Below are 72,089 nucleotides of genomic sequence, written 5' to 3'. Positions count from 1 at the left end.
TGAGTATTATTTTTTGGGGGAACTTATGACTTTAAAGTGCCATTCCACCATTGGATGTATTCTTTGGCATAAAATACAATATATTTTGACAACATATATAAACGGTATCACTAGACAGAGAAATCTTTTAGCTTCAAAATGATATATCAAACATAATTTTTTGACAACGACAAGTATATTAATTTTGCGACCAAAGTCACCTACCCTTTTAATTTCCGCGCGTGATGTCATCGGCAGGTTCCCTTTCTTGTGTACCACGTGACGTGTGACGTGGCACATATTATCAGCAATGGCAGATAGAACGCGATAAAAATAATACCAATAAATCTAGCTAATACCAATAAATCTAGCTAACTGAAAGATTAACTCAAAATTTTTCGCAATTTTTTTGGCCCCCATATACGAGGAGAAATGATTCTCTCACTTTGGGGGTTTCCTGGTCTAAAAATAGACCGACACGTGGTACACAAGAAGGGGAACCTGCCGATGACATCACGTTTCACTACCGCGCGGAAATTAAAAGGGTAGGTGACTTTGGTCGCAAAATTAATATACTTGTCGTTGTCAAAAAATTATGTTTGATATATCATTTTGAAGCTAAAAGATTTCTCTGTCTAGTCATGCTGTCATAAAATATATTGTATTTTATGCCAAAGAATACATCCAATGGTGGAATGGCACTTTAACGTCACTACATTTGAAAGGCAAATATCGTACTTTTCACTCCACTACATTTCTGTCAAGATCCTCGTTACTCGTTACTATGAAGCAGCTTTGAAAGTGGATATTTTTTCTTTTTTCTTCTAAAATGTGATGTTTTTTTTCCGCAGGTGACACTGAGACAGACGATCAGTAATCACTAGGGTCACGTCATTATTTGAACATGATCAGTTGATGGCAGAATGGAAGGAGGCGGTTCTTCTGGAAAATGCACACACTCATGGCCCATGATCCCATGTTTCAGTTTTCTGAAAGGATTAAAGATTTGTTTCGTTTTAAATGTTTGCCAAAAACGAACCACATCATGGCCTACAAAAACTCGCCATCCATATTGAGGTATATAAATGTTTTATTCCAAGATAAAGCTTGTAATGAAGTTGTCTGTGCTTTTAGAGCTAGCGATAACGTTGCAATAGCGATGCAGTCTGGTTAGTCAAATGACTTTCTATGGATTTGCCCGCCAAGTTGCCGTAGCCTTGTCCACGGCTAACATTAACACATAGCTAGTTAACTTGGACACTGTTAGTTAGCATGTAAACACGGAGTTACGCTAACATGAATAACGTTAACTTATCTGAAGTCCTTTCGGAAATATTTTTTAGCATAATCTTGCCAAATAAATAGAATGTAGAAATGTTTCTTTTCTAGTAGCATTAGCTACACAATATGATTTTGAGTTTGAAAAGAGTTTGCTAGCATGTCAGATGGAGTTTCACGTTAAACCACCATGATGCACAGCATGCGTTCATTTTGTGAATTCACATTTCTGTCTTTGGTAACGGCGTTAGGTTTTGTAAGCATTGTGGCAATAATACAACGATGCATTGATAGAAAATGTACTTTTAATACTTAAGTATTTTTAAAAGCAAGTACTTCAGTACTTTACATACATGTCAACCTATACGGAATGTCCGTATTTTATACGGATTTGATTCAATAAACGTAGTATACGGGCGTATAAATAAAGTTATACGGATTCTTTAAAAAAACTTCAATATTTATTTAGAGCTATAATCAATTCCCATGATGATAAAAGAGCGCATAACATTTACAAACATACTGTACATCACAGACAGCCAGTAAAGAGTCTTATGAAATCGCGCGTTATCTTGTGGTAGCGAGACTTCGTTCCACTTTTGATCATGCGCACACCGCATTGCGAGAATCCCGCCAACCGTGAAGTCATAGACATATAAACATAGATGTCGCCTTCTGCGTAGAATCATACGTCATCCTCGCCGCCATATTGGATGTGGCAAAGTGGAGATTCTTCAACCGTCTCTGGTATAGCGTCTAGACAGTAGCCGAGAATAAAGATGCCTCATTCATGTGCTGCGTTTAACTGTACCAACAGGTTTACCGTCCAAACGATATCACATGGGATTACCTTTCACAGGTGAGACTGGAAAAATACTTTTCATTGTATTTGGTCATTATAACGTAATTTTACGAACAGATTTTCCTGACTTTGTGGCTAATATGAAGTCTCGTGCATAATAGCCGCTCGGTGAAACCTGTCTCCAAACAACGAAGTATTTCCTTCGTAACTACGCTGATAACACTTTGTGTTTTTGTCAAACATTGGAGCTTTGTGTTCATTCTGAAGGTTTATTGTTATTAATATTGAATAAAAAGTACCTGGGATATATCATTGTTAATTGTCATTCAAATTTTAGGTAAATTATTTTAATTTGCATCTTATACGGATTTTATAAGGGAAATACGGATTTTGGAGGTTGGTTATACAGGTTTGATTGACCAAAGGTTGACATGTATGACTTTAACTTAAGTAAAAATTTGACTGTAGAACTTTCACTTGTATCGGAGTAACATTTGAATAGTGGGATCTGTACTTTGACTAAAGTAATGAAGTTGGGTACTTTATCCACCTCTGGAGAAATGTGCTGTTATGGGAAAATAATCAACTTTGGTCTGGGAAGAGTAGCCGTGCTTCACCTTGGGTCACATCACACCACCACAACGCCACCCTGTTGTTGATTACTTTCCTGTAAGAACACAACCCATCATGTTTTATTGCTCATATAATAAAGTTTTTTTAACACCTTGCGCCCACAGTAATCGGCTAATGATGTTGTGGTTACCCTGCCATACATAGATTTTTTTTTCCCTTTCTTTAACTTGTAAGATTTATTATGACTTATTTTGTTAATTTTAGGATTGATGGTGAAGCTGATAAAATTTAAAAAATTAAAAATTTAAATAAAATCTCACCTTGCAAAAATAATAATTAAAAAATAAACAAATAAGGTCACCATACAACACCATTCAATCCAGACAATCCTCTTTAATAAAGACTCATCCTTATTAAAAGTTTGCTGTCATTGAATATTTCCAAAATGTCAGCCGGGGCGATTTGGCTTCATGATTTTTCATCAGTGGTGAACCATTACTCTTAGAGCTGGGACTTGAGCTCAGCCAAACCTTAGCCAGACACCAAAAAAGCAACAGGGCAAAGGATTTTGTAAGGGATTAGCGGCAGGCTGCCAGGTCGCTCCGTTGTGTGTACGTAGCTGTTGATGTTGATTTTAAAAGTAACTCAGTACAGGGAAATACTAAAGTCTGAGTGAAAAATACTGTGGTGAGTGTGTGTAAGTGACTATAACCAGTCGGTTACTCTAATAATAACTAAAAGTCTCTGTGTGGCTAATAGATGATGCAGAGGAGGCAAAGAGTCGATCTGTCAGCATTTATTCTGGAAAACAATGAATGACTGGACTATCAACACACGGAGACTGGGGAAAGAACTCTGGCATCTCGACAACATAATACACCAGTTAGCACCCAGCCAAATGGCTACTCAGACAAACACTCGACTTTTCACACGGAGTTTTACGACACTAATTTACATATTTAATCCGATACAAACGGCAGATGTGTATCGAAACATTCTTACATCAAAAACTAAACACCATATCGTGGGAAAAATTGTCCATGCAGGAAGCCATCGCGAAGCCAGCTTACCCCTTTCCAGACTTCCCAAGCATGATAATGTCCAAAGGTGTGTTGCATTAATTAACACCTCATCAGAAACAATAGAGGAGCCATTAACAGAACCCAACAAATTAACATATTTTGCAATTGCTGGGTTTCGCGTGGCATCACATCGGCCTCTTTAGGTGGGGTTTACATTAGACCGTATCAGCGGATCATCAGATTAACGTTTTTAAAACGATTCGCGTGCACACAGCAACACCAATACATGATTCGCATGCACACAGCAACGCCAATACACGGATACGCTCGGCTCCGCAGGCATCCTGCGCTCCAAATCACTCCGCCCTGAACAGCGAGTGCCCTCTGGAGGGTGCGCACTCCGGCCCTGCGCAGCTCACAGAGCGTGCAAGTGAAGCGCACGAGCAGTGATTCGGGACTGAGCCGCTGTGTGTGTGATCTCAGTGCATGTCGGGCATGCGCGTCACTTACCACTTGCAAGTGGAAGGATGGCAAGCCTAAAGACAATCATAACTACACAATGGGCAGTATTTGCATCAGTATTTGCAGTATTTTCATACTTTTATACTCTTTAATGAAAGGTGATACAAGGCGGAAGTCCGCGCCGTTTTTCAGCAGTCGCGTCACATGACCAACGCCAGCGAATCAGGAAGGTGGATGTCACAGTGACGTTGTCCAATGATGACGCCAGCTAGAGCTCAGCACAGCGTATCCGTGTATTCTCAATGTTTACACAGCACCGGACCAGACACGATCTGGATTGAATACGTGGACCCTGGCGGATTCCCATTTCCCGGCGTTTTAATGTAAACGGACAGTGCATCCGCGAAGAAAACGAGACAGATACGGTCTAATGTAAACTTGGCCTTAGTTATTCAAAACTTTAGCTAGTGGCCTACCAAAGCTCAGTTAGCAAAGCGTTTGTACGGAGAAGGTGCATTGCTCGCATGAAAAACGCCTTACGCTTGCATTGTTCGAATCGATCAAACCATGAAACTGATAAAAGTTTCTTCAGGGTTCCCCATGAACTAATAAAAAAGGGTGAACGAACACAGGATTTCACAAAAAGACGTGGAGAAAGGTGGCTTTCGAACCTCAGTGAAATCGAAGGGAGCCGAGTCGACGCATGCTGGAGTTTGCAGTGATCACTTGGTGAAAGGTTTGTATTTCCCTCTCAGCTCTGTCCTTAGTGTTTTCCAACTACTTTTCTTGCTATGTGTCGTTATTTTACGGTACTTTTTTTAGTCACGAAACGCTAAAGTCCCCAGATGTTTCTTTGTTTACGCCTCACAAAGTCCATATGCATGAAAGTCGCGACAAAATTCTGACCCAGCCGTACAGTTACAGTGCGCCGTGATCACTTCTTCTCCGTCTTGTTTAACTAAGATCCAGGTCTTTAAAGGGGTTTCTGATGATCTTTGTGAATGATTTAGCTGCGAGATAAGAGCCAACACAAGTGAGAATCAAGCCAACTGTTGTTTGTTTATAATTCAACTTGCAGCGCTTCGTTGTAAAGACGCGAACGAAAAACTTTTTAAAAAAAACATACTTACACGGCAGTGGCGGCTGCTGGTTTTTAAAACAGGGGAAGCCCATTTTACGCATTCATCGTAAAACCTGTAGGCCGGATATCAAAGCATAGAAAGGTGTGCCCCATTAGCATAGTGAACTAGACAACCCTACCTAGTGGCAGAAAGTATTTTTGCTTGTACATTTCATGTTATAGTCTGGCTTGCCAGGCTAGTGCCTCATATCCTTAATCAAAAATATCAAACATCCAAAAATCACTGGCTATTCAACGAAGAGCCTTGAACATCATACCCTGATATGCAACACAGAGTCTTTAACACAACACCCAGCTGTGCAACACATCCTTGAACATCTTCTGCAACACAGTCTGGAAATTCATAACCAGGTAGGCTATGCAACACACAGAACCTTGAATATTATACCCAGGTATAACCTATAACACAGAGCCCACCATTCTCTTAACATTACTGAACAATATACACACTTCAGATTCATGAACATGAACACTATTTATATACAAATTCTGCCCTCCGCTCCTTTTCCAGAAAATGGTCTGTGACCCTGTCATACCAGCTGGTTGTGCTTTCCAGAGACTTCACCAATTTCTGTTAGCAGCTAGCACTGCAGATCCCAATAAGGCTCAAGCTAGCCTACAACCAGATTGAACTACAAATGAAATAAACGAGTGAATTCACGAATGATCAAACTGATAGAATGGATGAAAGTTAACGGAGCACAGCGAGTAATATTTACATTTATTTACAGAGTAATGTACAGAGACATCAATGAGAAGAAACGTTTATATGAAAAGAAATTCGGACAGCACTTTAGCACACGACTACACTTTCTCGACATCCGCTAGGGACTGACTGATCATGCTTCCGTGTTCCTCGCCGAAGTACCGCCCTCCTCATGTCTTTCAAACACTACCTCCAATAATCCTTTATCAGCCCGGCTTCTTGTCCCTCCCACTGTCTCGTTTAGTCCCAGAGAAGCCCGGCTTCCCTGGAAGTGACGATTTTGTTGATTTTAACCAATAACAACTAGCCGAAATTGGCTGTTCAGAGCCGTCTCGTAGACTGCAACGGATACCCGGCTGCCAGTCAGTGTTGCCAGATACTGCTGACGTTTTCCATTCCAAAATATGTTCAAAACCTGCCAAAATGCACTTAAAACCGCCCAATCTGGCAACACTGCTGCCAGTCCATAGAAATAAGAAAGGTTACAGCCTGGCAGCAAAGGTGATTCTCGTAGCGAACTGCAAGTTCGTCAGACATCACTCAAATAAGTTACAGGATAGTTATGAACATAAATACAATCTTGGGCATATATTATGTTATGCAAGTTATTGTTTTAATGAGAATTCAATGTCGTAGACGCCGCAGTTTGGGGAGAGAATTTTAGGGGAAGCTTGGCTTCCCTTGTTGTCTCTGAGAAATCGCCCCTGTTACACGGGCAAAAACAATACAGGATTCATCCGGCAGTGACTTGATAGCGAGGTCCTTTACCCAGCCACATATAAAAAAAGTTGTAAGCCTCCGTACTCTTGCACACTTTCATCTGTTTTGCGGTGTAGAAGGACGTCTGCAACACCAGATAGTTCGAGATGTCGGGGAACTCGACTGAAGGGTCGTTTTCGAGATCATATGACAAATCCTTCTTTCCCAGACTGTAGGGGTCGATTCCATTGCACATTAGGGTGCATCAGTCGCCCCCTAAAAATGAAAAGTTCCTCCGATCATGATGCATTTTTGCTTTTATGTTCCTTTTGGTAAGAAAACACACTGGGTGAAATATTTTGACAAAATTCAAAAGTTTAATGGTGGCACCAGGAGCTCAAAGTTATGGAAAAAGCTGCTATTTTATGACTTTTATGACAAAATTTCGATCACTTTTCATGAAACATTATGGCACCTTATAGAGTATACCAAATATCTTAGATACTGTAGACAGTATGTCTAGAATGTCTAAAAATATTTGGAGGTTTATTTTAGGGTGTCACTAGCATTATCTATCAATATTATAACCCTGGTTTTAAGCTTGCTGCCTATGCATATGCTAGCCCCTATCAAATGCAAAGGTTCTTAACATGATCTCTGGGTCACAAGAAATCAATAAATGGAGTCCAACATTGTGATTCAAACCTTACGTGAAAACATAAAATTCGCGTTTTTTGGCAAAAAATGAACCTCATGGTGCCACCATTAGACTTTTGAATATGGTCAAAAAATTTTACAGGATGTCTTTATTGGTGAAAAGGAACACCCAAACAAAAATGCATCAGATTTTATGAAAGTGAGGGCAACTGATGCACCCTATTGCACATAGTAATCTTCTGAATATATCTAAAGCGAACAGTGGCTTCTAGATTACGAGCGTACCCTGATAAGTTATCACTAGTTGTTTGCACTACAGCAGCCATTTAGACCACCAGCTATTTCACTTCTGGTAAAACCGCTAAGAAAAGTCACGTGACTGAAACCCAGCAAATTGAGGGATTTGAAGAAGTTCACAAAAAAACAACTTTATCCATATAAAATTATGATATTGCTACATGTGTGTGGAAGAAGAGTCTGGAGACAGAAATCTTAGTTTCTCAGTCGTTAGCCTGTCCTACTTGCTGTCCGACTCGCAGTTAAGCTTCTGTTGGCTTTCCAGAAGGCCTGGAGTGATAAATTTTTGGTCCTGTCTACTATAAAGCAAAATCTGATTGGTTAATTAATTCATCTGTCACTTCCTACATAAACATACACTGCCATGGCCTTCTGTCCATGTCCGAACCAATGAGTGAGCAGCTCTAAACTCTTCTCAGCTTAGAGATAACAAACCAAACAATCTCATCAAATAACTCGATTTTAATGTTTTCAGGACGGTAACGCTTTCATTTCTGAAGTACGTTTGATAGAAAATGAGGCTGAATTAGAATTATAAGAGAATAATTATTATGAAATTATGAAAGAATGAAAGAAATTAAATATAGCATTTGAAATGCTGATATGTTTGGACCTTCTCTGAACTCCTAGAATGCCCTGACGGTTCCTCTCTGTTCTTTAAAGATCTGTAGGTTAAAAAAAAAAAGTCTTATCAAGTCTCCTAAGTGGCGGCACGGTGGTGTAGTGGTTTAGTCTGGCTAACGCAACTTCAAAGCTCTGCGAGCATTGGTCTGGCAAAGATATTAAGCCCAACCGTTTCCCAAAGCGCGTGGTTGACCCGCCTCCCTGAAATGCCTCAGTTTGCTACTGGTCGAAGCCAGAAAAGGCTGTGACAAAGCTTAAACCAATCACATCACTCTTTCCTCTGATGTATGTGACGCGACGGAAACTGCTTGAGTAACAGGAAGAAGATAAATACCTCCAGGGCTGCTCTTTGCTCCATTTTCAACGAGAACTTCCTGTTGAATGCTTTCAATACAGCATCTACCGCTGTGTCAAAGGCTTGCCGCTGCTCCATGTTCGTAATGTTTCTAGTGAATGAAGCGCTTCCGGCATAGATTCTGTAAACAATCTATGGCTTCCGGTCGCAGTTCTATTACGTCACTGCCTTGAACACGCCTCTACCCAGGGCTGTTGGAGATGCTCAAAGTTGATTGGCTCCCGATTTTTCGGGAGCTTGGAAGAGCTGAAGATAGCTTGTCTTGCCAGACTAAGTTCGCAACAGGCCCCCGTGTTGCGTCACACTTAGGATGGGCGGGCCCGGGGGCGTCGTGGCTCAGGTGGTTAAGGCGCCATACCATGAATGCGGGCGACCCGGGTTCGATTCCGGCCCGAGGTCATTTCCCGATCCCTTCCCGTCTCTCTCTCTCCCGCTCATTTCCTGTCTCTACACTGTCCTATCCAATAAAGGTGCAAAAAGCCCAAAAAAATATCTTTAAAAAAAAAAAAAAAAAAAGGATGGGCGGGCCCAGGCTAGTAGTGGTTAGCGCTGTCGCCTCACAGCAAGAAGGTCCGGGTTCGAGCCCCGTGGCCGGCGAGGGCCTTTCTGTGCAGAGTTTGCATGTTCTCCCCGTGTCTGCGTGGGTTTCCTCCGGGTGCTCCGGTTTCCCCCACAGTCCAAAGACATGCAGGTTAGGTTAACTGGTGACTCTAAATTGAGCGTAGGTGTGAATGTGAGTGTGAATGGTTGTCTGTGTCTATGTGTCAGCCCTGTGATGACCTGGCGACTTGTCCAGGGTGTACCCCGCCTTTCGCCCATAGTCAGCTGGGATAGGCTCCAGCTTGCCTGCGACCCTGTAGAACAGGATAAAGCGGCTACAGATAATGAGATGAGATGAGAAGTCTCCTAAGTCAGAGATATTTTTACACACCAGATTTGCTTTCTTTTTCCTTGCTTTTTTCCATTAAACTCTTATTTTTTTGCTGACTCTGCTCTTCAGACTCAGAGTAGTACAGTAAACAGCAGTTTCAGATTTAGATTTAGACATAGAGAGCGTCCTTGGCATTGGGACACGGTGGTGGATTAGACCTGAAGCCCCCTCCTCCTGTTCCAAACTCCACAAGCTTAGGAATTTGTAAGAAACTTTGGCCATTGAATGAAAAGGCCATCTGGTCAAGTTCATTGCTGGCTAATTAGAAACACTGAAAAGCTTTAATTCCTGCTTCTGTAAGCTTCAGACGTGATGTACTGGAAAAGAAAATGTTACATAAAGCTGAAAGAGTTTTTTTTTTTTTAATAAAAGTGAAAAACGTCTATCGTATGGCTTGTAAAATGCTCACAGTGCTGGAGAGGTGAATGAAATGGATGAAAGATTGCAGGCCGTTTAGTTTGAGGGAGAAGCTAGCGTTGTTGGGTTTTTTTTCTCTCGAGGCGTATCACACACACTACAGGAGGTCTTTTTAAACAGGAAACTGGTTAATGAGGTTGATAACGTAAGCACATTAGGGCCTTATCAGATCGCTGGTTGTTATGGATGTAGAATCCAAAGCTTTGACTCACGTATACAGCTGGGTTTTTTAATGAGGGTTTTTTCCTCAGAATGACTTACAACTGTGTCACAGACCTGAGGGCCTTTTATAATAAACTGTTTTATTCAGTTAATAGATGGCAAAAAAAAATGCTTATTATCTAGGGTGTAAGAATATCTGTGTAAAAAAAATAATAAATCTTTCTATGAAAAGTGCAATTATTAATTATTGCATCATTCATTTATAACATACAAGATATAATGAACGATTATAAAACCATATCCATAAAAACAGCAAGCGTTAGAGCCAAAGATGAAAAAGTTACTCTTGAACTTTCACACTAAACATGTTTACCGAATGTTTTATGTGTGATTCTGTTAGAAGTGGCCTTTTTTATTGCATCACTGAAACCAATCAGATCACAGCTCGTTGAAAACAACTGTTTCGTCAGTGAAATATATAAATTACTGTCGGTATAAATTAAGTTAATTGTTCAAAATTTCAATTCCAGTCTCAACCTGTTTGTAACATCATAATAATTCACTGGTGTTACTGGTGAGCCAATGTGTCCTGAACACTAACTATAATAATGCTTTCTGCTAAATCAGGAACGTTACGCTGTTTCAGAAAAACAAAGATGGCGTAGCATGAACAAGTGGAGTTACTCTTACCACCCCAAAGTCGATTATTTTCTCATAACAGCATGTCCTGAACTGTTTTATTCCTCTTATACCACAACAATTTGCCAAGCTAAATTTTTTTTTAATTTATTAAAAAATTACAAATCACATTTTTTTAATCCATTTATAGTTATTTTTAGTTGTGGAACATCCATGAAAAAAGTAAATTATTTTTAGTTACAGAACATCCACAATAATAATAATAATAATAATAATAATAATAATTTTAAAAAAATTTAAAAAATTCCTGTTCTCACTTATGTTACAGCAGCTATAAAGAGTCATTCTCTCACCAGCCTCTGTTTTTCTCTCTTGAAGTTAATAAGAAATATATACGTAAACATTATAAAATTATAATTATATATAAAATGTAAACATTAATGTTCACTTCAAACATCCTCTTATCAAAAAGAAGTATACTTCAAGTTCATTTTATTAAGTATATGTAAGTAAAGTTAAAGTATATTTCCTTAAGTATACTTTTGGGTACCAAGTATACTGATATCAATGTACTTACAATATACTTGTAAGTAAACTAATCTAATACTTCTTGGGACTAAACTGACCCACTTTTAGTTTATAAAAAGTATACTTTAAGTCTAAGAGAAGTAAACTTTGAGTATACAACTAGTATTTTTTATTTTGTACTGCAAGTACCGTCTACCACAAATAAACTTATATACTAATAGTTTACTAGTTCTATACTTGTAGTCCACTCTTTAGTTTACAAAAGCATACTTCATAGTATACTGGAAATATACTATTGGTTTACTTGTTACACACTTCTAGTCCATTTTTTAGTTTATAAAAGTATACTTTATAGCATATTGGAAACATATTATTAGTTACTGGTTATATACTAGATAATCTACTTCTTAGTTTTGAAGTATACTGCAATTACCCTTCTAGGTGTACTGTTAGTTTTCTAGCCCTAACCCTTACCTCATACACACTACCAGTAGACAACTTAAGCGTTTTGTACCTTAACTTACAATGAAGTTATAAAGGTAAGAATTCACAAAATAACAACAGATACACAGGATTAAAAACATATTCTTTTTCTTTAAAAGTCAAAATTTACTACAGGATAAGTACACTTAAACATAAGGCACAAACATTTTAATACTTTATTACATTTTATAACTTGATCAAAAGTTTAAGTATAAGCTTAATATACTTAGACTTTTCTATATACTTTTCAGTATAAGCCAAGTATACTTATGGTACGTATAACTTTATTAAGCATATCTCTGATAAGTAAATAAAAAGTAAACTAAAAGCATACTCTCTTAGTTTTAGTTTAAAAGAAGCATCCTAGAAGCACACTTGAATAAACTTCTTTTTGTAAGGGTCAGAATGGGAAAAATTGCGATCTCATAGTGTGACTTTCACTGTCGCATGGGTGTTGATTTGAGCCAGATGGACTGGTTTAAGTATTTCAGAAACTGCTGAGAAATCTCCCGGGGTTTTCACACACAAACAACAGTCTCTAGAGTTTACACAGACAGAATGGTGCGGAAAACAAAAAACATTGAGTGAGACAGTGAGCAACAGTTCTGTGGGTAGAAAAAACAAACGCCTTGTTATGATAATAGAGGTCAGAGGAAAAATGACAGATTGGTTCAAGCTTTTTTTTTTTGGCCAGGAAGGATATAGTAACTCATATAATCACTCTTTACAACTGTGGTGAGCAGAAAAGTATCTCAACAGAACAGCAACAGCAGAAAGAAGAACACACTGGGTCCCAGGAACATTAGAATCAAGAACAAGTTCCTATTAAAGTGTATGTAATGCCTTATTGTAATGCTTTAAAATAAATATATATTATTAGTAACGACCAAAATGAATTAATAAAACGGGGGGGGGGGGGGGGGGGGGGATATTAATTATTTGTAATTTTATTATCAAGCACAAAACTATTGATAAATCGTGGCATCCGGATCCCGGAAAAAGGCAGCCTTGCCCCAGGGCTAATCTTGCATGATGTCACATGTGGAACCCCAGTTATCTGGGTCATTTCGGTTCATCTGACTCCGTGCTTGTTTATTTGCTGAAATTGGATATTGTTGTTGGAATCTTACAAAAATAACGATGTGAAAGCGCTGTGTTGTGTTTGGATGTTCAAATCTATATACAACAGGACATTCAGAAAATTCACAAACTTCCGAGAAATGACACAAATCTAAAGCGACAGTGGGTGAGGTTTGTGCAAACGAAGCAGGCAGGTTTCGTGTCGATTTCGTACTAATAATAAATCTGATTCATCAAGTGTTCATCACCGCCAGAACGGCCACGTGGGAATTATTGGAGCAAAAAGAAACCCATTTATTTAATAAATTACATTTGATCTGACATTTGGACAGTTCGTCGATTCCCCTATCATCTCACACACACACACACACAGCGCATCAGGTGCAGGATTATGAGCAACATTTACACGCTCACGAGATCCAATCTTATCATATCTGATGCCCTTTAACAGGAAGAAAAATGTGCACATGCACGCAATCATCATCATTAATTATTAACTGAAACGTGTTAAATGCTCTCAGATTGCAATACTGTACCGCGAGTTGGCCTAGTGGTTAGCGTGTCCGCCTCTCGATCGGGAGATCGCAAGTTCTACTCACGGTCGGGTCATACCAAAGACCATCGTAAAAATGGTATCTACTGTTGTCTGGCAAGGCACGCTGCAATACAGATGCGAGTGGGGAGTCAAACTCTCGCGGTTACCAGTGGACTAGTCCCACACTGTAACCCTAGCTATGTAATAGGCGAGAGGCCAAGGGCTACGGACATTGGTGCCACCACATGGCATGGGAAGGACTTTGATTGCAATATTGCAACACTCGATTTAGTTTTGGTCATGAAAACATGATGAAAGGTAACCACTGCGTTCTGTACATCTATCTATCTATCTATCTATCTATCTATCTATCTATCTATCTATCTATCTATCTATCTATCTATCTTGCGTGCTACAGAGGAAGACTGAGTGAACTGGCATCTGTTTCTCATCTTGGGAGCTTGAAAAGATAACCATTTACTCCGGAATATCCTTGATAATCATCAGCCTGTTCATCCGACATATAAGAATCCCAATCACTATCAGAATTCTCACCAAAACTTGATTCCAGATCGAGACTGGTGTCACCACTGCTGCACACGTGAACGAAATTGATACCTGAATTGTTACACGTGTGACGTCATGCACTGCTTCGGGATCTTCCGGATGAGTCTCGGCAGATTCTGTAAAAATCGGCTGATCTTATTGATTTTCCATCAATTTATGGCCTTTTGGATCAGCTATGGTTTGAAAACACACGGTCAACCAACATAATGATTGGTGCTTTGTCCAAAGAAAAAAAGTGTGGTTTAAAGGTATTACATTCACTTTAAAGTGGCCAGTGAGTTTTGAGCACACAATGTACTGTATGGCGGTTCTGAAAGGGTTAAAGGTATTTTGCGATCGCACTCATTTCATTAAATTTCTCAAGGAAAACAAAACATGAAAAGATATTCCTCAACTCAGACTGTATAACATCCACAACTTGTAACGTAGCACCAATAACCTGTTTGTCGTTTAATTTGCACTACTTCACCACTACTACCTCTGCCATCTCTCATCGATGCAATTATTATGTGCAATAATATAGGCCCTAAACTATTTTTATGCATACTTATATATATATATATATATGCGGCACGGTGGTGTAGTGGTTAGCGCTGTCGCCTCACAGCAAGAAGGTCCGGGTTTGAGCCCCGTGGCCGGCGAGGGCCTTTCTGTGCGGAGTTTGCATGTTCTCCCCGTGTCCGTGTGGGTTTCCTCCGGGTGCTCCGGTTTCCCCCACAGTCCAAAGACATGCAGGTTAGGTTAACTGGTGACTCTAAATTGACTGTAGGTGTGAATAGTTGTCTGTGTCTATGTGTCAGCCCTGTGATGACCTGGCGACTTGTCCAGGGTGTACCCCGCCTTTCGCCCGTAGTCAGCTGGGATAGGACCCAGCTTGCCTGCGACCCTGTAGAACAGGATAAAGCGGCTAGAGATAATGAGAATGATATATATATATATATATATATATATATATATATATATATACAGAGTCTACCTGTAATGTGCAATTTTTCTGAGCCTCTCAATAAGGCAATTTTTCTATACTTTTTCACGGTAGATAATGCAAATAGCCCCCTGTATTTAATCCTTCGTTTGTCTAATTTTTATTTCAGTTTTATTTGTTATCTGTTTGACATTTTCTTGCTATCGTAACACGTGAATTTCCCCGATGTGGGATGAATAAAGTGAATCTAATCTAATCTAATCTAACTTGAGCAGAGTGTTATAAGATCATAAACTGGTTCCACACGCCAAATGGAACCACTTAACTGGAACAATTGTTCTTCAGTACAATTTTAAGGCACATAGCTCAGCCTTGAGAGGGCTCATGCTGTCAGTGTTCCAGAATGGCACTCCATCTCCAACGGGCATTATGAGTTGGTTTGTTGTTGTTATTGAAATCCCAACCTCCAGTCGTTTTCTTTTCACATTAGTCCTGAAAATTCATCATTAAGCATGAGGTTAAACCAACACTGGAGTGTTTTCTCAGCTAAAGAAAACAAGCATTTACCAAATACAATTGAGTGGGACCAAGCCAAAACTGTAAGAGCTGGGTATTCCTGAAGTGCGTGCCAGGATATATCCGTTTTGTAAAACTGGTGTTATAATTGAGCGTGATATTGAGCCCTGGTGCATGAGCTTTTATCATGTGATCACAAATAATATATCTGATCATGTCCAGATGACTTCCTACGTCCTTCCGTGTAGCCTCGTGACCAGATTTTGAAAAGAGCAATGAGCGTGTAAGCAGAGAAAGCTGGTCCAGTTGCACCAATCCTCTTGCACTTTTCTCGTTTTTTTTTTTTTTTTGCCTTCCACAAAAGCTTAAAAATCAGCTGACACGATCAAAGAAACCGTGTCGTATTTAAGCTCATAAGACCAGACCACTCATCCTGGACCTCCTTGACGACGGGGACCTGTGCTACATGCCGTGACATGGGAAATGAGCAACTTTTGTTTCCTGTTCCTAGAAGCCTCATTAACAAATCTACTGTAGTATAATTGCTTTTTTCTACTCTTTCACCATGTCTCGTTTTTCTCTCAAATACAGCATGGAACAGAAGATGATTGTCAGATGGATGGAAAGAATCTTTTTTCCACCATCTACAGCATAAACTTGGAGTGTCCGAATTGCAAAAGTGACCAGAACCATAAGAGTGCACTTAACAATCGTGAGTATTGAAAAGAAACAAGGGTAAATAGGGGGCCCTGGTTACATGCGTGCTCTTGTCCATATCCGGATGGCCCCTTTGTTGCAGGTGCCCCCTCAACAGCCACCACCTGACCCCAAGCAAAAGCTGAAGTAGGGAACAGGTGGCCTCTGCTAAAGAGTTTCCACCTGGCACTGAGTGAAGTATGTTAGTTTCTGATGATGGTTCTTGGGTCAAACCCATGGGGTACAACAGCTGAGGCTGAGCAGGGGGCAGGGGCTGAAATCAAGGGAGATTAGGAAGGGAATGTGTCAAACTAATCCACCATTGTGCTACGCTTCTCAGCACTTTGGCAGCTTTGAAGACAAGAAGGACATTAGAGATTAGCGAAATAGATTTGTTCAGATCCAAAATGATTGACATCCTTGACATCTGAAATAGATAACACATGCAACAAGTGATCAACCATCAATACTACCTGCAAGTGTTGATCCAGATGTACGTTTGCAGATTTCATGAACCCCCAGCAACAAAACCACATGAAGTGTTACTAATGCGTGTCCACCGAGGCTTTAAGACTTTTCTTTGTATGCGATTCTACCTTCATTAAATATGACATGACATTGTGAGATCATGAGTTCAAATCCCACAGCGATCCGTGGATGGGAGCCAGCTGAGTAATGTATGCATAAGAAGGCAGATAGCGCTTTCCTCCCAGGCTGTTCCACCACCCTGTGATGCAGCATGAGCAGCAGTTCAAACATGTCACGGAGATGCTACATGTTAGCCTTTACCCTCTCCAGATGCTTGGTGTTGGAGCTGGATGACGGGTGGGAATTGCCAGGTGACCAAATTGGGGACAAAAACGGGAGGGGAAAAACGTAAATGGTCTTCATGGGTAAAAAAAAAAATAATAATTATATTCTCTTCTGACTACAACAAACAATTCCTGGTGACGTTCACAAGGGATGTGGATTGCTCTCAGGATGGGCTTAGTTCATTAAACTCTTTCAATCAGCCTGTTATAGTGGAGCGTCATACTTAAGAGAATATAGTAATGCATTGACCTGAGTTTTGATGTTTTTTGCGACCGTACAACATCCGTACTTACGAACTACATCCGTGTACCACCACAGGGAACCCGATTGTAAGTGAAAGGCAACATATGTCATAAACACTTGACCACTGGACAACGAAATTTGTGTCTTTATTTAACCCTTTGATGCAAGCATATGCACACCACTTCTAATGCACAACATGGGTCAAAAATGACCCGCATTCATTTTCCAGGTTATTTCATGCTGAGTTTTTCTTTGCTCTATCTTTTGAAATCAATTTATTTTATGATTGAATATTCCAAGTATTCTTTAAATATCTTGTTTTTAATTACCACAATTATTATGTGCAATAATATAGGCCCTAAACTATTTTTTATGCATACTTATATATATATATATATATATATATATATATATATATATATATATATATATATATATATAAATCTCCTTCTCACCCCCGGCGGGGGGGTGGTATCCATGTCATCCTCAAGCTCGGGTCCTCTACCAGAGGCCTGGGAGTTTGAGGGTTCTGCGCAGTATCTTCGATGTTCCTAGGACTGCGCTCTTCTGGACTGAGGCTTCAGATGTTGTTCCTGGGATTTGCTGGAGCCACTCTCCCAGTTTGGGGGTTACTGCCCCAAGTGCCCCCACTACCACGGGGACCATGCAACCCTTGACCTTCCACATCCGTTCCAGCTGCTCTTTCAACCCTTGATACTTCTCAAGTTTCTCATGTTCCTTCTTCCTGATGTTGGCGTCAGCTGGGATCGCCACATCTATCACCACCACCCTCTTCTGCTCTTTGTCCACCACCACTATGTCCGGTTGGTTAGCCAGGATCTGTTTGTCAGTCTGGGCGGCACGGTGGTGTAGTGGTTAGCGCTGTCGCCTCACAGCAAGAAGGTCCGGGTTCGAGCCCTGTGGCCGGCGAGGGCCTTTCTGTGCGGAGTTTGCATGTTCTCCCCGTGTCCGCGTGGGTTTCCTCCGGGTGCTCCGGTTTCCCCCACAGTCCAAAGACATGCAGGTTAGGTTAACTGGTGACTCTAAATTGAGCGTAGGTGTGAATGTGAGTGTGAATGGTTGTCTGTGTCTATGTGTCAGCCCTGTGATGACCTGGCGACTTGTCCAGGGTGTACCCCGCCTTTCGCCCGTAGTCAGCTGGGATAGGCTCCAGCTTGCCTGCGACCCTGTAGAACAGGATAAAGCGGCTAGAGATAATGAGATGAGATGAGATATATATATATATATATATATATATATATATATATCACAAATCATTAATTTAATTTTTTCTTTCCTACTTTATGAACAAAAATAATTTTTATATTACTACACATGGGTCATCCAAGTGTGATTTAAAATTAAATGTCTTAATATTATAATAATAATTTGCTTCAAGTAATTACTTTAGCAGTGAATGGGGCCAATTATTTATTTATTAACTATGTAGTTCACTAAGCCAACTACAATAAAATTAGCTAACTAAAGTAGAATACGTCAACAGCTCGGTAGCTAACAGTAATTACTTGTAACTTTCTGACAAGTAATCTACTCACTCTCAAGGTAACCTAAACATAATCAATTTTTTCTAAGGTAATGTTCGAACAATTGAAAAACATTACTTGCATGTATGAGATGGGCAAAGGGCGCTGTGCTGAGCTGTGAAATGTCTGACACAAGCACAATTCACAGTTCCCACCAAACGCTGGAGTAAATGCATGCGGGTCGGTTCTGACCCATGTGTGTAAACTTGATATAGAATTACAAAAGCTGTGCTTGTTCATAACTTAAGAAAGGAAAAATAAAAATGCTGATTTGTGCCAAACAAAAACAAGATATTTACTGCATATTTGGAAAAGTAAATGACAAAATGAATTTATTTCAAAAGTAGATCATAGAAACACTCAGCCGTACATGAAATAACCTGGAAAATGAACGCAGGTCATTTTTGACCCATGTTATGCATTAGAAGGGTAGTGATACAAAAAGGGTTTTTATTCAAAAAGTAAGAAAGGAAAAAATAAAATAAGGATGTATGATGATCAGAAACAAGTTAATTGAGGAATACCTTGAATACTAAATGATGGAATTAATTTATTGCAAAGATATAGAAGATAAAAACTCAGCCGGGTCACTTTTGACCCATGTTTTGCATCAAAGGGTTAAATAAGATAGATGGGGTTTTATCTAGTGCTTATTTTTAATTTGCTTTAAAAAAAATAATGTGGAATTATTTACGAACACATTTTACACTCACTGGGAGCTCCACGTTTAGGCAGTGCCTAAATATATACAGTATTGTGCAAAAGTCCGAGGCAATCTATTTTTTTTCCAACAAACTTTGTTATAGAGTTCTATTTTACGACTTCTACATTATCAGAGATGCCAACATTGACAAATGAAAAAGAGTAGCATCTCCGAGTGCAGTGGGATGAAGACGAGTGAAGCAAGGCTGCCTATTAGACTGAGGGTCTGCAGACCGCCGAGGCCCCCAGAAAACAAATTTCAGGGAAGCTCAGAGATGCAATCTAGACTATTTTGAGCTACTTTTTGAGGAAAATAAATGCAGGGATTACTGTACAGTATGAGCTCAATTATCCAAACTCTGGGGAAAAAGTTTGGCTGACTAAGAGGATGTTCAGATAAAAAGGGTTCAGATAACCGAGCTTGTACTGTAATACAGTTCTTTCGATTATGTTCATTATGTCTTATATTAAATATAGTTAGTTTTTTTTTTTCTTTTTTATCAGACATCTAATTTTTTAAAATTAGATTTAGATAATTAGATAATTTAAAAATTAGATGTCTGATAAAAAAGAAAAAAAAAAAAAACTAACTGTAATACAGTGTTTCAGTAATCTGTGGTTGGTAGAAGAGAGCAACTGGACTTGCTTGAAGATTCTTGAAGACATTTCGCCTCTCATCCGAAAGGCTTCCTCAGTTCCGTCTGACTAATAGGGAGTATCAGGTATTTATCCTCTCATGGATCATCATAGCATCAGAATCAGAATTCTAATGGCTGCATTGTAGGTGGCTGACAAAAGATGTCTTAGACCCCCACCTCTGTTCAGAGATGGCCGTTCCAGGTTGACAAAAATGAACGATCCTCTCTGGCTAAAGGCCTCTGCATGCTCTTGCGACAAGGCTTTCGCAGATAGCTTTTCGCAGACAGTTGTAATTTATCTTTGAGCGGGGAGTAATAGGCATGCGCGATGTTATTCACCGCCACAACACAAGGGGGCGCGAAGTCGCGAAATCGCTAGGAGTAGTTGGTGGGTGTGGTTAGTGGAGTGTTTATCCTCCGGTTACTTATAATGACTAGAACTGGAGTCGTATAGATGTCCGTACTTCCTCACTTCCTCGATCAACTGCTCTTCGTGCTGCTCCATCTTCGCTTGTGTTTTTAAAAATGGCGGTCGTGAAAACAAAACAAACCGGGAAAGTAGGGAAGCGGAAGTGCGTGTACAGCGGATGTAGAGTGGACCAATCAGAGCCCTCTTGTCTGCGAGGCTTCTGCGGTGGTCACAATTTTTGGGAGGTGCGCGCAGAGCGTCTGCGAAGGTGGGGGGGCTACGCAGACGCTGTCTACGACGCCATCTACGAGGACTGCGTTGTCAGCATAAATTGGCCTTAAAATGTCTGCCAGTTTTCTGGAAGTCCTCTCATACTCCTGCACCAGTCGAAGGGATCTCATCCCAAAGTGTGTAGAAACATGTCTGTGAAGATTCTCAGTCATCCAGGTACATAGTAATCTGTGGTTGGTAGAAGAGAGCAACTGGACTTGCTTGAAGATTCTTGAAAACGTTTCACCTCTCATCCGAAAGGCTTCCTCAGTTCTGTCTGACTAAAGCTGGGCATACACTGTGCGATTTTTTTCAATAGCGGTATTCAGCTGCTGCTCACACTGTACGAGTGAATCGCAGGGGTAAACAGCACGCAGCTTACGATTCTTGTTCTTACACTATACGATCCGATGCTCGGATGCGATGCTCGGATCCGATGCTCAGGATTTCAAACAGGTTTGATTTTCATCCGATCGATCGGGAGGAGGTCGTGAGGTGTTAATCGCTTGTCGTTACCCCATGTATACTACACGATCCGAGACGCACGATTGAGCCAAAACTCGGCCCAATCTCCAAAATAGTCGCACGAGTGAAAATCGTGTCAAAATCGGGCCAAAAATCGCACAGTGTATGCCCAGCTTAATAGGGAGTATTAGACATAAAAGGTGTCTAAAACATCTTTTATCAGCCACCTACAATGCAGCCATTAGAATTCTGATTCTGATGCTATGATGATCCATGAGAGGATAAATACCTGATACTCCCTATTAGTCAGACAGAACTGAGGAAGCCTTTCGGATGAGAGGCGAAACGTCTTCAAGAATCTTCAAGCAAGTCCAGTTGCTCTCTTCTACCAACCACAGATTACTATGTACCTGGATGACTGAGAATCTTCACAGACAAGTGTTTCAGTAGTTTCATTATGATCAACAACCAAAGCCAGAGTCAAAGACAAAAGATTTATGCATAAGTCTTTCAATAACAACAGACTTAATACTGCATTTACTTCCTGAACTGTGCACCAGTCTGGACTTAACATTTTGTCGTCTCAACAGCTGATTTGTAGGAATTGTATTTGGTGGTTTTCGTGTGGTGGTACACATTGCTCCTCCCCTCAAAAGCCTCCTCTTTTTAGGCGGAGATTCCATCATTCACAATCCATCCATCCATTACCTGTAACCGCTTATCCTGTGCAGGGTCACAGGCGAGCTGGAGCCTATCCCAGCTGACTACGGGCGAAAGGCGGGGTACACCCTGGACAAGTCACCAGGTCATCACAGGGCTGACACATAGACACAGACAACCATTCACACCTACGGTCAATTTAGAGTCACCAGTTAACCTAACCTGCATGTCTTTGGACTGTGGGGGAAACCAGAGCACCTGGAGGAAACCCACGCGGACACGGGGAGAACATGCAAACTCCGCACAGAAAGGCCCTCGCCGGCCACGGGGCTCGAACCCGGACCTTAGGATAGGTTGTGATAGGATGTGAGGCGACAGTGCTAACCACTACACCACCATGCCACCCGGCCATTCACAATCCATGGTCTGTCTTCACTTCACACCTGACACTAGTTTGTGAGAAAAATCAAAAGTTTCAGTTCTGGAACACAACTGACGAAGACACTTTGCTTCCAGGAAGATGACTACGCATCACTACGATGCATTTCTGAGCACCGCATTTAACACGTGCTGTGATTGGCTAAAAGCATGAATCAGGTCACCTCTCGGTCAATCACAGCACAGCTTGTGGATAAGGATACGGAAATTCCCAGAATTATCTAAATCAGTGTAAACAATGACATGTGGAACAGTCAGAACACCTCAAATATACTGATTCAATCGATACACAGGCAAAACTGGTTGAAAAACGTAGCCTAGTAAACTAGACCCACCCGCCTAGCGGCCAAAAATATTTTTGCCTACGAGTGGGTCTAGCCTCGGACCATATCAACAACACACCCCGGGCATCAAATCGTGCCCACCAATCACAACGCAAGGTTTTTGTTTGGATTCTTTGGGCGGGCTTTTGCAGGAGTGCCGACAAGGCTGTGCGACGCTGGAGAAAGCACAACAGGAAAGATGGCTACGGCTATTGAACAGCGCTCGTTTGACTCCGCTTTGGAATCAGTTTTAGAAGAATTAGACTTGGAGTTTTCGTTGAAACATGAGCAGGAAGAGGCTCTCCACTCATTCCTTTTCAAGAAGGACATTTTTACTGTTTTGCCGACCGGCTATGGCTAAAGTCTGATCTACCAGCTGTTTACCCTCCCCCACTGCTTTCTGTCGCTCTGACTACGTCACAGTCACTGTTGCGCTGATTGGTCAGAGCGTTGGCCTATACGCACAGAGACAGTTTGAAAGACAACGGGTTGTTCCTACCCACACCCTTCGGAAATGTTTACGACCGAGACCAGACTAAATATTCACATTTAGTCTGGCTTGCCAGGCTATGAAAAACGTATTATTTTCAGGTTTACACATTGCACCGTAATTGCGCTTCAAATCCATAGCTGCTACGCCCATATCGTGTATGTTGGCATCTCTGCATTATCGAGTCAGTACAAAAACATTTTAGCGTTCCAAACGTTCATATTTTTTCCAGCACAAAATTAAATGTTACAGAAAAAAAAATGTTTGTAAATGTCTGAGCAGCATATTTCATCTCATCTCATCTCATCTCATTATCTCTAGCCGCTTTATCCTGTTCTCCAGGGTCGCAGGCAAGCTGGAGCCTATCCCAGCTGACTACGGGTGAAAGGCGGGGTACATCCTGGACAAGTCGCCAGGTCATCACAGGGCTGACACATAGACACAGACAACCATTCACACTCACATTCACACCTACGCTCAATTTAGAGTCACCAGTTAACCTAACCTGCATGTCTTTGGACTGTGGGGGAAACCGGAGCACCCGGAGGAAACCCACGCGGACACGGGGAGAACATGCAAACTCCACACAGAAAGGCCCTCGCCGGCCACGGGGCTCGAACCCGGACCTTCTTGCTGTGAGGCGACAGCGCTAACCACTACACCACCGTGCCGCCCAGCATATTTCATAAGAGAGCATTTTTCAGATGAAAAAAGAAAACAAAATGAAGATGTGTGACAGTCAAAGTGTCCAGAAGAACTGGGGCTGGTTCTGTAAGATGCTCAGTAGAACCTACAGTTCATTTCCGCATAAAACTGCACTCACTGGACCGGAGACTACAAATTTTTTTTTTTTAAGCAAAGGGTCGTCTCACACCAAATACTGACTTTGTTTCATTAATTACGGCTCACTGATTACTGTTTATAGTATTTTTTTTAATGTTGAAACATTTAATTTCATTATTTTTAATCCATTTTTGTGCCTAAAACTTTTGCACAGTGTTCTATATTAGAGGTGATATCTAATATGACCGATTTTAAGTTTTGAAGAATTTTGCATTTCTGAAACTGTTTATATTTGAACAACTGTATAGTTTCTGGAGAGAAAAAAATATATATTTTTTTTAAAAATCTGGGTTTCTTTGCATTTATTTCACATACTATATACTCAGTCTTTTGTAATACGTTCTTGAATGGAAGTAGTATTTAAATTTACAAAAAGAAGTTCTTATAAGAAATGAGGTAAGTACCATTTGCAAATCCTTGAGTAGAAAAATCGCTGCCTGCAATGAGCACCATTCTCTTGAAGGGTGCCAATACTTATGAATTCAACCGTATGTGCTCAACGATTTCGAACATTTAGTTGTTTTGAAATCATGATAACATGAGCACAGTGGCAGCTTCTTTGTTTTGGCTCAGGTTTCCCATCTGTTGTTCGACTCCAGAGCAGAAAGGCGGATCTTCAGGCCTCTGTTTCCATGGCGATGTTCAGTGACATCTTTATTTGACAGACCTGAAACAAAGAAACTCGAAGAAGGAACAGTGCCAAAAAAAAAAGAAGAGAGAGAATTCCAGATTGTTCCTGGTTGTTCTGGATGCTGAAAATGCTAATAAGGTGCCGAGTGTTGCATTTCAAACAGACTTCATTAGAGCCGAGTTGTAGAGTTTATTTTTTTTTCAGTAGTTTTATGTAACCGTATTATCCTCCTTCCTTTATATCAGACTGCTTTCGAGGAAACCCTGAGCCTTTAACTCAAATAATTTAATTCAACTAGTGTCAAATATATAAGCATTACTATAAAAATCTTGTACAGGACCACCAACAAAGAAATCATAACTGAGTAGTTCTTGTGATAATTTTTAAATTTTTTATGATGCGTTAAAATGCTTTTTCTTTTTTTTTAAGAAACATGCTAGCAGGTTGTTCATGGCAGTCTATAATAAAATGTAATGTTCAATTTAATATGTAATATTACTTAATAATATACAAACATAGGTGGCATGGTTTGAGGAAGGAAGAAGGTTCTGGGTGTCGAGCCCTGTGACTGACTGAGGCTTTTCTGTGGAGTTTACATGTTCTCCTTGTGCCTGCGTGGGTTTTCTCTGGGTGCTCCGGTTTCCTCCAACAGTCCACAAACATGCAACTGGCTCATCTACATTGACTGCAATGAATTGGCAACCCATCCAGGGCAGACCCCGACTCTCACCTGATGTCAGCTGGGATTGGCTCCAGCTTCCCTGCAGTGGATAAGTGATATAGAAACAGCATTTTTAAAAAAAAAAATCTTTTCTTCTTGTGTATTGAGCATCAAATAGCCATCTCATCTCATCTCATTATCTCTAGCCACTTTATCCTGTTCTACAGGGTCGCAGGCAAGCTGGAGCCTATCCCAGCTGACTATGGGTGAAAGGCGGGGTACACCCTGGACAAGTCGCCAGGTCATCACAGGGCTGACACATAGACACAGACAACCATTCACACTCACATTCACACCTACGCTCAATTTAGAGTCACCAGTTAACCTAACCTGCATGTCTTTGGACTGTGGGGGAAACCGGAGCACCCGGAGGAAACCCACGCGGACACGGGGAGAACATGCAAACTCCGCACAGAAAGGCCCTCGCCGGCCACGGGGCTCGAACCCGGACATTCTTGCTGTGAGGCGACAGCGCTAACCACTACACCACCGTGCCGCCCTCAAATAGCCATGTAAGACTGAATTTATTTTTAAGAGACGAAAAGATACTCCAAAAATTCTTTCCATTATTATAGAAATCATTCAAAAACTTTTTTTTTCTCGATTATTTTGCGTCACCAATATATCATCAGTTTTCTGGGTGTCTGTGTTTTCCAGCTGGTGTCTTACTTTGTACAAATTATCAGTCTATTTAACAGTTATTCCACAAAATCGAGTCGTACATGAGCTGATAGCCGATGAGGCACGTAGCACCAAGGCAAGGCGATAATCGTTGTATGACGAGATTGAGTGGAATAACTGTTTTATTCTATCCATAGTCACTGGATTTTGAGAAATAGAGCATTTTTATTTTTTGCAAATTCGATAAATAAAAACGTTATTCAAAACGTCCGACAAAATCATTTCTGCTTAGAATATAAACAAACCGGCAAAATGACAGGAGCAATTTGTGAAAAATGCGATGATAATTATTGAAAAATGTAAAAAAAAAAAAAAAGATATGTTCTTACCATTAAATACTTTCATTCCATATTTTGTTGATTTTTTTTTGGGGGGGTCGTCTTCTTCTTCTTCTTCTTCTTCTTCTTTAGGGCTTTTTGGTAGTTGGCAAAGCAACTTAAAGGTGCATTACCGCCACTGACTGGGCTGGAGTGTGGAACAGGCGATATTGGGGAACAAAAATGATATTCTTTTAGCTATTTCTGTTTTTTGTTTTGTTTTTAATACTTGATAACAGTTTTTGGGGTTTTGTTTTCAAGTAGAGTTTTTATTTCATCCTCGGTTGGTCCAGTAACATGCTCCGTCATTTTGTTTTTCTCTATTCATGGTATATAAGCTGATATCCAAGTAGTAGAGTCGCCAATCAGAACGCATGATTGCTCATATCCAGTGAATGTGGATAGAATAACTGTGAATATACAGGTAATTATCATTCAGGATACCTGAAAAACTAACACAGAAATGGAGTTCTTTGGTATTTTTTTTCTCCAAATGTATGGCTCGATGGCTCGTCCATGTCTTAGTTGTGTACCATCTGCTGTGTTACAGATGTCCCAGGATACAGACGTCACACACACAGGACGCATTTTGATAAGCAGAGAACGTCTAGTCAGTCAGCGAGCAAACAAAAATGCCTCAAATGTTTATAATTCAGTATCTGGATGGGAACAAAACCAATGCCAAGCTGCTGTACATATATAAAACCTGTCCTCATGATCACTGATGAGTTCCTCCTTCCTCCTCCATTGACACTGAGATCCAGGCTCTACTTCAGTGACCTGGAGCCTGTCCCGGGCCAGCACTAGAATCGGACAAGTTCATTACAGAGCTCGCTGAAGTCATCATCCAGGCATCCATCAAACCTCCACATAACGTCTTCCATTGTTTCCAGTGAGAAAGGTTTCAAAAGCCGCTTAAAAAGATGTCTTGTGGATGCTCTGGATTACATAAGTGCTTGATTACATAAGGATCACCTCAAACTTGGGGAAAAAAGTCAGAAATAATTATTTTTCAGTCATATGCAGTATATAGAGGGCTTCGGAGGGGAAAAAAACAATAAAAAAGTGTTCATAGGGCGACATAAAACCTACACAAGGGCTTCCTTACAACTGGGATAAATCTACATAAACATCCAATAAATATCAGCTGTCATAAAGACAGCTTTTGTCATTTCTGATATCAAGTTGACATAACAAGTGATGTAACTGACATAAGGTTGTGTTACGACACTTTCTGGGCTGACATCTGTTCAGACGTCATACTGTAGCAACTGATAGAGAATATACATAACCCTGTCATTACCGTGTCATGACATTGCCATAGGATTGTCATAGGATATTTTGGAATACCCATAAGTCAGCTCATAAAGTGTTACAACACAGTCTTATGTCAATAAATAAATAAGTAAATAAATAAACAAGCTGTCACTTGACATAAGTGTTCAACTTCACATTCAAATTGACCAAAGCAGTTTATTAAAAGAAGCCTTTATTAATGTTTATGTAGGTTTATGTCACTTGTCATTGAGGGCTTTTGTAGCTGTGGTGTAGCATGATAGCCACCACTTGAATCAACTGTTAATATAGAAAAATAGGTCAGATTAATGTCTATGTAGCTTTATGCTATTTTCAGTAAAGGGCTTATGTAGGTGTCACAGAGCATTATAACCACAAATGTATGCTTATGGAATTTTCCATGAATGGCTTCATGGAGGTGTCATATAGCATTACAACCACCACCTGTAACAAATGTTACAGAAAATGGCACATAACTGTCTAACTGTTTATGTCACTTGTTATAAACAGCTTATGTATGTGACACATAGCACTATAACCAGAAATGTTTATGTAGGTTTATGTCACTTGTCATGAAGGGCATATATGTGTGTCATATAGCACTATAACCAGAAATGTTTATACAGGTTTATGTCACTTGTAATGAAGGGCTTATGTAGGTGACACAAAGCACTATAAGCAGAAATGTTTATGTAGGTTTATGTCACTTGTCATGAAGGACTTATATGCATGTCATATAGCACTATAACCACAAAATGTGTATGTAGATTTATGTCACTTGTCATGAAGGATTAATGTAGGTGTCATATAGCGCTATAACCACAAAATGTGTATGTAGATTTATGTCACTTGTCATGAAGGACTTATGTATGTCATATAGCACTATAACCACAAAATGTTTATGTAGATTTATGTCACTTGTCATGAAGGGCTTATGTAGGTGTCATATAGCACTATAACCACAAACTGTGTTGATAGGTCTAGGTTACTTGTCATGAAGGATTAATGTAGGTGTCATATAGCGCTATAACCACAAAATGTTTATGTAGGTTTACGGCACTTATCATGAAGGGCTTATGTAGGTGTCACAGAGCATGACAACCACAAAATGTTTATGTAGGCTTATTTCACTTGTCATGAAAAGCTTATGTAGATGTCATATAGCACTCATCTCATTATCTCTAGCCGCTTTATCCTGTTCTACAGGGTCGCGGGCGAGCTGGAGCCTATCCCAGCTGACTACGGGCGAAAGGTGGGGTACACCCTGGACAAGTCGCCAGGTCATCACAGGGCTGACACATAGACACAGACAACCATTCACACTCACATTCACACCTACGCTCAATTTAGAGTCACCAGTTAACCTAACCTGCATGTCTTTGGACTGTGGGGGAAACCGGAGCACCCGGAGGAAACCCACGCGGACACGGGGAGAACATGCAAACTCCGCACAGAAAGGCCCCCGCCGGCCACAGGGATCGAACCCGGACCTTCTTGCTGTGAGGCGACAGCGCTAACCACTACACCACCGTGCCGCCGTCATATAGCACTATAACCAGAAATGTTTATGCAGGTTTATATCGCTTGTCATGAAGGGCTTATATAGGTGTCATATAGCAGAAATGTTTTGGTAGGTTTGTCTCACTTGGCATGAAGGACTTATGTATGTGTCATATAGCATTATAACCACCGCCTGTAACAAGTGTAAGAAAAAATGACAGATAAACGTTTAAAGTAGGTTTATGCAGCTTAGGCTTATGAAGGGCTTATGTAGGTATGACATAGCATTATGACTACAATATGTAACAAGTACGACTAAAAATGCAAGATAGATGTTTATGTAGGTTTATATAATGCGGTATAAATGGCTTGTGTAGGGGTCATGCATCTCCTGAAACAGGTGTTAATCAACAAAATAAACGGGATGAATGATGTTTATTGGTGTAATAGATGTAGCAATTAATGTCTCTGGACTTTTCCCCCTGGCCTCAGGAGAACTCTGTCCTAATTCATGTTCACTTGTGTTCGCCTGCTGGCCATCTTTTCAAGTCAGAGAGCTGGAATTCATTCCTGCTGTGTCCTGCTTAATCCTGTGCAGAGAGACAGAGAGAGAGAGAGAGAGAGAGAGAGAGACGTGCTGCTGCGTCTGGCTCCCTGGAAACCACCACGAGGTTCTTTCAGTCTCTACACATTTAAGTTCAAAAGCCATTTCGAAGGGAAGAGAAACGAGATGAAGAACGGTCTTTATTTTAGAACAAAGTACCAAATAAACAGCACACGGTTGCCCTTTTCGATCACGGTTCCTTTGGTGTATTACCGTACTTCAGAACCTGTTAGACTTTTGGCTTTGTGCTCTACGCTGTGCTCCTCCTCTGTAACAATGTCCAAATCCCTCACAGTGCTAATCCCGCTTCATTACGATTATCACCGCTAACCCTGTATTTTAATTGGAATAAGTTTCTAAGGAACCATAACACGGCATCTTACACCATTGCCATGGTTTCTCGTTCCTCTGCTAATAAAAGAACACAAAGACAACGCGATATGCTCACTAGAGTTTGTACATTCCTGTGTGGAAGAAAAAAAAAAGCCGTGTTTTTGTTCTGTGCACCGCAGCATCGAAACAATAGCTAACCTCATACGACCCATATCCACACAAATCCTCCTGAAGACAAAGTGTCCTGTGTCTTCCAGCTTTGCCATGATCTCTATCACAAGGACAGCACACAGAGAAGACACATGCTCTTTCAAAATGGCCACGAAACTCATTTCACTGCTCCGATTTCAAGTCCTTTGTGTCTTTTAAAGTAATTTTGCCTCAAAAGTTATTCATGTAAGCAAAAACAGTTGATATAGAACGATAAATTTTTTTAATATGACAAAAGAAATGGCTTTGAAACATTTCTACGCCTTTATCCTGATTAAAAATGTTAGCATCTATCACTGAGCTAATACAGTTAGTATGCTAATGAACTGCTAGCAGACTGTAACTGAATACAAATTTGGTTAATGTATCGCAAAACATGTAACTAATAGCAGTTTGACCGCTAGCTAGCAGAATATATTTTGTCCTTTTTTGGTCACTGGCTATCTGACTATTTTTTTCCCCCACCAGTAGTTAGTAAACTGACTAATTTTTAACCAGTTTGGACACTCGCTAGCTGGCTACTTTATTTTTTTACTGGTAGCTAGTGAACCAACTACATTTAGCTTAGTTTGGTCACTAGCTAGCTGACTGATTTTTGCTTGGTTTGGCAATTGGCTAGCTGACTGTTTCTTCTTTTACTGGTAGCTATCGAGCCAACTACATTTAGTTCATTAGCGAGCTGATTACTTTTTGACTAGTTTGGCAAATTGCTAACCAGCCGTCTACTTTTTGCACAGTTTTCCCACTAGCTAGCTGACTACTTTTTGACCATTTTGCCCACTAGCTAGCTGACTACTTTTTGACTGCTTTGCTTATTAGCTATTTGACTACTTTTTGACTGTTTTGCCCACTAGCTAGCTGACTACTTTTTGACTGTTTTGCCCACTAGCTAGCTGACTACATTTTGACTGTTTTGCCCACTAGCTAGCTGACTATGTTTTGACTGTTTTGCCCACTAGCTAGCTGACTATGTTTTGACTGTTTTGCCCACTAGCTAGCTGACTACTTTTTGACTGCTTTGCCTGTTAGCTAGCTGACTACTTTTTGACTGTTTTGCCTACTAGCTATTTGAGTACTTTTGACTGTTTTGCCCACTAGCTAGCTGACTACTTTTTGACTGTTTTGCCCACTAGCTAGCTGACTACTTTTGACTGTTTTGCCCACTAGCTAGCTGACTACTTTTTGACTGCTTTGCTTATTAGCTATTTGACTACTTTTTGACTGTTTTGCCCACTAGCTAGCTGACTACATTTTGACTGTTTTGCCCTCTAGCTAGCTGACTACTTTTTGACTGTTTTGCCCACTAGCTAGCTGACTACTTTTTGACTGTTTTGCCCACTAGCTAGCTGACTACTTTTTGACTGCTTTGCCTGTTAGCTAGCTGACTACTTTTTGACTGTTTTGCCTACTAGCTATTTGAGTACTTTTGACTGTTTTGCCCACTAGCTAGCTGACTACTTTTTGACTGTTTTGCCCACTAGCTAGCTGACTACTTTTGACTGTTTTGCCCACTAGCTAGCTGACTACTTTTGACTGTTTTGCCCACTAGCTAGCTGACTACTTTTGACTGTTTTGCCCACTAGCTAGCTGACTACTTTTGACTGTTTTGCCCACTAGCTAGCTGAATACTTTTGACTGTTTTGCCCACTAGCTAGCTGACTACTTTTTGACTGTTTTGCCCACTAGCTAGCTGACTACTTTTTGACTGTTTTGCCCACTAGCTAGCTGACTACTTTTCGACTGTTTTGCCCACTAGCTAGCTGATTACTTTTGACTGTTTTGCCCACTAGCTAGCTGACTACTTTTGACTGTTTTGCCCACTAGCTAGCTGACTACTTTTTGACTGTTTTGCCCACTAGCTAGCTGACTACTTTTTTGACTGTTTTACCTACTAGCTATTTGATTACTTTTGACTGTTTTGCCCACTAGCTAGCTGATTACTTTTGACTGTTTTGCCCACTAGCTAGCTGACTATGTTTTGACTGTTTTGCCCACTAGCTAGCTGACTATGTTTTGACTGTTTTGCCCACTAGCTAGCTGACTACTTTTTGACTGTTTTGCCCACTAGCTAGCTGACTACTTTTTGACTGTTTTGCCCACTAGCTAGCTGACTACTTTTTTGACTGTTTTACCTACTAGCTATTTGATTACTTTTGACTGTTTTGCCCACTAGCTAGCTGAATACTTTTGACTGTTTTGCCCACTAGCTAGCTGACTATGTTTTGACTGTTTTGCCCACTAGCTAGCTGACTATGTTTTGACTGTTTTGCTCACTAGCTAGCTGACTACGTTTTGACCAGTTTGGTGATTGGTTAACCAGCTGACTGCTTTTTGCTCGCCTTGTCCACTAGCTAGCTGACTACTTTTAGACCAGTGTGGCCTTTTTAGACAGTAGTTTGCTGTCTAATTTTTTGACTGCTTTGGGTGCCTAACTTTTTAGCTAACTCATTTTTGACCAGTCTGGCTGCTAACTCACTAGATGCTGTGATGAGTTTCCAGCTTATATCTAATGTTTCCTGAATCAGTTTTAAATATAAAATCTCTGCTTCAAATAGACTTTGTGAACAAATTTGAGCTAAACAGCCATCTGAATCAGTGCAATCACACATCGTTTAGGTCGAGGGATACTTTAACTGTTTCCATCTCTGTATGAGCATGCGACTCCAGAACGTGTCCTGTGTGTAGCCTCATCTTTTGTGTGTTTGTTTCAAAAAATGAATGGATCTTAGAGAACCTGTACATATCATGGACATTTTTATTTTATTTTTTTGCTTGGTGCAGCTCCCATTAGGAACGTTGAAGTCTGTGGGACTTTGTCCTAAGCTGTCCATGGCATGACACTCAAGGTTGGATCTACCCACTCCATCAGCAGTAGGAGGAACACAGAGAGCCTGTTTTATTCCACTTCTGTGCCACAACGACAAGTATGAAGTTAAGAGCTCTCTTCTTTTCACATATCCACCCACATTCTCCTTAGTTCTGACATTTCACATATGACCAGGACCAACATGCACTCTTACAAAACAAGAATGATTCTAGTAAAGAGTGTTCTCTTACGGAACTGCTGTTTCCTTTTAAAAGAAGGTTCTTTAAGGATGCTAGGAATCCACTTGCTGATGATCTAGCAGTACTGTATAGCACAACACCAACTAAAAGGCATTTTTAAGGTTAGTGTGATATTCTTAAGAATATTTTTTGGAAGTAGATGAGAATCACATAAATTTCATGTCATTTTTAATGTGTAAAGTTTTGTGCTTATTCATTATTCCTGTTTGTCTGTTCAGTAAAAAATTATCTCAAAACTGTAGAGCGTTTGAAAAGACGTCATCTTTGAAAACACTGCGATGGCGTGTGGTCTGAGAGCTGCTGATCTCTTCCATCACGTCGCTCTGGTATGTACCGTACACACCATGAGAAGCGGCTCTGTGGAATCCATGTCCTTGTGTGGCCCTCGTTCTGTTCATATGTAAAATCGACACTGGCGTGATTACGGCGTGGTGCGCACACACACACCAGCACAGCGTGTGTAAACCCCATGTCTCTCTTCAAAGCTCCGGATATGTCTAACTCTAATGCCAGTTGATTATTTTTCCCAACCAAACTCCTGTGTTTGACTCAAGCTGTGACGACATGCTATTTTCAGAAACATCCAATTAAGTGGGATAATTACAGCTATCCGGTGGAGCTGATTATATTTTGACAAATGTTTGCAGAGATAATGGTTTTGGGTGGGACACAGAGCTCAGGACAAACAGTTTAAATCCAGCAAAACTGGTTACATCGGTATTCATTAGAAAAAATGTAAGAAGAAGGAACTTCAATTCAATTCAATTTAAGAACAATTTTGAGGGAATTATGTGTGAATAACCAAATTAAAAAAAAAAAAAAAAACTGTAATAAGAAATCCTAAATAAATACAATGTCTGCCTGGATAGGTCACACCATCTAAAGAAGAAGAAGAAGAACAAGTGGGTGTGGTTTAAAAATATCAGTCATCGTTGCTATAATTCAGAAAATTGAAAATGTAAGACACTAAAGTAGCTACAAAGCACTTTAATGGAGTTAATGAATCATATTTTGGACATTTCTAAGCACCCATTGGACTTCCTGTACATCACACTGCCATGATGAAACACTGACATCTAGTGTATGTTTACATAAATGCAGAATAATCCATCCATCCATTATCTGTAGCCACTTATCCTGTACAGGGTCGTGGCAAGCTGAATCCTATCCCAGCTGACTATGGGTAAGAGGCGGGGTTCACCCTGGACAAGTCGCCAGATCATCACAGGGCTGACACATAGACACAGACAACCATTCACACTCACATTCACACCTACGCTCAATTTAGAGTCACCAGTTAACCTAACCTGCATGTCTTTGGACTGTGGGGGAAACCGGAGCACCCGGAGGAAACCCACGCAGACATGGGGAGAACATGCAAACTCCGCACAGAAAGGCCCTCAGCAGCCACTGGGCTCGAACCCGGCCCTTCTTGCTGTGAGGCAACAGTGCTAACCACTACACCACCGTGCCACCCCAGAATAATCCAATTTTACTCATTTCTTTGCCAAAATTCTTCAAAATATTAAAAGATTTCTGATTTCTTTAACAACGCGTCTTTTGTCGCATCATACATCAAACAAATCAATATTAAAGATGCACTGGGGAGAAATTAGGATCTAACAGTTGCAAGATGAACGACATAAACATTAGAATGATTGGTTGCTTGGCTCCACCTCCATCCATGAAGCTCCGCCTCCAAGAATCTACAGTATTTGGGAGTTGATCTATGTTAATCGGCAGCACGGTGGTGTAGTGGTTAGCGCTGTCGCCTCACAGCAAGAAGGTCCTGGGTTCGAGCCCCGGGGCCAGCGAGGGCCTTTCTGTGTGGAGTTTGCATGTTCTCCCCGTGTCCGCGTGGGTTTCCTCCGGGTGCTCCGGTTTCCCCCACAGTCCAAAGACATGCAGGTTAGGTTAACTGGTGACTCTAAATTGAGCGTAGGTGTGAATGTGAGTGTGAATGGTTGTCTGTGTCTATGTGTCAGCCCTGTGATGACCTGGCGACTTGTCCAGGGTGAACCCCGCCTTTCGCCCGTAGTCAGCTGGGATAGGATCCAGCTCGCCTGTGACCCTGTAGAAGGATAAAGTGGCTAGAGATAATGAGATGAGATGATCTATGTTACTCCAGTAGCTCATGAGGAAATTTATCATCTCACATTTTGCAGACCTGCTTTCAAAATGTCTTTTTAAGCGATTTAAAAAAAAAAGTATCTATAAATTGATAAAAATATTTATTAAAAAAATGCCATTCTTTAATAAACAAACAATGCAGCACCGCTGCATTGCTCTCTTTAGATAGACATAACGCGAGGACCAAATCCTAACTGCACCACTATCAGCAGCTCATTAAATGGCATTGTGGGTAATTTAGGAACTTGTTAAAAAAAAAAAAGTCAACACAAATTAAGTCTTTGATTTTTTTTTATGATTTAAAACTGCATAATTATTTAATTTTAAATTAAATAATTTATTATATTTAATTTAGGGCGGCATGGTGGCGTAGTGGTTAGCGCTGTCGCCTCACAGCAAGAAGGTCCGGGTTTGAGCCCCGTGGCCGGCGAGGGCCTTTCTGTGCGGAGTTTGCATGTTCTCCCCGTGTCCGCGTGGGTTTCCTCCGGGTGCTCCGGTTTCCCCCACAGTCCAAAGACATGCAGGTTAGGTTAACTGGTGACTCTAAATTGAGCGTAGGTGTGAATGTGAGTGTGAATGGTTGTCTGTGTCTATGTGCCAGCCCTGTGATGACCTGGCGACTTGTCCAGGGTGTACCCCGCCTTTCGCCTGTAGTCAGCTGGGATAGGCTCCAGCTTGCCTGCGACCCTGTAGAACAGGATAAAGCGGCTAGAGATAATGAGATGAGATATTTAATTTTATTAATATACATCCTTACTGAGTGAATTTTTTTTTTTAATTCAAAGATGGGGGCGTGTCTATTTTTTTAAAGGTGTATGATACACGATACACTTTCATTGATTATAGTTTTAAAAAATTGCTTAAAAAATATTGACCAAAGCAAAATAGAAATGAAACAGACTTAGGCATCGTTAAAATAAATTTATTTGAAGTTTATTTCAGTGGTGGCTCATGATGTTTGGAATGAATTATCCGTCACATGTCACTGCTGCCTGTCTTGGGTACCGAAGCGATTTATTTATTTTTTTTATTAATTTTTTTTTACCTGTAGTTTAAAAAAGTAGTGAAAAACTCTTCAAAAATGCTAATCAGATTGTCATTTGCTAGAAAAAAAAAAAAGAAAAAAAACCCACACAAATTATCTTAAAAAATTAAAATAAAATAAAAGATTGGCACCGATGCTCATAATTCATCCTTTTTCTTTTGAGAGTCTGACTTTGAGCTTTTTGCTTTTGGCTGTTTGCCTTCTGTCTTTTTGGACGATGATTTTACCGTCTTCTTGGCAGTTGCCTTTTTCTTTTTGTCTGCCGTCTTGGCCTTCGGTTTTCCTGCCTCTTTTGTTTTCGTCTTTGCTTTTCCTGTTGGTTTGGTCTTTGCTTTTTCTTTACCCGTAGCTTTCGGCTGTTTGTCTTCGCCGTCCGTCTTTGTGTCAGCGTTCGCGTGCGTCTTTTCCTCTGCGGTTTTGCCCGCTTGCTCTTCCGCAGGTGTTTTTGTGTCTTTTGTCACAGCTGCTGCTCCTCCATCGAGCATCACGCTGTCCTTCTCAGGCTTTGTCTTTTCGCTGAGGTCCTGCTCTGTTTTCTGGAACTCTGCATTCAGTGGGCTCAAGAGCATGTTTAACAGCTCTTCTGCCTGAATTCGCTCCTGAGGGGGGAAAAAAAAAAAAGTACAACAGAGTGAAATGAATGCAAAATGACTGAAATGATTGAGAATGACTCGAAAGCACTTTTAGACCTTTGTTCATTATTTATATTTCATTGTATGTCTACAATATCACATTTAAAAGCAATTAGATTAACAGAATTCAAAACAGTTTGATTTCTCTAATTTCAGGGTTTCTCAAATTAATTACACTAATTATTTAAATGTGTAGAATAACATCTGTGGTATTTACTGGTGCTGTTATTACTATCCACAATCACATCACATTTCTGTAGGAAAAAAAAAAAAACATTATTAGTTTTAATGCAGAAAAATTGGATTTAAGATAGCTAGATAGACAGACAGATAGTAGGACAGACAGACAGGGTCTAGCCATCTTACTGTCTGTCTATCGATCTGTTTGTCTAGCTATCTTAGACAGTAAGACAGACAGAAAAATAGAAGATCGACAGAAAGGGTCTAGCTATCTTGCTGTCTGTCTATCGACCTATCTGTCTGTTTGTCTGTCTAGCTATCTATATGTTTGTCAAGCTACCTGAAACAGATAGTAAGACAGACCGTAAGATAGCTAGACAGATGGACAGACAGGTTGATAGACAGACAGTAAGACAGCTAGACAGATAGTAAGACAGACAGACAGACAGGCAGATAGGACGATAGACAGGGTCTAGCTATCTTACTATGTCTGTTTTACTGTCCGTCTGTCTAGCTACCTGAAACAGATAGTAAGACAGACAGTAAGATAGCTCGACAGACAGACAGGTTGATAGACAGACAGTAAGATAGTTAGACAGAGAGCAAGCTAGCTAGGCAGACAGACAGATAGTAAGACAGACAGTAAGACAGGTTTGATAGACTAAGATAGCTAGAGAGACAGACAGGCATATAGTAAGACAGTTAAATAGACAGACAGACAGACAGACAGTAGGATAGCTAGACAGACAGATTTAATCAATAAACATTAGCAGAAAGATCCCAAGTATGTCCCTTGCTATAGATAGTTTTCACTGACGTCACGGCATTCCGGGGAACGCCCTCCAGCCGCCATCTTTGCCAGCTTTGCGACAATGTTTATTGTTAAAAGCGCTATACAAATAAACTTGATTTGATTTGATCTTGTGGGGCAAACAAAACGGACCATCGCTATTACCGGCTACGTTATCTCGGACAAATTTATGAAGTTATATAGTCAGTTTTCTAAAATAAAGATCAATGTCGACAAAATCAAGCAAACAGAAGTATATAGATACATTAGACAACATCTCACGACAACGATATGCAGCCAAACTGGCCTTGATTGGGGGAATTGACCCCTACGAAGTGGACAAAGGTGCATTTTCAAGTGACTATGCAGGGCTGCCAAAGCCTGAAACTGCCAAAGCCTGCTCCAAAGCCTGAAACTGACTTCATCAAACTTTAAAGGCTGTCTGATATATACAACTTTATATATTCACAGCGCGCCTTTTGTCGGATGCCGCCTTTTTCACGGCTGAATCGCGCAGATCCGATTTTTTTTTTAGGGGGGGCGTTGGAGTGTCTGATTATAATTTCAAAGTAAATTCTGTATTAAAATTACTAAATAAGCAAATACGTTACAGTCCATGAAACAGGAAGTATAAGGATGAGAAAAAAACAGTTTAAATCGGAAAGCTGCGCACATTTGCGCAGTCCTGCACACCGCTCGGGCTGCGCAAATGTGCGCAGCTTTCCGATTTAAACTGTTTTTTTCTCATCCTTATACTTCCTGTTTCATGGACTGTAACGGATTTGCTTATTTAGTAATTTTAATACAGAATTTACTCTGAAATTATAATCAGACACTTCAACGCCCCCCCTAAAAAAAAAAAAAAAAAATCGGATCTGCGCGTTTCAGGCAGCATCCGCCAAAAGGCGCGCTGTTTGCATCTCATACACAAATCAAATCATACAGAATAGACCTAAAATGTTTTTCAAAAATGACCCTTGCGTGAGTGAAGTGACAAGTTTCAAATAGAAACGTGACAAACGAGCGATATTAAGTGTACATTACAATGTAAACGTACACTCAGCGGTTCCAGTTAGGCATTCTCCAGAGATTGTTCACATGATGTTTTGGTTTCCAAAAACAAACTTAAACACGACTGATTGTTTATTTAAACAACTTACCACTTATAAAATGATCGGAGCAGACTTTGCTGTGTTTGGAAGGCTGATAATCCTTGCGGTTGATTCTCGCAAGCCATAGATTTCTCCTTTGTATGCTGAGTTTCTTTGTTTGCTCGCCTTCGTTCTCCCGTACAGTGGGAATTCCATAAAAGCTCCACTTGACTTCATCATCTGACCTATTACGACAGCCGTGAATACAACAGGTGTGCACCATTGCTAGCTTTAAATAGCCTGCTTGGGTTCTTTTGAAGACTTTGTACTCGCACATTACAATGTGTGCTCAGTCACCCGTACGGTAAGCCTGACCCCCAAGATGGCCGCCACTAGGGAATCCCCGACTCTGTGACGTTATGTGAAAACTATCTATTACTACGGTGATAATGGGAGGCCATGAAGATAAAGGGGTATTTCGCGTTGTGGCTCAGTAACGGTTCCGTGGCTAAGCAGTGAAGAGAACGTTAGCGGTGATCAGGAACGGTGCACTGAGACTCGCCTTTTCATTGTGTCGAGGATCCAGAGTGAACCACAGAGCCACCGCACACCGCTGACCTTTCGTCACAGCTCTGACTCCATGAGGGTTCTCCTTACCGGCACCGAACGCCACGATGCGACCGCACTGAGGCTTCACCACCGCCTACAGAGAGAGAGAGAGAGAGAGAGAGAGAGAGAACAAAACTGCAACCAACATGGCATTTTAAATAAGAGTGGGGCAATTCGGAAAAACTTCTCTTTTCCAGGGTGAGAAATTTTCAGCTCAGGTTCTTTAAGGAATAATCAAGGAGAAATAAAAGCATTAAAAACTGAATACTTTAATATGAATTTTACAATCATGTTAAGCAAGTTAAGTAGGTAGTAAGTGTTAAGTAATAAACAAACATAACAGCTCAAATATTAAAGGAATCCTAAATTAAAATCTGAAATAAATAAATCTAAGGTGGTCAAGGTGAAAAATGTCAACAGCACCCCATACGGGCCAAAAATATTTCACACCCAATAGATCTCATCTCGGCGGCACGGTGGTGTAGTGGTTAGCGCTGTCGCCTCACAGCAAGAAGGTCCTGGGTTCGAGCCCCGGGGCCGGCAAGGGCCTTTCTGTGCGGAGTTTGCATGTTCTCCCCGTGTCCGCGTGGGTTTCCTCCGGGTGCTCCGGTTTCCCCCACAGAAACCGGAGCACCCGGAGGAAACCCACGCGGACACGGGGAGAACATGCAAACTCCGCACAGAAAGGCCCTCGCCGGCCACGGGGCTCGAACCCGGACCTTCTTGCTGTGAGGCGACAGCGCTAACCACTACACCACCGTGCCGCCCACACCCAATAGATATTATTTTCTAATCACATGGGGACCACTGTATGTCCAATGCATGTTCATAAACAATTTAAACAATGTATATGAACATATAGATGTGTGAAAGTCTTACTGTGACGGTTTTGGCATCGAGTTCCGTGAAGATGAAATCTCCTCCTTCAAAATCATCATTGAGGTAGAGAATAGCGCTGAAAGGAAAACAGTGTGTGTTTGTTAAAAAGCAGTAAGAACTGAATCATGGCTGTGTGTCGTGCTGGATTTGGCCGTACCTGTAGTCGCGGTGTGTGTACGCCGGCGGTTCTTTGATACACTCGTTGAGTTCGGAGATCAGGAGACAGTTGTCGACATGTACCGGGTGGCTCAGGTCGTCTCGGTCTTCCTGTTTCTCTGAATGGAACGACGCACAAATATATGATATATATAATATAATGAGTTACAGCCTGAGTAAACGATATGGTCATTATTTTTTTTTATTTAAACGACACTTTTGTAGTTCAGTCAACAAACTTTCCATGGGATTCAGATCAGAGATCTGCAATAGCCACGCCAATACTTTCACTTTGTTGTCTTTAATTTTCTTGCAACGTTGGAGGTTTGCTTCGGATCTTTATCCTCCTGAACGACCCAGTTGCGACCAAATCTTATGTCTATCTTGAGGCGCTGCTTCAGCATTTGAGGATAATCTCCTTCCCCACGATGCCACCAGGACCTTTCCACCAGCCTGATGCTGCCACCACCGTGCTTCACAGTAGAATGGTGTTCGGTACACAGCGCTGATCATTAGATTCAAGATGTTTATTTGTCATAAACACAATAACACACATAGCGGTTATTATTGGGTAATGAGATTCTTATTTTGCAACTACCTGACCAAACTATGCTTACTAATATAAAGAGAAATATATATAAAATACGAAATATAAAATACAAAAGTGCATATGCAATGCAAAATATAAAAGTGGAATGAAAATAAACATAATTAAAATAAAGAATAACAAATAACCGATCAATGTGCAGTAGGACAGCAATCAAACAATATGCAACAGGACAGATATAATGTGCAATGTCTTGTGCAAAATTGCAAATATAGAGGTAGATGGTGATTTATAATCCGTGGTTCAAAAGCCTGATGGCCTGGGGGTAAAAACTGTTTGTCAGTCTTGTAGTCCTTGCTTTCACACTCCTGTAGCGTCTGCCAGATGGTAGGAGCGTGAATAGTCTGTGTTGTGGGTGTGTTTGGTCCCTGATGATGCTCTGTGCCCTTTTTGTGACCCGGGTGTTGTAAATGTCCTGTAGTGGGGGGAGGACAGCTCCACAGATGAACTGTGCCATTTTAATGACACGCTGGAGAGCCGTTCTGTCCTGAGTTGTGCAGTTCCCGTACCACGCAGTGATGGAATTTGTCAGGACGCTCTCCACTGTGCACCTGTAGAAGTTGCTGAGGAGTTTGGTGGACAGTCCAAATTTCCTCAGGAAGAAGAGTCTCTGTTGAGCCTTCCTGATGGTCTGCTGTGTGTCCAGGTGAGATCCTCACTGATGTGAGTTCCAAGGAATTTAAATGTTTTCACCAAAAACATACAGCCAAACAGCTCAGTTTTTGTGTCATCTGACTTCAGAACGCTCCAACACGAGGCATCTGATCCTCTGCAAACTCCAGCCTGGGGCTTTCTAAGCACGGCAGACTTTCAGCCCATTGTGCTGTACGGTACTAATGCCTTCAACAACTTCTCCAGTTCTTTTGTTGTCGTCGTCTTGGGACTTGGTTAAAGCTTCTGGACTGAAGTTCTTTCATCCCTGGAAATTAATTTGTGCCTCTTTCCTGGAGGATGCAGTATCTGTGTGATCTAAGGTTTTAATGTTTGCATATAATCATTTGTGGTATCTTCAGTTATTTGTAAGAACGGACCAGATGTTTTTTTTTTTTCCTGAGGTCTTGGCTGAGTTACTTGGATTTTCCTAGGGTAGCAAGGGCAAGAAGGCACTGGATATAAATGTACAGCCTTAATACAACCACAAGTGTCCTCCCAATTAACTCCTAATTAAGACATTTGGACAATCAGAAGCTTCTAAAAGTCGTTACGTCAATTTCCAGGCTGTTTAAAGATAAGACAGTCATCTTGTTGTATGTAAATGTTTGGCCTTAACTGTTTGCACATGAAGCGCTCATATTTTTGGATTGGGACTGCATATATACAGTGGGGCAAAAAAGTATTTAGTCAGCCACCAATTGTGCAAGTTCTCCCACTTAAAAAGATGAGAGAGGCCTGTAATTTTCATCATAGGTATACCTCAACTATGAGAGACAGAATGGGGGGAAAGAATCCAGGAAATCACATTGTAGGATTTTTAATGAATTAATTGGTAAATTCCTCGGTAAAATAAGTATTTGGTCACCTACAAACAAGCAAGATTTCTGGCTCTCACAGACCTGTAACTTCTTCTTTAAGAGGCTCCTCTGTCCTCCACTTGTTACCTGTATTAATGGCACCTGTTTGAACTCGTTATCAGTATAAAAGACACCTGTCCACAACCTCAAACAGTCACACTCCAAACTCCACTATGGCCAAGACCAAAGAGCTGTCAAAGGACACCAGAAACAAAATTGTAGACCTGCACCAGGTTGGGAAGACTGAATCTGCAATAGGTAAGCAGCTTGGTGTGAAGAAATCAACTGTGAGAGCAATTATTAGAAAATGGAAGACATACAAGACCACTGATAATCTCCCTCGATCTGGGGCTCCACGCAAGATCTCACCCCGTGGGGTCAAAATGATCACAAGAACGGTGAGCAAAAATCCCAGAACCACACGGGGGGACCTAGTGAATGACCTGCAGAGAGCTGGGACCAAAGTAACAAAGGCTACCATCAGTAACACACTACGCCGCCAGGGACTCAAATCCTGCAGTGCCGGACGTGTCCCCCTGCTTAAGCCAGTACATGTCCAGGCCCGTCTGAAGTTTGCTAGAGAGCATTTGGATGATCCAGAAGAGGATTGGGAGAATGTCATATGGTCAGATGAAACCAAAATAGAACTTTTTGGTAAAAACTCAACTTGGCGTGTTTGGAGGAGAAAGAATGCTGAGTTGCATCCAAAGAACACCATACCTACTGTGAAGCATGGGGGTGGAAACATCACGCTTTGGGGCTGTTTTTCTGCAAAGGGACCAGGACGACTGATCCGTGTAAAGGAAAGAATGAATGGGGCCATGTATCGTGAGATTTTGAGTGAAAACCTCCTTCCATCAGCAAGGGCATTGAAGATGAAACGTGGCTGGGTCTTTCAGCATGACAATGATCCCAAACACACCGCCCGGGCAACGAAGGAGTGGCTTCGTAAGAAGCATTTCAAGGTCCTGGAGTGGCCTAGCCAGTCTCCAGATCTCAACCCCATAGAAAATCTTTGGAGGGAGTTGAAAGTCCGTGTTGCCCAGCGACAGCCCCAAAACATCACTGCTCTAGAGGAGATCTGCATGGAGGAATGGGCCAAAATACCAGCAACAGTGTGTGAAAACCTTGTGAAGACTTACAGAAAACGTTTGACCTCTGTCATTGCCAACAAAGGGTATATAACAAAGTATTGAGATGAATTTTTGTTATTGACCAAATACTTATTTTCCACCATAATTTGCAAATAAATTCTTTAAAAATCAGACAGTGTGATTTTCTGGATTTTTTTTTCTCATTTTGTCTCTCATAGTTGAAGTGTACCTATGATGAAAATTACAGGCCTCTCATCTTTTTAAGTGGGAGAACTTGCACAATTGGTGACTGACTAAATACTTTTTTGCCCCACTGTACACACACACACACACACACACACACACACACACACACACATTCCAGGACGTTGCCATGTGAACAGAGCTCGTCTTACCCTCGATGGCAGAGCGGCAGACCAGGTGCGAGTAGGAGAAGTACAGAGGAGACTGGAGACTGAAGTACGACTCCACCACCTTGCGTACCTTCTCACTGAGGTCGAAAAACAGACGAGCGCTCTTCAGAGGAAGCACACCTTTCTGACCAAGCTACCACACACACACACAAAAACACTGATTAAAAGAAAACGAATACAATTCTATGCAGCGATTTAAACAATGAACTACATAAGGAGCTACAGTTGTGTTTGAAAGTCGGTGAGCCTTTTTCTGCATAAATATGAACAAAACCAGAGTTCTTGATGCTCATCAGGCTGGAAAAGGTTACATCTCCAATGAATTTGGACTCCACCAATCCAAAGTCCAACAGGTGGAGGAAATTCAGGATCACCGTTACCCTCCCTAGAAGCGGTCCACCAACAAAGATCACTTCCAAGAGCATGGTGTGTAATAGTCCGTGAGGTCGCAAAGGAACACAGGGAACTTCTAAGCAACTAAAGGCCTCTCATACATTACCCAATGTTAATGTTCATGTTCACGAGTCCACCATCAGGAGAACATTGAACAAGAATGGTGTGGACGGCAGGGTTCCAAGGAAAAAACAAAACAAAAAAACCTACCTCTCTGCATAAAGATCATTCCTGCCTGACTACAGTTTGGTAAAGATCACAGATCATGTGGACAAGCCAGAAGGCTCTTGGAAACATTTTGTGGATGGATGAGACCAAAACAGAACGTTTTGGGTTAAATGAGAAGAAGCGTTATGTTTGGAGAAAGAAAACACTACATTCAAGAATAAGAATCTTTTCCCATATGTGAAACATGATGGTGGTAGTATCATGGTTCGGGACTGTTTTGCTGTATCTATGCCATCATTGACGGAACAATGAATTACAAATCGTGAATTATTCCAACAAATCCTAAAGGAAACCGTCAAGATGTCTGCTGGTGAACTGAATCTCAAGAGAAAGTGGGTCATGCGGCAAGATGACGACCCGTAAAGGCCAATTTATGCTGACAACCCAGTCCTCGCAGATAGCGTCGCAGACAGTGTCTGCGTAGCCCCCCCCACCTTCGCAGACGCTCTGCGCGCACCTCCCAAAAATTGTGACCACCGCAGAAGCCTCGCAGACAAGAGGGCTCTGATTGGTCCACTCTACATCCGCTGTACACGCACTTCCGCTTCCCTACTTTCCCGGTTTGGTTTGTTTTCTCGACCGGCATTTTTAAAAACACGAGCGAAGCTGGAGCAGCACGAAGAGCGGTTGATCGAGGAAGTGAGGAAGTACGTACATCTATACGACTCCAGTTCTAGTCATTATAAAAAGTTCTAGTCATTATAAGTAACCGGAGGATAAACACTCCACTAACCACACCCACCAACTACTCCTAGCGACTTCGCGCCCCCTTGCGTTGTGCCGGTGAATAACATTGCGCACGCCTATTATCCCCGCTCAACAATAAATTACAACTGTCTGCGAAAAGCTGTCTGCGAAAGCCTTGTCGCACGAGCATGCAGAGGCCTTAACACACAAGAATGGTTAAAGAAGAATAAAAGTTAAATGTTATGGAATGGACAAGTCAAAGACTTGACCTTAATCCAATAGAAATGTTGTGTGAGCAGTTCATGTCAGGAAACACACCAACATCCCGTTTATCTGCAGTTACTGCTGCACAAAGGGGGTCACGTCAGACACTGAAAGCAAAGACTCACATCCTTTTGCAACTCACTGATGTAATATTGGATCATTTTCCTCAAAAAAACAAACGACCAAATATAATCTTTGTGTCTCTGGGTTCTCTTTATCTCATTTGAGGACTTGTGTGAAAATCTGGTCATATTTAGGTCACATTTGTGCAGAAATATAGAAAATTCGAAAGGGTTCACAAACTTTCAAGCACTGGTATAGCTACAGTGTGTTCATATCATGACATACGACAGATATTTAATTACAGTGAAGACCTTGACAGAGTGTAAACAGTAAAGAACATGATGGAGCGGAATTTTCCGGAGATGAAGAAGAAGAACAAGCCTTACCTTGAGAGCTTTGAGAATCGTGACCCCCTGGAACATCTCGCTGGGTGAGTGAGGACTCGGACTTCCTCTGTAGCCGTCGCCTTTCTGCGCCGCTGTCTAAAGCAAAGAAAAACAAGATCAACTGAGCTACTGCTCACTTACATATCCCCCCGCTCTCGCTTATATCAGAATGCAAGCAACTGAAGGAATAGGACACTCATTATGAATGTTGACTTCAACGAATAATTAACCCTGAAACAAGTAAGTAAAGAGCAGTGTGTCTCCCCAGGGATTTCAAACAGCATCCTGGAAAACTGTCATTTTGAAATCACATTCTGTTTCTTGAAATAGCGTCAAAATCCATGCTATATGTTTCGTAAATACATTGCCGGTAAACAGGAAGTCGATGTGCGACAGACCTGAAAATGGTAAACATGGTATAGAACCCCAAGCTGAAGCTCGGTACCAAACATCAAGCAGTTATGATTTGTAATTGCTGAGAAGAATGTTATGAAAATTTTGTAAATCCGCACTATATGTTTCGTAAATACATTGTCGGTAAACAGGAAGTTGATGTGCGACAGACCTGAAAACACTATACAAGGTAAAGATCCCCAAGCTGAGGCTCGGTACCAAATATCAAGCAGTTGTGATTTGTAGCTGCTGAGAAAAATGTTATGAAAGTTTAGTAAATCCATGCTAGATGTTTCATAAATACATTGCCGGTAAACAGGAAGTTGATGTGCGACAGGCCTGAAAATGGTAAACATGGTATAGAACCCCAAGCTGAAGCTCGCTACCAAATATCAAGCAGTTATGATTTGTAATTGCTGAAAAGAATGTTATGAAAATTTTGTAAATCCACACTATATGTTTCGTAAATACATTGTCGGTAAACAGGAAGTCGATGTGCGACAGACTGAAAACACTACACAAGGTAAAGATCCCCAAGCTGAGGCTCGGTACCAAACATCAAGCAGTTATGATTTGTAGCTGCTGAGAAAAATGTTATGAAAATTTAGTAAATCCATGCTAGATGTTTCATAAATACATTGTCGGTAAACAGGAAGTTGATGTGCGACAGACCTGAAAATGGTAAACATGGTATAGAACCCCAAGTTGAATCTCGCTACCAAATATCAAACAGGTCTGATTTGTAGTTGCTAAGAAGAATGTTACGAAAATTTTGTAAATCCACGCTATACGTTTCATAAATACATTCAGTCAATAAACAGGAAGTTGATGTGCGACAGACATGAAAATGGTAAACATGGTATAGAACCCCAAGCTGAAGTTTGGCACCAAGTGGCTGAGATTTGTGGATGCTGGAAAAAAGGGTGTTTCGGATGGACGGAGATACGGATAGAGATAGACAGAGGTAAACCAGTATACCCACCCCCTCGGAGCGGGAGTATAAAAAGATACAGTTGTGTTGTAGCTAAACACATCTACAATGCTGCTTTGCACTTGAACATGAGATACACTTACTCTAGCGCCCCCATACGCATTGGGGTTGTAATTACACCCTTTACTCAGACAACAGAAAGACTATGATGGTTGTTTTGATGCGACTGCAAGAAAACTCAAGTTCATTTGGTTCATTCGGTTGAGAGTACGTCGTGCGCGTTCTGGCTGCCAATTCTCACCAGAGCTTTTTTATTTTATTTTATTTCTTTTTCTATTTTTTTTCCTGTGTGTTTGTGTAGTTTGATGTTTGAGTGTTTTGTCCGCCGGTTGTGGTGTAGCTCCAGACCCAGTTTTGGGCGTCGGTTCCCTTCAGGCCTTGGTTCGCTGTGGGTGATGCCTGTGCTCCCAGCTGTGGACTGCAGTGAGCTCGTCGCTCATTTTACATCGTGGTTATCCAGCGCTCTGCGCTTTAACGCTTGGCGTGATGTTCCGAGTGATGTTGCGGCGGCTGTGCAGGCGGTTTGGGACACACCAGCGCTCTGCATGGCGGAGCTTCTCTGCTCGCTTTGTGGATCCATGGTGTGGTGTTCGAGCGATGTTGCTGACGGCATCACAGCGGCGGTGCTGGAGATGTGGGACTTGTTTTCGTGCGCCTTTTGGTGGGACTGTGGCTGCTACACCACAGGAATTACATCCTGACCCCTACTTGGTGGACTTTTTACTTATTTATTTATTTATTACATTTTTTATTTATTTTTTCTTTCTTTGTCTATAATGTAAAGCGTCCCTGGGTTTTTTGAAAGGCGCTATATAAATTTAACTTATTATTATTATTAGGGCGACTGATATCATCTTCACTCACTAACCAGAATAACCTTAATTTCACCACAATTTTATCCACCATATTTGTTTTTCTTCCCCTGACTGGTTATGACAACCAACACTATGACCAAAAAAAAAAAAAACATTATGAATTTCATTTCAAATGTCAGGCGGCACGGTGGTGTAGTGGTTAGCGCTGTCGCCTCACAGCAAGAAGGTCTGGGTTCGAGCCCCGTGGCCAGCGAGGGCCTTTCTGTGCGGAGTTTGCATGTTCTCCCCGTGTCCGCGTGGGTTTCCTCCGGGTGCTCCGGTTTCCCCCACAGTCCAAAGACATGCAGGTTAGGTTAACTGGTGACTCTAAATTGAGCGTAGGTGTGAATGTGAGTGTGAATGGTTGTCTGTGTCTGTGTGTCAGCCCTGTGATGACCTGGCGACTTGTCCAGGGTGAACCCCGCCTTTCGCCCGTAGTCAGCTGGGATAGGCTCCAGCTTGCCTGCGACCCTGTAGAACAGGATAAAGCGGCTACAGATAATGAGATGAGATTTCAAATGTCCTGATACGGTTGACTAAAAAACAGCCAACAATCATAAACGCACAAACTCTGACATGCAAGTGTTATCGTGTCATAAAACATAACAACCAATCAGGTTTCAATATGCAAATAAGGCCCATGAAAGATCTTCCTCTGTTGAAAGAGTGGGAGACTGAATGTTTGTGGGCGTGTCCAAAATGTCTATTTGCGTATTCATAGAACATGAACCCGGTGAGATTTGTTAGCATTTATTCATTTGTGAAACGGCTACATCACTGAACGGTCTGTGAAAACAAACAAACAAAATGGAAGGCTTTTACATTACTGTGAAAAAGTCTTGGCACCCCCTCCCCTTTTTTCCCCTCATACAATCTTTGTTATAGATTTCTATTTTATGACTTCTACATTACTGAGTCACAACATTACAAAAATATTTTAAATTAAATATTACAGAAAAAAATTTTTTATAATGTATCTGAGCAGCATATTCCATAAAAGAGCACTTTTCAGATTAAAAAACAAAACATAATGAAGGCTGCTGGGTTTTGGTACAAACTTAAGAAGCGAGTGTGACAGTCAAAGTGTCCAGAAGAACTGGGGCTGGTTCTGTAAGATGCTCAGTAAAACCTACAGCTCATTTCCACATAAAACTGCACTCACTGGACCTGAGACGGATTTTTTTTTTTTAAAGCAAAGAGTCGTCTCACACCAAATATTGAATTGTTATATTTATTATGGCTTACTGATTACTGTTTATACTAGTACTTTTTTAATGTTGAAACATTTCATTTCATTATTTTTAAGCCACATTTGGTCTTTACATGTGCCTAAGACTTTTGCACAGGACTGTACTTCCCGAGACACTTCAAAGTGAATTTTCTATTCATTTATTTTATCATTTGTTTCTCAGTTCTACTGCACAATTCCAATAGCAACGAATCAAACAGATTGACGGAAACAAGCCATGTTTATTTTAGTTATCACTATTACCAACCAGAGTCTAAAGGCTTACATTTGACAGCCGGTGTAATTCCCGGCACTCGTCGTCGGTGATGACTCCATCCAGGACGATTCTCTGGGAACCGTTGAGAGCTTTGGACGTCATGGTGACCGTGATGCCTTCGAACATCAAGCTGGCTTCTGGATCAGGTGTCGATTTGCTGACTCCTAAAAACAAAACGGATGAGAAAATAAAACAGGAGACAACTTTACGGCATGTTACAGACAAGTGTAAAAGTTAGCATCCCTGTGGCCTCAACATGGGGGGGGAAAAAAAAAATATATGTAATAGAATTTATCTACAAAGTTATAATCCTGTTTATTTTTGGCCTCTTGATTTTGTCTTGAGGGTGTGCAAACTTTTGCACTCATCTGTACGTCTCACACCGGCCCACTCACCATCTTTAACCATCTTGGCGATGTCTGATGACTCCTTGGACTTCTCCTCTACCAGCGTCTCGATTTCCTTCATGAGGTTGCCAATCTCTTCTGTGATGCGAGCCGCTGTTTCTCGATCAGCCCTGAACAGCACAGAGACATGATTCAGAGTCCCTATAAGATAGATATCTACAGTGGGGCAAAAAAGTATTTAGTCAGTCAGTCACCAATTGTGCAAGTTCTTCCACTTAAAAAGACGAGAGAGGCCTGTAATTTTCATCATAGGTACACTTCAACTATGAGAGACAAAATGAGAAAAAAAAAAATCCAGAAAATCACATTGTCTGATTTTTAAAGAATTCATTTGCAAATTATGGTGGAAAATAAGTATTTGGTCAATAACAAAAGTTCATCTCAATACTTTGTTATATACCCTTTGTTGGCAATGACAGAGGTCAAACGTTTTCTGTAAGTCTTCACAAGGTTTTCACACACTGTTGCTGGTATTTTGGCCCATTCCTCCATGCAGATCTCCTCTAGAGCAGTGATGTTTTGGGGCTGTCGTTGGGCAACACGGACTTTCAACTCCCTCCAAAGATTTTCTATGGGGTTGAGATCTGGAGACTGGCTAGGCCACTCCAGGACCTTGAAATGCTTCTTACGAAGCCACTCCTTCGTTGCCCGGGTGGTGTGTTTGGGATCACTGTCATGCTGAAAGACCCAGCCACGTTTCATCTTCAATGCCCTTGCTGATGGAAGGAGGTTTTCACTCAAAATCTCACGATACATGGCCCCATTCATTCTTTCCTTTACACGGATCAGTCGTCCTGGTCCCTTTGCAGAAAAACAGCCCCAAAGCGTGATGTTTCCACCCCCATGCTTCACAGTAGGTATGGTGTTCTTTGGATGCAACTCAGCATTCTTTCTCCTCCAAACACGACAAGTTGAGTTTTTACCAAAAAGTTCTATTTTGGTTTCATCTGACCATATGACATTCTCCCAATCCTCTTCTGGATCATCCAAATGCTCTCTAACAAACTTCAGACGGGCCTGGACATGTACTGGCTTAAGCAGGGGGACACATCTGGCACTGCAGGATTTGAGTCCCTGGCGGCGTAGTGTGTTACTGATGGTAGTCTTTGTTACTTTGGTCCCAGCTCTCTGCAGGTCATTCACTAGGTCCCCCCGTGTGGTTCTGGGATTTTTGCTCACCGTTCTTGTGATCATTTTGACCCCACGGGGTGAGATCTTGCGGGGAGCCCCAGATCGAGGGAGATTATCAGTGGTCTTGTATGTCTTCCATTTTCTAATAATTGCTCCCACAGTTGATTTCTTCACACCAAGCTGCTTACCTATTGCAGATTCAGTCTTCCCAGCCTGGTGCAGGTCTACAATTTTGTTTCTGGTGTCCTTTGACAGCTCTTTGGTCTTGGCCATAGTGGAGTTTGGAGTGTGACTGTTTGAGGTTGTGGACAGGTGTCTTTTATACTGATAACGAGTTCAAACAGGTGCCATTAATACAGGTAACGAGTGGAGGACAGAGGAGCCTCTTAAAGAAGTTGTTACAGGTCTGTGAGAGCCAGAAATCTTGCTTGTTTGTAGGTGACCAAATACTTATTTTACAGAGGAATTTACCAATTAATTCATTAAAAATCCTACAATGTGATTTCCTGGATTCTTTCCCCCCCATTCTGTCTCTCATAGTTGAAGTGTACCTATGATGAAAATTACAGGCCTCTCTCATCTTTTTAAGTGGGAGAACTTGCACAATTGGTGGCTGACTAAATACTTTTTTGCCCCACTGTAAATCTATCTGTTCAGTTCCAAACAAATTTTATGTCGAGGGTTGCCTGTTCAAGTCCCTGTACAAATGAGAACATACTCGAATGAAAGTATTTAATACTCTATAAACCTGCTGCTATGGAAAATTAATCAACGCCAGCCAGCCAGTGCTGTGGTATAATTACATTTAAGCAAATCTCATCTTTAGGAAATTTATATCAGATATCTGATTCATTTATTACTTTTGCTTGTCCCTGAGTTTCTTAGGCATGATTTCTTCCGGTGTCCACATGTCCTGGGGCAAAAAGAAAGAGGGGAAAAAACAAAACAGAGAGAGCACTGAATTAATGACATCTTCCAAAGTATTAAAGAACATATGGACCTGCAGTCCGGGTTTGGGACTCACCGGATCAACAAATGTGACTCCGAAAATTTCATATCCAAAATATAAGAGCTCTTTCTCCAGTAAGGAATTCTTGATGTACTGCACAACAACCTACAGTTAAAAAAAAAAAGAAAAAAGTCTATAAGCAATAAAACATACACTCACCAGCCACTTTAATAGGAACTTGTTCTGCATAATGTGCATGTCTTTGAACTGTGGGAGGAAACCCATGCAGACATGGGGAGAACCAGGGCTTAATTTGAGCCGGAACAAGACGGAACAAGATCCGGAACTTCCGTCGTCGGATCCGGCAGCTATTTTCATTTCATTCGGTGTTCCGGCAGCTATTTAAATGGATCAGATCACCTCCATGACCATCACAAAGGGGAAAAAAATCAAACAATAAATTAAATAAATAAGTAAATAAAATTTGTTTAGTGTTCAGTTTTGATATCTGTTGTTGATTTTTCTCCTATGACATCCACAAAATCTATGCGGGGGGGGTATACTTCCGCTCAATAGAACACCGGGTTTTTTGCAGCCGTTAGCTTGCGCTGTGGAAAAAATGGCAAAAAAAACAAGAAAGCTTACTAAAATTTTTCAAAGTCCCAGGACAGCCGGATCCTAAACGACCTAAAATGGACGACATTGGACACAGTGACACTGCACCAGCACCTGCTCCAAGTGTGCCAGTCTCCAACTTGTTTTGTAAACCCTTTATTTCTTAACTGTTACTTGAACTGATTGCACTTATGTTTGCTGGCACTGCTTTTAAACTTGAAATATGCTTGAAATCCTAGGCTATGCTTTTAAATACCCTACTTAAATCCTTAAAGGAACAGTCCACCGTACTTCCGTAATGAAATATGTTCTTCTCTGAATTGAGACGAGCTGATCCGTACCTCTCCGAGCTTTGCGCGACCTCCCAGTCAGTCAGACGCGCTGTTACTCCTGTTAGCAATGTAGCTAGGCTCAGTATGGCCAATGGTATTTTTTGGGGCTGTAGTTAGATGCGTCCAAACTCTTCCACGTTTTTCCTGTTTACATAGGTTTATATGACCAGTGACATGAAACAAAGTTCAGTTACACAAATTGAAACGTGGCGATTTTCTATGCTATGGAAAGTCCGCACTATACCTTCTGTGCGCTTCGACAGCGCATTGATACCTTCACTCGGAGTTGTACCATTTTTTTTTTTTTTAGACAGGGCAGACGGACCAGGGCATTCGCCCGCCTGGCCGTGCCCGACGAGGAGCGCTCTCGGCTGGCTTGGGAGGCAGACGGCAGCCCCGCCTGGAAGTGTGGTTTTACCATGGGCCTCATGCAGAAAAATGACAAAGTCCCAGTTTTACCATCGGGCTCGAGTTGTACCATTTTTTTAGACAGGGCGGACGGACCAGGGCATTTGCCCGCCTGGCCGTGCCCGAAGAGGAGTGAAGGTATCAATGCGCTGTCGAAGCGCGCAGAAGGTGTTAGTACGCCTGTCATTATAGTGCGGACTTTCCATAGCATAGAAAATCGCCACGTTTCAATTTGTGTAACTGAACTTTGTTGCATGCCACTGGTCATATAAACCTATGTAAACAGATAAAACGCAGAAGAGTTTGGTTGCATCTAACTACAGCCCCAAAAAATACCATTGGCCATGCTGAGCCTAGCTACATTGCTAACAGGAGTGACAGCGCGTCTGACTGACTGGGAGGTCGCGCAAAGCTCGGAGAGATACGGATCAGCTCGTCTCAATTCAGAGAAGAACATATTTCATTATGGAAGTACGGTGGACTGTTCCTTTAAAATGAGTCACTTAACTCATGTCTTGTGTGATCTGGTCTCCAATGGTAAAATAAACCGGTCGTGATATGAGTACAGGCTGTTATTTTAGAAGATAAATTTAATATATATGGCTCTCACGAAAATGTATTTGAAAATATGTGGCTTTCGTGGCTCTCTCAGCCAAAAAGGTTCCCGACCCCTGCCTTAACGTATGTATGGAGAGCGAGAGTGAACTTGAGTGCCTGTTTGGAGAACATTCTGAGCGTTGTCCAGGATTTGATAACTGGTGCTGTTGCAATACATGTCATGCAATAGGCGTGTGTGCGTAAAGTTATAGTAAACCGCCCCCCGCCTTTTTTTTTTTTTTGAGTCGCCGGACCCACCCACCTCCTGCGTTCCAGGACCTCCCACTTCACAAATTAAGCACTGGGGAGAACATGCAAACTCCACACAGAGCGGCCCCCGTCGGGCGCTGGGCTCGAACCCAGAACCTTCTTGCTGTGAAGTGACAGCGCTAACCACTACACCACCGTGCCGTCGCGGTGCAATGCTCTGACGATCAGCACAGACATTTAAACTCGCCGGGAATAAAGCAGAGCACTGTGAATGCAAACTTATGTGGATTTTGTTGGCTATTTGCTCTTCTAGAAATAAGTCTAAATAGTCGTATTAAATTGTAGTGATAGATAGATCGATCAATAAATCCTTATTTATCAGCAGATCTTAACTGATGCTTTACATGGACATGAGTGTATGCATATAACTAGCAATTCCTCCTCCTTCTGGAATATTCCATACAGAGTTAGAATTTGGGCGAAAAAAAAGAAGCACGTCTGCAATGAAAGGAGGAATCCCGCAGCTGAGATGAACAAAAGCTCAAATGTATATTCATGTCGTGAGTGAGCACCTGTCTGGCTGTAATATCAGCAGCTTTTTCTTCTCCCAGCACGACTGAGTAATACGCCAAGTTCTGATTCATCACCTCGTCATCAGGACGGAAAAGGAGGAAGGTTTTAGCACATTCGATGGCCTTCTCATACTGCTCACCTGGAACAGAGACACAGGGACACGAGAGTCAATAAACAGCAGCAGGACAGACAAAAAAAAATAAAAAATCATACAGGAGCTCTGGTGATATTATTTGACTTTGAGCAAGTTCAAATTACAAGCAGCCAATCAACATCAAGCAGCGTCTGGATGTGTGTGAGTGAAGTGTGAGAACGAATTAAAAAAAAAAAAAAAATTGGAAGTCAGGTGAGAGGGAGGAATTGAGAACAGGTCATACTGTTATAGTAGGAAAACTGGAGGTAGTTAAAATGCGACGGCAGGAAATCTTCGAACGGTTTCTCTCTCCCGGCGGTGGACGCCAGCTCCACAGCACAGTTCTGCTTACAGACCAGAACGTGCAGGTAGTGATCTGGAGTGAAACATTCAGCCACACAAACACAATCAGAACACCAACGCACAAGCAGGAACCTGCTGAAAACTTTTTTTTTTTTTAAATCTGCTGTTTTGCCTGTGATGGACTGGAAAAGGTCAGCGTCGTAGTCCATGTAGTTGTATCCATCGTAGTCGTACACGCCCTCACATAGCGCTCGGCACTCCGCGTCGGCGGTGAAATACTCCTCAAGCGCCGCCTCGAAGTGTCCGATGGAGGAGGAAAAATCATCCGCACTGTACAGCTTCTTCCCTTCCAGAAACTCAGCCTGAAACATCACACCACATCAGAAAACACCAAATAAAAGTGATCCGGCGCGTCTCGACTTAACTTAAGCAGCTCACCATGTGCGGTCTGGCCTCGAGGTCTTTAAAGTCCGTCTCCTGCACACCAGCCATCATGCTGTAGTACTCAAGGTTCTGTCTCATCTCCATGTGGTCTGGGTTCGCGATGTAGAACGTGTTCGCTGCAGCAACAGCTTTGTCCAGCTTGTTTATCTGCGTATGCAGACAGATGAGGCTTTGTTTTAAACTCTGGGTGCATCACAGATCTATTATGCATCCATCCATCCATATATATATATATATATATAAAAATATAAAGAAAACACACACATTTATTCTATCCACATTCACTGGATATGAGCAATTGCATGCTCTGATTGGTTACTCTACTACTAGGATATCAGCTCATATACTGTGAGTACAGAAAAACAAAATGGCGGTGCGTGTTGCTGAACAAACTGAAGACAAAAAAAAAAAAAAAAAACTACTTGAAAACAAAACCCCAAAAATACAAAAAAAAAAAAAAGCAATAAAATACGGAATGAAAGTATTTGATGGTCCGAATGCATCCTTTTTTTTATTTTTCAAGAATTATTATTATAAAACATTTTTCACAAATTGCTCCTGTCATTTGAAGCTTGAAAATTACAGAACTGAAATGTCCAAGGAAGAATTAAATAAATGTCTAAAGCTGTTCTATACCTCGACACGACAGCAAGACGGCACTTTGTACAAAAAAAAAAACACTGAAAAGTAAATCTGTGCCACCATTGATAGATTTTTCAGAAGTCTGCCTCCCCGTAAATTATTTTGTCAGACATTTTGTATAAAGTTTTTACTGATCAAATTTGAAAAAAAAAAAAACTGCTCTGTTTCTCAAAACCCGGTGAATGTGGATATATATAAAACAATTATTCCACTAAATCAAGTCGTATATGAGCTGATAGCCAACAAGGCGTGGATTCGATCCAGTGAGCATGATAATGAACTTGTCCTCAACTTGTTCAATATCATCAGAGGCTCCAACTCTCCCGCCGTGGGTGGGAGATCTCCCGCTTTAGGGAACATTTAGAAAATCCTCCCGACCTCCCGCTGACAACATAAAAATCTCCCGCCCGCCCTTACTACACATGATTAGTTAAAAATATATATAACTTGATATGTTTATGTTGACGAAAATTAATAGTTGACTTTCCGCTTTTCATGTGTCTGACATTGTATGGGTGGACTCAAGTGTGTACCCCGCGGTATATGCTGATTCCCCGGTCGGTACACCGATCGGCACAACGGGGGATTGGAGTGAATGCCGGAGGTATGCGTGCGCAAATCAAGCGTGCATATGAATCAAGCGGAGTTCGGTACGCTGCGGGGTGCACACTTGAGCCCATCCAATGTCTTAGCAGTTACCGATAAAGCATACAGATGGCGCTATTAATGATATGCGCGAGAGAACGAGAAAACCTGCGACACTCAACCATTTTGTTTGTTTTTTTGCGTTTGCATTTATCGCCTGCTCGCCTTTTACTTTATGTTCTCTTGAATGAGATAATGAAACGAAGTTCCGTTGGTAGAAATGGCGAAAGCCAAACTACGAAGAAAAAAATATCAGAAAATCACCAAGATAAAGTTCGGATCGCCCGTCGCGATGGTCGCCAGGGACGAATGGCGGACTATTTTGGACGGCAGCAAGATGACCCGATATCTGACAAGGTTAGATCACCAGACCAGACATTAGATTCTAACCAACTTGTCTGACTTTTTTTGTCTGACTTTTACTAACTTAGAAATAGAATATTAGAAGAACATTATCATCAGAGGGTCTACCATTGGCCATTTATAATAGTCATTATTTACATTAACATTGACTTTAGGCATATTAAAGTTTGGTCTGTAGTCACTGGATTTATCTAGATCTGTCACTATTAATAAGATTTAATTGACACGAAATTGACCTGAAATGTGGTGAATCATATATATATAAAAAAAAAAAAAAAAAGAGATATATATAAAACTCACCTTCACACCTCTGTTGCCTCACAGCAAGAAGGTCTGGGTTCGAGCCCCGTGGCCGGCGAGTGCCTTTCTGTGCGGAGTTTGCATGTTCTCCCCGTGTCCGCGTGGGTTTCCTCCGGGTGCTCCGGTTTCCCCCACAGTCCAAAGACATGCAGGTTAGGTTAACTGGTGACTCTAAATTGAGCGTAGGTGTGAATGGTTGTCTGTGTCTATTGCCGCTTTTCCACTACAAACACGGCTGAGTCGGGCTGAGCCGTGCCGTGCTGAGTTGGGTTGAGTCGGGCTGAGTGGGGCTGTTGGAGTTGCATTTCGACTACAACCGCGCTGAACCGTGCTGGCTGGAAGTGGGTGGACACATTGGGTGGAGTTAGCGAAAGTGGGTGGACGTCACATGATGTCGTTAAGCGGCGCAAACAGTGACATCAGTGATCTTTTAAGCGGTAGTCTCTCGACCCGAATAGTAAACAATAAACATGGAGGACATGGAGTCGTTAGTGTTGCTGGTCTTGGTGCTGTGGCTTGTTGTCACCGACAGCGCGGACAGATACTGGCAAGAGCGTATAGATGAGGCGAGGCGCATAAGGCTTCAGAAATTCTCGTAATTCGTAATTATTCTCCTTCCGGGTTTGCGGTGTTTACAGATCCCAGCGCGCTCGCGGGGCGTGTGTGGGCATGTGAGGACACTCCTCCTCACCAATCAGTGCACAGGGGAGTGTCTGCTCACGCCCCCAGCCTCACTCGGCTTGCTTTGGCTCGCTTCAGCCCCACTCCAAAACGGTGCGAGTTTTAGGGGCTAAGCAGGGCTGAAGCGAGCTGAGTCGTGCTGGTTTTTGGTAGTCGAAACGCGAGCCGTGTCGGGCTGAAGCGAGCTGAAAAAGGGTAGTGGAAAAGGGCCATATGTGCAGCCCTGTGATGACCTGGCGGCTTGTCCAGGGTGAACCCCGCCTTTCGCCCGTAGTCAGCTGGGATAGGCTCCAGCTTGCCTGTGACCCTGTAGAACAGGATAAAGCGGCTAGAGACAATGAGATGAGACCTTCGCGCCTATGGCGCTCAAACTTTTCTCCCTCTGAGCGACTCGCAGAGAGGGAGAATCTCCCTCTTTGCAATTTCCCCAAGTTGGAGCCTCTGTATCATGCTAGCTGAATGGAATACGAGCCTCATCGGCTATCGGCTCATATACGACTCGATTTCGTGGAATAATTGCTTTATTATATATATTAATTACACACACACATAATTGATTGTTAAAGCTAAATTGTGCTTTGTGTACAACTTTAATGTCTCAGAAAATATTTAAAATATTTAAACGTCATTTTAAAACCAAATATAACAAACTGACAGAAAATATGGAGGGAATGCAGTTCAATTAAAAGCTGAGAAAAAAAAAAACCTTTCAATGACATTCATTTTTTACCTCGATTTTACCAGTAATATGTTTATTACAACTTAATTGTTCAAGCTATTACACATTAATAACATCCTTCAGGTAAAGTTTATGCCAAGTGCGAAACCGCTAAGCTAAGCACTTCCGCTAAAATTAGTAACCATGGTAACCGGTGCTACTATTAAAAAGCACCACAGTATGCGGTTTGGGATGGACCAAATAGCGTTAGCATCTTATGCTAACACTTTCTGCCTGAATAGAAAAAAAACGCGCGGTTTTTTTAATGCTGTGCCTGACATTTATACCGTTGATATGTAAAATATTTTTAATTCACGAATGAATATTAACGTTTGTGCCTCGAAGGAAACTTTTTTATGACTTTAAAGTGTCTCGGCATGTACCATTTAACTCCACATAAAGACGTGGCACCTCAACCTCAGTGTGGGAGGGGGAGTGATGTGTCGTTCACAAAGGAGTCGGCTCTCTGAATCGGTTCTTCTAGATGAACACTGAGAATCGACTCTCGGATATATATGAATGAGATTTAGGCAAATCATACAGAAATATTCTGTTAATCGAGATGAACTGACATTAAAATGAATCTCATATCATCTCTAGCCGCTTTATCCTGTTCTACAGGGTCGCAGGCGAGCTGGAGCCTATCCCAGCTGACTACGGGTGAAAGGCGGACCCTGGACAAGTCGCCAGGTCATCACAGGGCTGACACATAGGCTACGTTTACACTAGACCGTATCTGTCTCGTTTTCTTCGCGGATGCACTGTCCGTTTACATTAACCCCCCTGAAAAAGCGGGGAAACGGGAATCCGCCAGCGTCCACGTATTCAATCTAGATCGTATCAGCTCCGGTGCTGTGTAAACATTCAGAATACGCGGATACGCTGTGCTGAGCTCTAGCTGGCGTCTCATTGGACAACGTCACTGTGACATCCACCTTCCTGATTCGCTGGCGTTGGTCATGTGACGCGACTGCTGAAAAACGGCGCAGACTTCCGCCTTGTATCACCTTTCATTAAAGAGTATAAAAGTATGAAAATACTGCAAATACTGATGCAAATACTGCCCATTGTGTAGTTATGATTGTCTTTAGGCTTGCCATCCTTCCACTTGCAAGTAATAAGTGATATGCGCTGGGATCTCACACACAGCGGCTCAGTCCCGAATCGTGGCTTGTTCACTTCACTCGCGCGCTCTGTGAGCTGCGCAGGGCCGGAGTGCGCACCCTCCAGAGGGCACTCGCTGTTCAGGGCGGAGTGATTTGGAGCGCAGGATGCCTGCGGAGCCGAGCGTATCCGCGTATTGGTGTTGCTGTGTGCACGGCTAACGGTTTTAGTGTAAACGCGAATCATTTTAAGAACGTTAATCTGATGATCCGCTGATTCGACGTAATGTAAACGTAGCCATAGACACAGACAACCATTCACACTCACATTCACACCTACGCTCAATTTAGAGTCACCACCGGAGCACCCGGAGGAAACCCACGCGGACACGGGGAGAACATGCAAACTCCGCACAGAAAGGCCCTCGCCGGCCCCGGGGCTCGAACCCAGGACCTTCTTGCTGTGAGGCGACAGCGCTAACCACTACACCACCGTGCCGCCTGACATTAAAATGTTACCGAATTAATTCTCATGAATCACTGATACAACACGAAACAATAAGTTGAATAACATTCATGCAAGACTGTATTGGATACACACTTGTATTGATCTTTGTGAGGATTTAAACAGACTGTGAATGTATATAACGCAAAGTAGTGTTATTGTGGTCATTAGGATGAGATTGTTTCCTATGGGTCTGACTCTTTCATCATAAAGGCGAGAAAAAAACAAAACAAGGAGCTGGCCATTGACTTTGGGAGGTCACGACCAGTTCTGATCGAGGGAGTCGAGGTAGAGGCTGTTGGTTCCTCGGGCTGTGGCTGGACAGCAAGCTGGACTGGACTTGCAACACCAACCACTTGTACAGGAAGGGACAGAGCAGGCTATACTTCCTGAGGAGGCTGCGGTCCTTTAACATCTGTAGGAAACTCCTGTGGATGTTCCATCACTCTGTGGTCGCCAGTGTCCTGTTTTACACCGTGGCGTGCTGGGAGGGCAGGACATCCAAGAAGGACACATCCAGGCGGGCCGGCTCTGTGGTCGGCATGAAGCTGGACTCTCTGGTGACGGTGGCAGAGAAGAGGACTATGGACAAACTACTGAACATCATGGACGATGCCAGTCACCCTCTGCACACCGTCATCAGCAACCAGAGGAGCCTGTTCAGTGACAGAATGCTCCGTCCCAAGTGCAGGACGAACAGACTCAAAAACTCCTTTGTCCCTCACACCATCAGACTGTACAACTCCTCTCTGGGGGGGAGGAGGGGTAACAGGAGGACAGAGGACAGGAAGGAGCAGTAGCCTAGCCTGACAATAAGCAATACCGGACAATGTGCAATACCTCTCCTGCTGGACTTTTTTTTTTTTATATTTGTATATGTAGAAGAAGAAGAAACCTTTATTTGTCACATGCACACTTCAAGCACAGTGAAATTCATCCTCTGCATTTAACCCATCTGAAGCAGTGAACGCACGCACACACACACACACACACACACACACACCCAGAGCAGTGGGCTGCCACACCAGAGCGCCCAGGGGTTCGGTACCTTGCTCAAGGGCACCTCAGCCCAAGGCTGCCCCATGTTAACCTAACTGGATGTCTTTGGACTGTGGAGGAAACCGGAGCAGACACGAGGAGAACATGCAAACTCCACACAGAACCCAGAACCTTCTTGCTGTGAGGCGACAGTGCTAACCACTACACCACGGTGCCACCCAAAAAAATACCTAATTTAGAAAGAAAGAACAACTTTATTCATCACACACTTGTGAAATTTCCTCTCTGCATTTAACCCATCTGAAGCAGTGAACACACACACACACACACATACCCAGAGCAGTGAGCAGCCATGTTAACAGCATCCAGGGAGCAGTTGGGAGTTCGGTGCCTCGCTCAAGGGCACCTCAGCCCAAGTCCATCCCATATTAATCTAACCTGGATGTCTTTGGACTGTGGAGGAAACCGGAGCAGACACGAGGAGAACATGCAAACTCCACACAGAAAGGCCCTCGCCGGCCGCTGGGTTTGAACCCGGAACCTTCTTGCGACCACGCTAACCACTGACACCACCGTGCTGCAGAGCATTTTTTAAGGATTTTCCACTAGGAGACCAACTGGTCTGGGCAACATAATCACAGGCCCCAGAGTCCATGCAGCTGCACCGCTGAGGCATATTCTGTGATGCAAATTGCCGCATTACGAATCCTCGTTTCAGCCAGCATAATATCAACATAGTTAATGCAGTCCCAAGTTACCATAACTTCATCATAAGTATGGTAAAATACTAAAATTACACCGAGTTCAAGTTATTGTTTTATCAACTTTCATAATATGTATTTTAAGAAACAGTGAAAAATAAGAAATAAGAAAATCTTCAATTTTATTGCTCAATGTGAAACACAGCAACAAATAACTGTATATTTAGTCTATAATTTGGAAATTGGAACAGTCTTGACAACCCAACTTCAATGTTTCTTAAACATTCCAATACAAAGAAAACAAACAGTCTTATGAATTTGGACCAGCAATTCAAGCATCTCCCATAATCCTATTTCAGTTTTACCTTTCAGCATCAATCTAACATAACTTGGTTTAAAATTTGGTCTCCCAGTGAAGCCGGTTTGGCATTGACTAGGAGACCAAATCTGGCCACTGGGAGACCATTTGGTCTCCCAGTAACTATGTTAAAAAATGCTCTGCGCGTGCTGCGCAATTTAATTTATCTAGAAGTTTTCTCTATTTTATATTTATTCTGTAATGATGCTGCTGGAAATGTTTTATTTCCCTGAAGGAACCCTCCCAAAGGGATCAATAAAGTTCTATCTAATCTAAGGGTTGTTTTACAATCAGGGTACAAAGTTTGTATCACAGGGGTCCAAAATTCACATTTGGCCCTTTTCCACTACCCTTTTTCAGCTCACTTCAGCCCGACACGGCTCGCGTTTCGACTACCTCAGAGCAGCACGACTCAGCTCGCTCCAGCCCTACTCAGCACCCAAAACTCGCACGGTTTTGGAGTGGGGCTGAAGTGAGCCAAACCGAGCCGAGTGGGGCTAGGGGCGTGAGGAGACACTCCCCTGTGCACTGATTGGTGAGGAGGAGTGTCCTCACATGCCCACACATGCCCCGTGAGCACGCTGGGATCTGTAAACACCGTAAACCCAGAAGAAGAATAATTACGAATTACGAGAATTTCTGAAGCCTTATGCGCCTCGCCTCATCTATACGCTCTTGCCAGTATCTGTTGGCGTTGTCGGTGGCAACAAGCCACAGCACCAAGACCAGCAACACTAATGACTCCATGTCCTCCATGTTTATTGTTTACTATCCGGGTTGTGAGACTACCGCTTAAAAGGTCACTGATGTCACTGTTTGCGCCGCCTAACGACATCACGTGATGTCCACCCACTTTCGCCAACTCCACCCAATGTGTCCACCCACTTCCAGCCAGCACGGTTCAGCGCGGTTGTAGTCGAAATGCAACTTCAGCAGCCCCGCTCAGCCCGACTCAGCACAGCACGGCTCAGCCCAGCTCAGCCGCGTTGGTAGTGGAAAAGCGGCATTTGATTCAAACTGGTTCTTGTGTCAGTTTTTAAGTGAAGGACAAGTTAAAGAACAGATTTCAGGTAATTTTTTGATGGTAGTTTTGTGTAATCTGCTATAAGATGGGAGAAACAAATGAAGTGATTCTCGGAGAGGACATTTTTTTTGACAATTCAGAATCCACTACTTCCATAGTGCTTTTAAATATAAGGCTGTAAGCTTTGTGTTAGTTGTCGCTAATATTTATGTCCCAATATCTTGACCACATTTTAGGACGAAAATAATCTTTTTAGATATGTTATTTTATTAAAAATTAGCTGTCTCGGAGAGGACTTTATTTGACACAATTGCATACTAATTTGATCAAAATAGTCTGAAAACTACATTAAAACTTAACTATGTTTCCAATGATATGGAACCAAATATTTGTTTTATGGTATAAAGAATGATTTAAGTGCATCCCTTCTGGAGCTACCTGTGGTCAAAAAAGCACTTTTTCTAAATGACATGAGTAATTTTGCTAAACATGACATATAATGCCATACATTCACCAAAAATAACGTTATCACCAATTTTTTTTTTTGCATGGTAAATAGAGCTATCACAGGGCTACAATAAACAACCAAGTTTATTTAGTCAAGCCTTTTGATATTGAAGATCTCATCTCATCTCATTATCTCTAGCCGCTTTATCCTGTTCTACAGGGTCGCAGGCGAGCTGGAGCCTATCCCAGCTGACTACGGGCGAAAGGCGGGGTACACCCTGGACAAGTCGCCAGGTCATCACAGGGCTGACACATAGACACAGACAACCATTCACACTCACATTCACACCTACGCTCAATTTAGAGTCACCAGTTAACCTAACCTGCATGTCTTTGGACTGTGGGGGAAACCGGAGCACCCGGAGGAAACCCACGCGGACACGGGGAGAACATGCAAACTCCACACAGAAAGGCCCTCGCCGGCCACGGGGCTCGAACCCGGACCTTCTTGCTGTGAGGCGACAGTGCTAACCACTACACCACCGTGCCGCCCGATATTGAAGATAATAAGTGTTAAATGTGATTTTTAGCTTGCGTACCCTGATTGTAAAACAACCCATAACTTGGTTTAAAATTTGGTCTCCCAGTAACTATGTTAAAAAATGCTGCCCAATTTAATTTATCTAGAAGTTCTCTATTTACTCTGTCATGATGCTGCTGGAAATTTTTAATTTCCCTGAAGGAACCCTCCCAAAGGGATCAATAAAGTTCTTTCTAATCTAATCTAGTGAGTCATTTGTGAATTCAAAGAGTCGAGATGAATCAAATGATCCGACTCGTTCAAAAGACTCGGAATTTCCATCATCACTAGTTTTAGAGATGTAAAAAAGTGACCTGTGGTTGAATAAAAAGCGCTCAGAAACGGTCTAAACGTGTTTGTGTTGAGAAATAATCCATATATATATATATATATATCTCACATATTTGTTCTTGTTGAGGGTTAGCTTGTGGTGTGTTTTGTGAAGTTGATGGTCCAGCAGTTCGGCGTCTGTGAGGAAAGTGGATGATGTTTACCTTAAAATAAGCCACTTGCAGGTAATTATACGGAGTCCTCTTCCTGAACTCGAGCTCCACCTCGTCGCTGACTTTGTGCACGGACGGCGGCCCGAGTTTCTCCGCCTCGCACCGGTTCACGCACTCGGCCCGTTTCAGCACGCGCTGGAAGAACCCCAGGTCCTGAACGGGCCCGGCGCCGGGCAGCGGGACGGGCGAGCCGGGCTCGGAGCGCTGGAAAGCCGTGAGGTTCGCGCAGGCCAGGCGGCACTCAGCCTTCACCCGGCGCACCGTGCCTTTATTCCTGAGTGCGCGCTCCATGTTGAGGATGACCGAGAGCCAGTCCCGTTTATAGTACGCCTCCACCGCGGTGTCGAACAGCAGGTCGTACGGCTCCAGAGCGCCGTCCAGCTCCGCCTCACACGAGCCCGGTTCCGAACCGGACACAAGCAGCAGCGCAGCCAGGACAAACACGGAGCGGGACATGACGGAGAGCCGCGACACCACAGAGCAGCAGCAGCAGCGCTCCGGATCCAGCACAGCACAGCACACGACCCTCACCACAGGGGCGGGGCACGACCTAGAATAGGCGGGGTAGTAGCTGGAGGGGCGGGGCCTTAAAAATGTGCTCCATAATTATTAGCACCCTTCAAGAGAATGTGCAGAATTATTATTAGACTTCAGTGCTGTATTAAACCAATGCGGTGCCGCTGGGCACTATACCTCAAGTGCCCCCACCACCACCCTGCACACACGCACAAACCTTACCCTTTGCTGTCAAAAATAGTTAGCCTAGTAAACTAGACCCACCCGCCTAGCGGCCAAAAATATTTTTTGCCTGCGAGTGGGTCTAGCCTCGCACCATATCAACAAAACACTCCGGGCATCAAATCGTGCCCGCCAATCACAACGCAAGGTTTTTGTTTGGATTCTTTGGGCGGGCTTTTGCAGGAGTGACGTCAAAGCTGCGCGACGCTGGAGAAAGCACAACAGGAAAAATGGTTACGGCTATTGAACAGCGCTCGTTTGACTCCGCGTTGGAATCAGTTTTAGAAGAATTAGGCTACATCCACACGGCAACGAGATGTTATTTAAAAATATATCGCGTCCAAATGGGCAACGATCAGTAAAATATCAGGTCCATATGGCAACGCAACGCTTGCTGAAAACGATGCAATACACATGCCACACCTCTAGGGGCGCTGTAAGACGGTCCCTTCGGAGACACCAGAACAATAGAAGAAGTAAGGACGCATGCGCATAAACTATTATGCGCGAGACTTCATATTAGCCACAAAGTCAGGAAAATCTGTTCGTAAAATTACATTATAATGACCAAATACAATGAAAAGTATTTTTCCAGTCTCACCTGTGAAAGGTAATCCCATGTGATCTGGTTTGGATGGCAAACCTGTTGGTACAGTTAAACGCAGCTAATCTTTATTCTCCGCTTTGACCTATCCAATATGGCGGCGAGGATGATGTATGATTCTACGCGGAAGGCGGCGTCTTTAATGGTCCGGAATAAATTGAATGCTACACGTTGATGGATTAATTTGCTCTTCTACGCCCTTTTTGAGGAATGTATTGTCGGACTTAAACCAACATCTGAAGAGGTGAGATCGCTCCTTTTTTTCCCCTATTTTTGCTGGCGGGATTGACTCTGCCCTAAGGGCTATTTTCTCTCTCTCTCTCTCTCCACCATTACACAATAAATATTCACAGTGAAAATATTTTGTAAGCGCGTTTCATGAACCAAGTTATAGGATTTGTTGACAACTCGCATCGAGTTCGTTACACTTCTACCCGGCGTGAAGCACTCACAGTCATGTGGTTGTGACGTCATCATAAACAAATCTGTTCTACTCCTCCAGACGACTTCACAACGGCAATGTTGCCAGATCTTTCCACTCTGGAACCCGTTCTCAAAAAGATTGCGTTTTGGGCACCCAAAACGCCGGTGCCATGTGGACGCCAGGCCTAAACGATAAGCAATTGTATTGGAGTCACCTGAATCGGTTGCCGTGTGGACAGGGCCTTAGACTTGAAGTTTTCATTGAAACATGAGCAGGAAGAGGCTCTCTGTTCATTCCTTTTCAAGAAGGACGTTTTCGCTGTTTTGCCGACCGGCTATGGCAAAAGTCTGATCTACCAGCTGGCTCCGCTCGTAGCCAAAAGGATGGGGCTAGTTTGTACAATACGAAGAATTAATAAACAGCTTTGAAACATTACTTTTTGATTGTTTCTTATTTCCCCGTTATTTTAAATTTAAGGGAAATTATTTCACCAAAGACTCTAAATTGAGCGTAGGTGTGAAGGTGAGTGTGAATGGTTGTCTGTGTCTATGTGTCAGCCCTGTGATGACCTGGCGACTTGTCCAGGGTGTACCCCGCCTTTCACCCATAGTCAGCTGGGATAGGATCCAGCTCGCCTGCGACCCTGTAGAACAGGATAAAGCGGCTACAGATAAGGAGATGAGATTATTTCACCAAACACCACTAAATAAAAATAAAAACTCTCAAAAACAGTTTAAGCAAACCCTTGAAAAACACTTGAAAAAAATAAGTGTATGTTAAGTATGTAGTACAGACTCCAAACTTGTGGTCATTATCTCCAAACTTCTTAATATCTAGAACCTGTTTATTAATTAATACGCATTTTGAAAAATTATTTATTTCAAGGCCTCCCCCACTGCTTTCTGTCGCTCTGACTACATCACAGTCACTGTTGCGCTGATTGGTCAGAGTGTTGGCCTATTGAGGTATTTCACCTGACGTCACAGGGTCACGTGACGCCCCGGTGTCCGCCGTTTTGGACGGCAAGCTAGCTAATGTCAGCAACAGTAGCTGGTATGTTACTGTAGCAATGTTTACGTTCAGTCATTTGGATGACTGTTAAAACCTTTCAGTCTCAAGTTTTTCCTTTACTGGATTTACTAGTTTACTGAGCCAGCGAGCCCCGGAGCGCTAGCTAGCCGGCCAGCGAGCCCCGGAGCGCTAGCTAGCCGGCCAGCCAGCCCCGGAGCGCTAGCTAGCCGGCCAGCCAGCCCCGGAGCGCTAGCTAGCCGGCCAGCCAGCCCCGGAGCGCTAGCTAGCCGGCCAGCCAGCCCCGGAGCGCTAGCTAGCCGGCCAGCCAGCCCCGGAGCGCTAGCTAGCCGGCCAGCCAGCCCCGGAGCGCTAGCTAGCCGGCCAGCCAGCCCCGGAGCGCTAGCTAGCCGGCCAGCCAGCCCCGGAGCGCTAGCTAGCCGGCCAGCCAGCCCCGGAGCGCTAGCTAGCCGGCCAGCCAGCCCCGGAGCGCTAGCTAGCCGGCCAGCCAGCCCCGGAGCGCGCTCAGTAAACTAGTAAATACAGTAAAGGAAAAACTTATAACGGGCCATGTCTCAACAGACTAAGAAGTTATTTCAGTGACATTTAATAACATTTTGTTTATCCTGAGGACCGAAAGTAAATGAAAATGTGAACAAATCTTAGCTGTCAGTGAACAATCCTGGTGGAAGCAGGTAAACGTCATTCTCTAAGCCTGCTAACCTCAATTTTTGCAAATACCTCTCCTTCTGCTCGCCCTGTAAATGCCCTACGTCGCTGGATAGTGAAGGTGTTTTCTGCATCTCGCTCCTTTTTCTTTTATGTTTTTCGTTTGTCGCCTTCCTCGCATTCAAACTGATTCAAGCCGTGACGTCCAAAATGGCAGCATCACATGACTTGGTCACGTGAGTGAAATACCTCAATACGCACAGAGACAGTTTGAAAGACAGCGGGTTGTTCCACCCACACCCTTCGGAAATGTCTACGAGCGAGGCCAGACTAAATATTCACATTTAGTCTGGCTTGCCAGGCTAAAAAATAGTAGCATATACATAAACAATAGTACACACAAACAAGGTCATTCTTCCTCATTGAAAATGTATTAAGTAGGCTACATCAGCCCATCAAATTCACTGAAAACAACCAACGATATGCATGTAGGCATATTGAAATGTCTTATTCAAAAATGAGCAGCATATATTTGTATGTCTCAGTAAAAACCTTCAAAGCATCCATACTCTATTCTATCCATATTCAAATGTCTCAATTCAAAATGTGTATCAATTCAAACAGCATCAGCAATTTAAACAGCATCCATCTATATACAATACAGCATATTCAAATGTGTCAATTCAGAATGTGTATCAATTAAAATAGCATCGATCTAGGCAACATATTCAAATGTCTCAATTAATTCAAATAACATCCAGTACGGCATATTCAGATGTACGATGTACATATGTGTATCAATTCAAAGAGTATCTGGCTTAAAGTGGCTTCGCACATATCCTCCTCCCCGGGGTCTCCCTCGCTCCCATCTTCTTCAAGGGGATCCTCGTCGTTGCCGACCCCTCGGCTAACACTGGCTGTGGTTGTAGCATCTCCCCGGCTAGTGCTAGCAGGGCCATTTCCCTCACTAGCATCGCTGATTTCACTAGCTTCGGCTTCAGCGCTGGTAGTGCCAGCAGTTGTCGATCTCTCATCTCATCTCATTATCTGTAGCCGCTTTATCCTTCTACAGGGTTGCAGGCAAGCTGGAGCCTATCCCAGCTGACTACGGGCGAAAGGCGGGGTACACCCTGGACAAGTCGCCAGGTCATCACAGGGCTGACACATAGACACAGACAACCATTCACACTCACATTCACACCTACGCTCAATTTAGAGTCACCAGTTAACCTAACCTGCATGTCTTTGGACTGTGGGGGAAACCGGAGCACCCGGAGGAAACCCACGCGGACACGGGGAGAACATGCAAACTCCGCACAGAAAGGCCCTCGCCGGCCGCGAGGCTCGAACCCGGACCTTCTTGCTGTGAGGCGACAGCGCTAACCACTACACCACCGTGCCGCCGCAGTTGTCGATGTTTTTATAAAAAAACGATCTAACACTGGAACATTTTTAATTGCAGCTACACGCCTGGAGTCTTTCTCTTTTTTTAATTTTCTCTTCGCACAACCACTCAATTGATGTCTGTCCATTTTTCATTTCTACCGCGGTTTTTAAAAAATTGATATATTTCACCGTAGGTGGACTGGCTCAACTGACAGGTTGAGGAAAGGGGGGTTAATGGTCACATAGGCCACTCTTGCTCAGAATTATGATTATTGTTGTTGTTCTTATGAAATTAGTGTTCATAATGAATTATATATGACTATTTAACAATGTCAAGTGTATAACCATTTTAAGTGTACAAACATTCATGAAAAATATTTTTAAAGTTTCTGTCATGTGGTGCCCCCCCACTGGCTGTGAGTGGTTAGTGCCCCTGGGCACTGTGCCGCAGGCCCATATAGTTAATCCGGCCTTGTTAGACTTAGACAACCTTTACTGTCATTCAGTATACAACAAGTGCCCACCAAACGAAATTTCGCTGCAGTTTGGCTCAGCACAGAATTAAAAAATTAAATTAAATTATGAATGATGAATGGACCCTTTATTATCACTGTTTTACCAGTGAAATTGACCATCAACCTGTCCTTACAGTACAGGAAGACAGGGAAAAAAAGAAATGACAGAGAACATGAGGAAAGGAGAGGAGAAAAAAGAACACCCCCACTCTATGCTCCTGTGGGAGTACAGTGTGGGAACATTAAAAAAACCTCAGCACATAAGCACAAGAAAACACAAGTACATTTTACATCATGACACTGGACTTGATGGGGGGAAGGGGGCATACATGTCAACCTATACGGATTGTCCGGAAATTATACGGATTTTAGCTCATTTCAAGGGCGGACAAACAAAGTCTTACGGATTTTCAGTATTTTCTGACCTAAATTTATTTTGTGTATCTTACTTGAACATCGTCAGCTGATCATCGCAAAAACATACAAAAGCTCGATTTATAGACAAAGAACAGCGTGTATGCAGGGGCAGATAACCCAGACTATGTGAAACCGGATGTTTATTCCTCAAGCCTCGTGCAGTATCGCGACTGCGAGACTTCGCTCGTTCCGGTCATGTGCACGATCTGCATTTAAACGCGCCAAACGGTCACTGTTCGAACGATTTTCTCATTGTGCAGAGCGACATTGTTTACACCTGAGAGATTTTGAATAGCGTCTGCCGAGTGAAAGAATGGGAACACCGAGAAAGAAAATGGGATACGGCGGGCGGTATCTTCCTGAATGGAAGGAGACATTTAATGGTGTCATTGTTCAGGCAAAAAATGAGGAGTACGCGCACTGCACAGTTTGTGTGCGAGATATAAAAGTTGCGGCGTCTGGAGTTTACAACGTGAGGGAACACA

General features: G+C 42.3%; 1 protein-coding gene across 1 annotated transcript; it reads right to left on the bottom strand.

The window, feature by feature from the left end:
• Nucleotides 1-36,307: 36,307 nt before the first annotated feature.
• On the bottom strand, nucleotides 36,308-66,369 carry p3h1 (prolyl 3-hydroxylase 1). The gene is made up of 15 exons (XM_060911044.1): nucleotides 65,835-66,369; nucleotides 56,269-56,421; nucleotides 56,003-56,192; nucleotides 55,772-55,903; nucleotides 55,394-55,533; nucleotides 52,735-52,824; nucleotides 52,571-52,623; nucleotides 50,568-50,689; nucleotides 50,182-50,336; nucleotides 46,430-46,525; nucleotides 44,391-44,541; nucleotides 40,785-40,902; nucleotides 40,628-40,703; nucleotides 39,702-39,842; nucleotides 36,308-37,045 (listed from the first exon to the last, which is right to left on the bottom strand). Exons 1-15 carry the CDS (start codon nucleotides 66,297-66,299, stop codon nucleotides 36,584-36,586), a joined length of 2,544 nt encoding a protein of 847 aa, XP_060767027.1. The 5' UTR covers nucleotides 66,300-66,369; the 3' UTR covers nucleotides 36,308-36,583.
• Between the last annotated feature and the right edge of the window lie 5,720 nt (nucleotides 66,370-72,089).

This window comes from Neoarius graeffei, chromosome 26, assembly GCF_027579695.1.
Source record: "Neoarius graeffei isolate fNeoGra1 chromosome 26, fNeoGra1.pri, whole genome shotgun sequence".
Taxonomy (NCBI): domain Eukaryota; kingdom Metazoa; phylum Chordata; class Actinopteri; order Siluriformes; family Ariidae; genus Neoarius; species Neoarius graeffei.
This window is presented reverse-complemented; position numbering and strand designations above follow the sequence as displayed.

What these genes read in the sequence shown, in the direction of transcription:
- p3h1 (XM_060911044.1), bottom strand. Translation starts at nt 66,299, where the DNA reads ATGTCCCGCTCCGTGTTTGTCCTGGCTGCGCTGCTGCTTGTGTCCGGT. An exon ending in CGCCAAGATGGTTAAAGATG is followed by an intron (nt 50,337 to 50,567) that starts GTGAGTGGGCCG and finishes TTTTGTTTTTAG; the next exon opens with GAGTCAGCAAATCGACACCT. An exon ending in CGATTCTCAAAGCTCTCAAG is followed by an intron (nt 44,542 to 46,429) that starts GTAAGGCTTGTT and finishes TGTGTGTGGTAG; the next exon opens with CTTGGTCAGAAAGGTGTGCT.